The sequence below is a fragment of the Amblyomma americanum genome, chromosome 7 (assembly GCF_052857255.1).
Source record: "Amblyomma americanum isolate KBUSLIRL-KWMA chromosome 7, ASM5285725v1, whole genome shotgun sequence".
In the NCBI taxonomy this organism is placed as follows: Eukaryota; Metazoa; Arthropoda; class Arachnida; order Ixodida; family Ixodidae; genus Amblyomma; species Amblyomma americanum.
The window spans coordinates 70,208,432-70,280,520 of NC_135503.1; the positions used below are offsets into that span (position 1 = coordinate 70,208,432).

Consider the following 72,089-nt stretch of genomic DNA (forward strand, 5'->3'; position numbering starts at 1 on the left):
GGAGAACCACCAAAGTCACCCCGGTTGCAGACAACCTGCGAAGCAGCCGCCGTCTGCAAGCGCTCCAACCTGAATACGCACTTCTACCGCACCTCATAAACGCGGAAGGAAGGCTCGACATTGACGATGGCCCCACCATCGTCGATGGCCCCGTCAGCTCCGATTACCCTGCAGCATCACCGAACGTCGGCCGTATTTATAGCAAAGCTGGTCAACGATGCCAATGGATTAGTTGGAACAGAATGGCGAAAAGTAGATTTCAGCTGTATTGTGTTACGAAGCTTTACAGCATTTTCTTTGCACTTTGTGGGGCTGTAAGAACGTGGTAAGGGAACTACGAAATTTCTCTGACAGGTTGGCACAGATCTGAAAATGAGTTCATAATGATTTTTTGAAGTCTTGTGGTCAATGAAAGAGTTCAGCTATAGCTGATGCTCAGATTCCGCGCCCAAGCGAGCATTTGATAGCGTAGGGCCGCCCAAAGACTTAACAGGAATGATGGAACGCACGGACTGGACTGCCGTCAGCGCCCCGAAGCGATAATCATTGATGCGAGATAATACTCTCGATATGTTTACCGAGGCGGACGATTGCTGATGCGCATCTCGCTTTGGCTGAAATTTGTGATTCCTGCGATAATAAAGCAACAAAGAGCGTTACCGGGGCCGTGGAGCCCCCGTCGGCGAGCAAAAAGGAAAGAAACACTCCCGTGACGAGCGCACTGTCCACGCGGCAATCAGGCACAAGCGAAAACGCAGTCAAAGCTGGCTGCGCACCAGCTATCGGAAGCCACCGTAAACTTGCTGAATCCACACCACACGTTCCGTCATTCGTGTTAAGTCTGAGGGCTGCAGTACAGTCAGCGTCGCCGTTGTTAGAGCACTCGAGCACTGTGAATTGCGCTTTAAAAATTCAAATTAAAAAACTGCCAATCACCTGCTGGTGAAGTTCTTGCACCCACATTGCTTACAGTTCTATATGGCTGAATGTCCGCGCAAGCGACGAGGTGTTAATTTTTATGCAAGTAGGCGACCTCTAAAGACGGGTGATGCAGATTTCGCGTCGAAAAAATGACGTGTCCTTCCGTCTTGGAGGTTTAGAAATGACAGAAAAAGTTAACCTTTTGTTGCGAGATGTCAAAAAAAAAAAACTGTTTCCCGAAATCGAGCACGATCCTCCAAAGATCCCCCATGCAGCAATTGTAACCTGGCGGAAATTATTGTCTGAGAAGAGCAACGGCATCTGCAGCAGATACCAGCCCAACTTTACGTCACTAAATTCACGGATGCTGTTCTTGAGGAACTGCAGAATTCTTTGAACTTTCTGTCCCAGAACGGCTTTCACCCAAGAACCCATGACTACAGCCACCCAGCAGCCGTGCTATGCTTCGCCACTTCCCAAAAAGCAAAGCTCTCTTATGGAGGACCCCGAGCAGCACCACCCATTCGGCTTTTATTACGATAAAGACGGCTACATCCTTCACCGCTGCCAGTAAAGGCGAAAGTAATTGCGTGGCTTCTCCTTTGGCACTCTGCGACCCCGTCCAGGCCAGCGGCCAGAGAATATCGACAACTACCTACGTGGTGTATGTTCCGGGCCGCCTGATCCTCTCGTAATCTTCGTAAGCCGCGTGTTTTGCGTCGCTACGCAGTGGCTACGCCGACGCGGAGCCAGGAAGGTCGCTGAGCACACGCACTATAGTAGGCAAGAAACTATAGTAGGCAACCTTAGGAGATGAGGTTGCACATTAGCGAAAACTGCAAAATTCTCCACCGACCGCGCTGCATTAAGGCGACGCACAGGCTACGCCCAAGCCACATACAAATACAACCTCGACCGCGACGCGACCGGACTTCATTAATGGGACCGCCACGCGAAATCACAGTGGCCTACCCCAGCCACAATCACAGCCCGCGAAGAAGCTGAGACGTAACTCGAAGCCCAACTTGCAATCCGAGGAGAAAAGTCCCACACTATGAAGTGACTGTCGATGGCCAGACGGTAACTGCATTGTTCTTTGTCATCAGTAGACTGTCTTCAGCTCAGCTCAAAATTGTGACGACCACTGGGAACACCATAAATCCGCGCCGATGGCTCACCCTGTTTCACCGCCAGGAGAATGCGATTGACGGGCAGCGGACATTCCTTCCCTGCAGCTTTCATAGCCCTTTAGGTCTTTTCCCGAGACGTGTAATCTATGTCTACCCCATTTTATACGGCGGAAGCCCTATTGTTTATAAAAAAACACCGGTGCATGCTGCCGCCTTGAGCGTGCGTGAAAAAGTGAGCGTTCTACCTCGGACAAGCTTCGGTTTCCCGGTGGGTGGCAAAATTACCAAGATCATCAAGGCTATTCTTGAAGTAAACACGCAGTTCTTCTTAGACCGAGGACTCGCTATCGCTCGAGGCATCACCTGTTTTTGAAATGGACGAGCTGAGACATTAGTGAAAACTTCAGTGAAGAATACGGCCATCTCCAGAATGGCTAGACGATTTCCTTTTTACACGAACTATCTGATGATCTAGACGCCTTAACTTCTCCGACCGATTCATTAATAAATCGATTTACCAAGGGAACTCGCCCACCTTTGACATCAACCCAGCACGACCCCGCAAATGACAAGAGCAAATTCGCACATATTCGAGCAGATTGAGTGTTACAGCAATGTATTTCGAAGTGGTTTAAGGTCTTCCAAACGCCTATTGTCAAACGTGGCAAACGTGGCAGTGTAACCGACAAACATAGCCGACCTGTCCAACATAACTCTCTACCGTGTGCCATCCGGCAGCAAGTGAAAGAAATGCTTCACGACAAAATCATGCTGCCTTCTAAGCGGCCAAGGGCGGCACGAGTTCTTGTGAAGAGGAAGGCGGTTCGGTTTTGCGATACGACGCACTGGACCAGCTCGGCAACACCAAGTACTTGTTTGCGATGCACCTCAAGACCGGTTACTGGTAAACTGAAGCCGATGAAAGTAATCGAAAGAACGTCGCCATCAATACGCCGGATGAACTCTTCGAGTTTAGGGTGATGCCATTTGGACTCTGTTCGGGACAACTGTGTTCCACCCATTACTGGATGGAGTAGGAGTAAGACTGAAGTGGCAGAATGGTCTAGTACACCTAGAGGATGTCGTAGCCATTGCTACGAACTTTGATGATCTCGTAAAAGGGCTGGCTGAAATCAAGTCTTCCTGGTTAACCCTGAGAGAGGATTCCTCCCACTTCGCCTATGAATAGACGCTTTTCTAGGGCACATCTTAAGCAAAGATAAAGTATCTCCAAACCCACAGTTAACAGAGCCTAGCGCTGTTTCCACGCGGGTTCACAACAAAGCTGCTCGAAGATTATTCGGAATTCATGCAGGTGATCGACCATTTGTCAAGACCTCCTCGCGCATCACGTAATCCCCTTACTCGACTGACAAATGCAGACCTCGGCATTAAGTGGAAAGCTCTGGAACCGGTGGCCATGAAGGAAATTCAGCGACGTTTGAAGTCGCCTCCGGTCCTCACGCAGTTTGGTGAAAACACCGAAAGAGAAATTCATACCGAAGCAAGCAGCGTTCCTAGACGGCTAAAAGAACTTATTCATGAACCGACACGGCTTCCTAACAGTGTAATGAACACTGCAGTTGCTATATCAAATTCGCTTATTGCAATTTGTCCTTCTATACTTTAGTTCTTTGTATATATCTGCTACTACTTCTGGCCCTTGATATTATGCCTCTTTTGTATCCATGAAATATTTCGGCAATCTTCTGTAGCTAAACATTTGAGCCCTGTAGTGCTTTTACATTTATGAAACTTTGCAAACATTGCCTAACAAAAAAAATATTTTTATGGCTACATTCCTTGCCCATGGAGATTGCATAGGGTTGTTTCCTGTATTTTATAAGAAAGTATTAATACGGCACCTCACATTTCTGCGCGCAATTGGCAATTATTCTCGAAATTTCTGCCTTTGCAGCTAAAATCACGGAGTGACGTAATCAGTATTTTGGACTGATGATAGTGAAGTGCGCCAGATTACCGCATGTTAATTCGATTGGATTGTGACTGCTGCTTTGGCAACATGAGCAAAGATCGCAGTATTTGTCTTTTAAGTGAAGACTGAATGTATAAACATGACTTCGGTTCGCATATGGTTCCTCTTTCGGGGAATGCATGCAAGGATAATCATTCCAAAATATAAAAGGAGCATAATACATCACGAAATAACATGTATCTGTTGCGGTTGGAAAACTAAAAAACTGGAACCGTTCTGGCTTACTTTGAAGAAGTTGATTTGTGAATATCGATAACTCCTTTCCCCCTTTTAACTATACTCTGAAGAGAGATGCTTTAATTAATAATTTAGTAGGAATGTAACTTTAATAGCCATTTTGCTAAAAGAAACATCACAGGAATACAATATTCATACTTGACCTGTTTTTGATTATCCAGTATTTTTTTCCGTCCTGAACGCCGTATCCCACAAGAAGAACGGTATGTGTAAGCTCCTTTGGGCAACGCGGACTGTCGATGATGCCTGCATGGGAATGCAATGTTAACAGCAAATATCTCTGCAGCAAACAAGCACGCCCTTAACTTTCCAACCAACATCTCATGGTGAAGAAAATAATCTCAAGAGAGCATCTCTGACTTTCAGGTCTTCCCAGATATTTAAACCTGCGGTAAACATTTCCGCACGTCTTTCTGCTTAACTCCATTAAGCAACCTATCCATAAACAAAATTAAACTAATAAGGAAGGCAAAATCAGCAACAATATTTAATAGCAGGGTAGATATTTACACGATATATCTGTTCTAATTCTGACCCATTCCTTCCTACGCATTTTTTTCCACTACGAAATTACCACCAAGGAAAAGAACAACAGTAAGAAGTACGGGAAAGGACCCACTATTTTTCCGAAACAAACCTTTATTGTTAGAACACAGGCATATATAAAGCAAACCCGAGAAACCATCACGAATGCATTTCAGCCTGCCCCATTTCCCTCGTTATTTGTCGTGAATAATTACGTTAACCACGCTCTGCAACCAAAAGGGTTTCATTTCTAGTACCTCTCAACCACATGTCTTGAAGAACCTGAATGTCAGCCACTTCAATCTAGCGATGTACGCAAGAGAGTTTATGCACACCAGACAGCCACAATGCAGACATGGCCTGGTTCTCTGCGATAGCACAAAGGACACGCGAATATGCTGCAGTTAACTGAGAAAACACGGAGCAATCGGATACGCACAGCGCGATCGAAGCATGTTGGAGAATCTCCGGTGAGGCCTTCGTCCGTATCACAAATATACTGAATAACTAAAACGACCTCTATGGGCAGTACGTTGCCCCGCGCTTCGCTGTAGATTTAGTGAAAGCTGTCTCTTTAAGAGCGATTGTCTTGGTTAGGTTTTGTTCCTGCTTTGTCATTGATTATTTAATATCTGCATACTCGCTGCCTATCTTGTCTGTATTGCGCTGTCTATTAAGAGCGTTAGCTGTTACTCATCACGTTTCGAGATTTCGTGGGTTCTGATACCACCTTTGATCACAGCGCCCTCTATCGGAGCAACTACTCGTCACGTTTCGGGATTTCGTGAGGTCTCCTACCACCCTGAGATAGATCAAAGCGCCATCTGTGGCTGCAACTAGAAAACAGCGCATCTTGCATTAAGACTTGTAGCGCCATCTAACCAGTATTGTAGAAACAACCACCTGCCGCGTTCCAAAGATGACGACTTTGTCTAATATGATGGATAGAGGTGGGACTATGTCAGTATGACGTCAGGGGACGAAACGGTGGCATAGTTTCGGTTTTCTCGAATGCCAGGTGGAGGCTATTCAAATTGGTTGTGCCCTCTATTCTCTTCCCTCCCCCCTTCACCAAAAAGCATCCTAAAGTCGGCAGGAAAACTACCGTTACGGGACCGCTATGCATTTATACGTTCCTTAAGCTATATTTTACCGCGAATATTTGCAGTGTTTGTTCGTTCTTCAAATCTGCCGCCACACCACTTTACCGCTTTGTTTGCAAAGCAAGACGCGACTAGATTTATCTCGATTGATCGCAGACAGGCAGAGCTGATTCTACGTTGTTCCGGAGTGTTATATTAACTGTGCACTCGTTATCTAGAAAGTTCGCTATCAGCTTTAAATTGAGCACGGCCGACAGAGGCGGGCATTCTGGTTTGGTTTGGATTATGGGGGTTTAACGTCCCAAAGCGACTTAGGCTATGAGAGACGCCGTAGTGAAGGGCTCCGGAAATTTCGACCACCTGGGGTTCTTTAACGTGCACTGACATCGCACAGTACACGGGCCTCGATAATTTCGCCTCCATCGAAATTCGACCGCCGCGGCCGCGATCGAACCCGCGTCTTTCGGGCCGGCAGCCGAGCGCCGTAACCACTCGGCCACCGCGGCGGCTCTGAGAGGCGGGCATTCTGTTCGACGACCGCCGAGTACGCTTGTCGCTTCGCCACCGCCGAGTAATTTAGTTCATTGTGGGCGCAAGTCAGCCCAATCAAGTTTCCTTTTAAAAGACGTTTTGTTCGTTTTCATCTATTCTTCGACTGCCGTCACCACTACGTGACATCTGGTGGAGGTGCGGGAAGCCTTCCATGTTCCGGAAGCCCCCTTCATGTCGTGACTCCAGCCCTCAGCGCTTCGCACCCGAGCGCAAGCCACCAGCTCAGCGAATCAGCCGAAGTCTTCAGGGGGGGGAGCCTGAGTTCGGTACCTGCCGGACCGCACCAGACCGCGAAAATACGTTGCTACGAGCACCACAACCTCGCAGCTGCGGGTGCCGCCAACTTTCAATGGATGCCTAGGCAAAGACCCAGAAGAATGGTTGGACCAATTTGAGCGCGTGACGTTATTCAACAAGTGGGATGATGCGGCAAAAGTTAGACTCGTATTTTTCTCATTGGATGGCTCCGCACGCACGTGGTACGAAAACCACGAGTCGTCCCCTACGACATGGGATCTATTCAAGAGAGAACTATTCAAGGTATTCACCAGTGTCGTGAGGAAAGAGCCGTACGACTCCTCCAATACAGGATCCAGCTTCCGAATGAGCCCGTCCGTGGTTACGTCGAGGAGATGACGCGCCTATTTCGCCGCGCCGACCCCGAGATGACCGACGAAAGGAAAGTTCAGTTTGGAATTCGCGGCGTAAAATAACTCTTTGACAGCCTCGTCCGCCAGCCGCCAAAAACAGACGAGGAAGTCATGCAAGAAGCCTGCAAGATTGAGAAGACTCCCGACGCCCGAGCTCTGCAGTACAATCGCCCGTCCTCTGCCTGTACAAACTGTTCGGACACAACGGCCACCACCAGCGACAGCTTGCGGGAAGTTGTTCGCGAAATCGTCCGAGAGGAGCAACGCCCATTACTGCCATCCTCCCCACAGCCACAAGCAGCGACTCTGGTGCATGTGGTGGGGAATAAGTGAGACAGGCCACTTGGCAGCCCGACGGCAACAGAACCCCAGGCCATGTCCTACGCCGCTGCAGTAAGGACTCCTCTGCCCGAACGGCAGCCCCTGCATCCTCTCCGATATGAACAACTTGTTCCCGAACGCCACCTCTCTGCCCCCGCCCGCCCAGCCTACGATCGACTCTCAAGGCCCAGGAAATGCGACCCCTGGAGGACTTCCGACCACCGGCCATTATGCTTCCATTGCGGTGAGGCCGGCCATATTCTTCGTCACTGCCCATACCAACGTAGCAGTCTTCGTGGATTTGCTGTTAACGCCCCACGACCACGCTTCGGACAACGTCCGCAGGAAATCGACGAGTACCTGCGTCCAGAGGAGTACACGCCGAACCGCTTTTTGCGCTCTCCATCGCCGTCAACCTCGCGCTTTGCGTCGCCACTCCGCAGCTACGCAGCCGCGGTACGACGAAGGTCTCCCAGCCCCCGTAGGGGAAACTAAAGGCAGCAACCTCTGCAGGTGAGGTTGCTCACGAGCGAAACGCCGAAGATCTTCCACCGATCACGCCCCATGAAGACGCTGCACCCGCGACGCCGCATGAAGAACCTATTCTCGCTGAACCGACGCCGTACAAAATGACAACCCCGGCCACGGCGCAAACTGCCTTCAAAACGACGGCGCCACCGAGAAAAGCTTCGACCACACGCCCCACCCACGACTCACATACGCGACAAAGCCGTCCATGGGCGGCACCGCTTGTTCTAGTGAGAAAGACGGCGCACTTCGATTCTGCGTTGATTACCGCCGCTTGAACAACATAACAAAGAAGGACGTCTACCCCCTCCCCCGCATCGACGACACACTGGACCGCCTCTGCAACGCCAAATATTTCTCATCGATGGACCTCAAGAGCGGGTACTGGCAAATTGAGGTCGACGAAAGGGATCGCGAGAAGACAGCATTCATCACTCCGTGTGGGCTGTTTTAGTTCAAGGTGATGCCATTTGCTCTCTGTCCCACATCAGCGACGTTTCAGTGAGTAATGGCTACAGTGCTGGCAGGCATAAAGTGGCGAATTTGTCTGGTATATTTAGATGACGTCGTTATCGTCGACACGAACTATGAAGAGCACCTCATAAGACTTCGAACAATACTACACGACTTCAAGTCGTCTGGCCTAATCTTGAAAGCAGGGAAGTGCCTCTTTGCCTATGAAGAGCTGCTGTTTCTAGGCCACATCGTTAGCGAGGATGGAATACCCCCTCACCCGGAGAAAACAGCTGCTATTTAACAGTTTCCACCGCCGGACGATTAGAACGCAGTGCGCAGATTTCTCGGACTGTGCGCATATTACCGACCATTTGTGAAAAACTTTTCGCGCATCGCCGAGCCCCTGACCCAACTGACGAAAGCAGACGTGCCGTTTAAATGGGGAGCGCCGCAAGCAGAAGCCTTCAAGGAACTTCAGCGTGGTTTACAGTCCTCACCGATCATAGCGCATTTTGATAAAACGCCGGTACTGAAGTTCATACCGACGCAATCAGCGTGGGCCTAGGCGCCGTCCTTGTTCAAATAAGCGACGGGCTGGAGAAAGTCATCGCATACCCCAGCCGTTCTCTTTCCGAGTCCGAGGCTAACTATTCGACAACTGAGAAGGAGTGCAGTCGAGGGTGTGACGGCATACCGTCTGGACAGGAATCATGGTGATGCAGATTGCTGGTCACTGGCCAAAGTCGAAAGATGAAAAGACGTTTTGGGAACACGACGGCTCCCTTGCTCACTATCTTAAATGCAGCGAGGCTGCCGGAGATGCTTACAAAACGACGAATTCCGGTGATGGCCTGTTGTCCAAACTGATAGCGCAGAGTGATGTAGTCGAGGGATTGACGGGCATACCGTCTGGTCAGGAATCATGGTGATGCAGATTGCTCGTCACTGGCCAAAGTCAAAAGATGAAAAGATGTTTCGGGAGCACTACGGCTCCCTTGTTCACTATCGTGAACAGAAGGAGTGTCTTGCACAGAAGGAGTGCCTTGCATCATCTCGTCTACGTCAAAATTGCGCCCCTACCGTACGGACGACAGTTCAAAATTGTCAGCGATCACCACGCGCTGTGCTCCAGGAGTTTGACGTCACCGTCATTTACAAGTGCCGACGCAAGCACTATGACGCCGATTGCCTCTCACGAGCCCCTGTAGATACCCCGCCGCCGGACGACGTCGAGGACGTTTTCCTGGGACCCATCAGCTCCAGCTCTTTTGCTCAGCAGCAACGCTCGGACCCCGGCCTAAAACGCCTCATCGAGTACCTGGAAGGCAAGGTTTCTTCACCCCCCGCTTCATTCAGTCGAGGACTGTCTTCCTTCTGTGTGCAGAATGAGGTCCTTGTGAAGAAGAACTTTGCAGCCAGAAAAACAGCCTACCTCCTTGTTGTACCTGCTTGTCTCCGCGAAGAAGTTCTACACACTTCACACAACGAGCCGACAGCTGGACATTTCGGATTTACTCGCACCCTCCGCCGCATTCAAGACAAGTATTACTAGCCCCGACTCTCTGCCGATGTCGCACATTATGCGAAAACCTGCCGAGATTGTCAGCGACGAAACACCCCCCGCCCCCCTACCCGACCAGCAGGACTTCTGAACCCGACTGAACCCCCGTCAAGACGTTTTCAGCAGATCGCGTCGACTTGCTTGGCCCTTTTACAACGTCAACGTCTGGGAATAAGCGGATCATCATAGCGACCGACTACCTGACCCGCTACGCCGAGGCGAAAGCCCTACTGAACGGAACAGCAGGAGAAGTCGCCAAATTTTTCGTGGAGTGCATTCTTTTTCGACACGGCGCCCCCGAGGTGCTCATAACAGACAGAGGAACAGCATTCACGGCGGAACTAATGCAATCCGTCTGGCGTTACAGCCAAAGCAGCCACCGGAGCACAACTGCATACCATCCGCTGACCAACGGACTTACCGAGCGCCTGAACAAAACCATCGCCGATATGTTCGCCATGTATGTCGATGCCGAACACAAGACCTGGGATGTCATCCTGCCTTGCGTTGTCTTCACCTACAACACAGCAGTGCAGGAGACCACCCAGATGGCGCCTTTTAGGCTCGTCCATGGCAGGGAGGCCACGACCACGCTAGGCGCCATGCTGCCCAGCTTTACAGAAGAAGAGAACGTAGACTTTGCCTCTTACCTTCAACGCGCAGAAAACGCTAGAAGGCTTGCCCGATTACGGATCATAGATCAGCAGCGGTCCGACGCCAGACGCTACAACCTACGAAGACGCAATGCGGAATACAAGCCTGGAGATCAAGTCTGGGTTTGGACGCCCATTCGCCGCAGTGGATTGAGTGAAAAGCTTTTGCGCCGCATTTCGGCACGTAAAAGGTTCTTCGTCGGCTAAGTGAACTGGATTATGAAGTCATCCCTGGCATAATGACTGCATCCCAGCAACGCCGCGTACGACCAGAAGTTGTCCATATAGTCCGTAAGAAGCCGTATTATGCGCGCTAAAGGACGCTGCATTTCCATAATCTATTTTGGCAAGATCCGTTTTATTTCTTACTAGTCCCATTATTTGTTTTAATGCATCGGGTCCATGCTTCTTTAAGAGGAGAGTAATTCCTCGAAAATTTGCACTGTTTGTTTCTTCTTCAAATCTGCCGTCACACCGCTGTATCGGCTTGTTTGCAACGAAAGACGCGACTAGGTTTATCTCGATTAATTGCAGCCAGGCAGAGCTGATACTACGTTGTTCCGGAATGTTCCAGAAACTTTGCACGCTTTATCGCGACAGTTCGCTATCAGCATTAAATTGAGCACGGACGACAGCGTCGGTCATTCTGTTCACTGCCGCGGAGTGGTTCAGTCCATTGTGGGTGGTCAGACCAATAAACAGTTTTCTTTATGAAGACCTTTCGTCAATTTCTTTCGCTCCTTCGACTGCCGTCTGTGTCTGTCTGTTGTTGCCAGGAAGAAAGAAAATGAAAGTGCACAGGCCTGCCCACTGGCTCAAGGCGAGCCACAATCGCTACTACGTGCAGATAGTAGGAGAGTTCAAAGATGGGATAGAAAGACCGGATAGTAAAGACGCGCGGTATAAAGACGAAGGCTGATCCCAGATCTCCGCTACCATCCCCGCTACGTGACAATTTACTTCGACAACAACGCGTACCCATCCTTGGACAGTTGTATACCGAATTTCGTAGACAAATAAAACACTATGGGTTGTGGACTAGAAATAAAACTATAAATAAATAATAGGTAAACATTATATACATGCAATAACTAATTGAAGCGTTAGCATTTCGCACCGCAAGCCGAATTCTAAGACAACATTGACCTCTCAAACGAAGCAAATTCCGTTTTAGACGTATGTTGAGGGGGTGCAACTCGACAATGTGGAGGCGTGCATCGTAATTTCTCTGATAGATGGCGCTAGACGGCGATCGTTAATCGAGCTGGCGTGCGTGCACGCGTAGTCGAGTATGTTCGCAATCCACCCTGTTTCAAAGGGTACTACATTCCGTTTCTCGAGACGAGCGGCGCGTTCTTAATCGCTTTCTTCATCTAGTAAACCCAACAGCTAACGCTCGTTACTTCAACGTCTTCCAGACGGTGGTGGTTTTTTTTTTATTTACTCGCTGGGTATCCAGGGTCTCGCTATGAACGAAGCAAGTCAGCCGGAGGCGACGTCCTCGAGAGTAAGCACTGGCAGACCTCCGGCCAAGTCTGTCATGCGGTCGACATTGCCAACCGTGCGAAGGATTTAGCAATCGACAGGGAGCGTAAACGTGCTAAACCGGCAACCGAAACCGCTGAAGAGAGGGAGCTTCGCCTGGCGGGTCGCTAACCACCGATATATCAAGGCTTGACCAGGTGACGCTAAAGCTTCAGCTTCCAAGCCGGGCTTAGCTCAGCTATGGCGCAGCCATTTGTTCACAATCTGTGTGTGTGTGTGTGTGTGTGTGTGTGTGTGTGTGTGTGTGTGTGTGTGTGTGTGTGTGTGTGTGTGTGTGTGTGTGTGTGTGTGTGTGTGTGCGTGCGTGCGTGTGTGTGTGTGCGTGTGTGCGTGTGAGTGTGTGCGTGTGTGTGTGCGTGTGTGCGTGTGCGTGTGTGCGTGTGAGTGTGCGTGTGTGCGTGTGCGTGTGTGCGTGTGTGTGTGTGTGTGTGTGTGTGCGTGTGCGCGTGTGCGTGTGCGTGTGCGCGTGTGCGTGTGCGTGTGCACGCACAGTGTGCGCGCGCGTGTGTGTGTGTGTGTGTGTGTGTGTGTGTGTGTGTGTGTGTGTGTGTGTGTGTGTGTGTGTGTGTGTGTGTGTGTGTGTGTGTGTGTGTGTGTGTGTGTGTGTGTGTGTGTGTGTGTGTGTGTGTGTGTGTGTGTGTGTGTGTGTGTGTGTGTGTGTGTGTTTCACGTAACTTGAACTTAAAAAGAAGTGGTTAACCTTAGCTGGGTGAGTGCAAATACATTTTGTTTCGCGTCGTGTGGAGCTCCTCAGACGATTTTTAATTCGGCTTATTCAGTTAACTGACTAGGATAAATTATGCAAAATTTTTAATATTCTCTTTAGGGTGACCTGCGTTTGTTTAAGTTGTAGATAGGGTTAAAGCAAGGCAATTCATTTTTTTGTACGAACGTATCTGCTACGCCTTTTTTTTCTAGCATTTAAATGAAACCTCCGAAATATGAGAAAAACTACTTGATTGAGCTCATTCGCTCCCGTATTGTAGCGGTGTCAAGCGCGTTCTGAGTGAAGGATTTTTGCGCGCTCACCACCTCGAAATGAGCGGCTGGCGCCTCTGTCAGCATCGTTTTGAAAGCCCGTCAGCACATTCTTTCTGAACATGGAAAGCGGGTGGTGTGAAGTTACGAAACTAAAAAGTTTATATTTGACCGGCGTTGGAAACCTGTGGTATCGCACACCACTGACAGCCAATTGCGATGGGGCTGTTATTATCACATCGTGAGGACACAACGAAAGCAGGAAGGGAAATCAGTGCAGTCGCGCATTTCAAGCTAGGCTCCTTGTTTTATTATTTTAACATTTTGCAGCCCGTCGAACCGAGTCGTGACCGCTCGTTTGGGCACCTTAAGCAAGTACGTTTCGTGCCTTTAAATTAGGGTTCGGAGCTCGGGAATATGGTAACGCATAAACACAGTCCCGTGGGTCCTTTTTCATAATTCGCGAGCAAAATGTCCAAGGCCTCAATTCTGTCCTGACAACCTGATCGAAATTTTTCAGATGGTTTTCTGTTCTGGCGCTCGTCGATACCGGGGTTTCAGTTCCTGCCATGAACGCAACCTTTTGCCGCGTCTTGCAAAAAGTGACAACCGCAGTGTCAGTATCCCTGCAGCGCATGGCAAGTGCGCTGCCTATTGCGCTGATAGCGACGTGCACGCCCCGAGTTGTTATTCAGGCCGTCCTGTACGCCTTTGAATTCGTCATGTTGCCAACCTGCTCCCATGGCATCGTCCTGGGTTGTGATTATCTGTCCCGCCATAACGCATTCATCGGTTGTGCTCGTGCTGAAGTCGAGATCATTGCGCTCGGGGAATCTTTATCGGCCGCAGTCCCTTCTGCTGCTGCTGCTGCTGCTCCCAAAGCCGTCATTACCGACGACACTGACCAGTCTGCGTGTTCTGCAGTACTGAGGTTCATAACATATGATTTTGTTCGCGACAACAGCGTGCTTTTTACACTACCGAACACACATTCGCCTATAACACCGCCTTGCAGGAAATTGGCGTTTCAAGCAGCTTCACCTTTTATACAGACGTGGAGTCCGGAGAACGTCTAATGCCATGCTCCCGAACCCAAATGATAACCACCTCGCCCCAGACACCCAAAATATCATTCAATGTGATAAAAAAGGCTACCAGCTGGCCCACGTGCACATCGGAAAACTGCAGAGACCGGATGCGAGCCGTCAAAACCATCTCCATCGAGCGATTGACTACGAACCCTGTGGCCAAATCTAGGTGTGGACTCTTGTCCGTCGCCTACGCTTGTGAGAGAGACAACTCTGGCGCTAAGAGAGTAATTACAAATTGCCATCCACCCAAGCGCAGCCATACGGCTCCAAAGGAAAGCTATACAGCTCTCTCAGAAACTTCGTAGTTAAAGAAAAATTCTTCCTAGTCCGGGGTTTGAGCCCGGGACCACCGCTTCCCCGAAGCAGTCGCTCTACCACCTGAGCTAACCGCGACGGCAAGCTTATGGCAGGTGGAGAGCAAATTTATCACTAACTTGAAGTGGGAACAGTGTTGGTTTAATGTTTAGGAGAATCCCCCAAGGTGGAGTAGGCCACCCCACCGCAGCGGTGGCCTCGTGGTTTGAGCATCCGCCTCGCATGCGGGAGGTGCGGGGTTCGATCCTCAGTGTTGCCGGGTACCCACCAGTGATACAAAGGGCACAAGTTTTCCCCTGCCTGATGCTCGGCTTCTTTAGGGTGAAATGCTTGCAAATTGAGTCTTTGACCCCACTTTGTGAAAGGAAAAACTACCTTGTGCCATGGCGCTCTTTGGCCAAAGCTACCGTGGCGCCATAAAAGGTGATCTTCATCATGAGGTAATTACTTATATTACCATAAAAATTATCTTGACGGTGTGCACCTGCCCGAAGGCATATTCTATGTAGAAAAACAGCCTTGACATCGTGCTGTCTATAGTTTTTTCAAATATCCTGAAACTCGAACTTTGAACGCCCTGCATATGCGGAAATTGCAATTATTGAATGTACACTCATAGATGCTTTGAAGCCCTTCTCGACTTCTGGCGCTTCGGTAGATGGCTTACGCGGTGTGAAAGTGTCCTGCGATGGCAGGTGCTGCCACCGGTGAAGCTTTTGTTAACCAGGTTGCTCTTCCTGAAGAACCTCTCGCGGCCAATCGGTACTTTAACTGCCATCTTCAACAGTGCTCTCATTTGGGCATAGCCGGGTGGCCAGGTCCTGAAGACGCTGTAAGGTCGCGTCAACTGATGGTCCACCTCATCTGTGAATGTTTTTTCTCATAACAGCGACACCGATGCTCACAACACCGTTTCTTTTTTTAGAACGGGAGCCTTAATGCTGTCATCACAAAGTCGAAGGTATTTGAACGAGAACTGCGTTGGAACAAGTTCTATTTCGGTAAGTGCAAACTTGTTCGAAGTTCTAGATATGCAGATGTTTTTTATAAGCAAAGTAAAGACAAAACTACCAGCTGCACGCTCGAATCCCCAGCTATGGCTCTCAACGCAAGCGTTATGGCCGACTGAAGTGCTGAAGCCAAGCGCATAGCTGAGCTATCAGTCCCTCAGTCGAGTGTCGTTAAACGCAATTATAAGATCTCTCGCTGCAAAAAAAAAAATCGCGTATGCGGGACTCAAATTCTAGAACAACCACGTTGGCTGCTTTAGCACGCACCTTGTTTGTAAAACATGAAATCAGTACTCTCTGCATTAATGCCGACAGCTATTGGCCCCACATTTGCCACAGCAACCTCAAGGTCCTCTTCCGTTGGTTTGACACGATAGTAGTCTTTCATTGTGGCACCAATGTTTTCCTTCTTGAACCTGCATGTTCCATTCTGCATGGAAGTGGGAAGAAAACAAGGACGAGATCAGTTCTTTCTTTTTTGGTTCTAATTTCAGTGCATCAATAAAAGAGAAGTGCATGAAAATATCTTATAGCCGCCGCTTGGAAGCGTAATTTTTTTTTCAATAAAAATGTGCCTCTACTTTAGGCTGCCTAACTGGCAGTATTTTGCAGACAGTGGCTACGCGTGAATTTTTCTGGTATCTGCCTGTGTGTCTGTCTTCATCGACACCTCAATTTCAGATACTCAGCATCTCGCAATCTTATGTTTCCCATATAACTACAAAAACTGCGCCAACATTTGGCGTAATAAATGGCAAGTGAATTTCTTTGTCCAATACTGAAGATAGAAATAACACAAAAAAATGATTCTTCAGCTGTTTTTCAAAACAGGTCTTAAATGGTACTACGTTCGGCCATCAACGCACACACCAAACTTTGGGTGCCACTGCATCTCGTACTATGGCACCACAGACCACGAGGGTCTGCATATCAGATAGTAGCTATTTGCAGCTGTAGAGTGGTTCTAATAGTGTTTTTAAAAAACAAGAATTCAGCTTCTTACCTCCCCCACCCCACTAGTATTCACCTTATGCGCACCTTCGTGGTTACATTATTCTGAGCACGCTAATGACATTTTGTTGCATTTTGACACACTGAAGATTTTAACTGCCAAAGGTTATTTCCTTACAGATAATTCAAAAGGTATGTTTCAAAGTGTGTAACGAATGGTGCACAAACATATACACGTTGTCTGCCTTCATGCTGAGCATTATTCTATGTGCTTCGAGCATGAAAACCAAACACACAATTGATTATTTCAAAATCAAGCCCTTCACTAACAGCACAGGAAAAAGAAGTGCATCTTCGTACAGGTCGAAGCGCTCATGCAATGTCAATGTAGGAAATGAAGCTGCCCTTTCTCTCAAATTTTGGCAAAACTTTAGCAGACATCATTAGGCTCTAGTTATATCTGCCTCAGCTTCATAGTCGCTGTATGTCACTTGGCAAATACTGAAAGTGAAGGCCCGACGACCCCGCACGACTGCGCCAACGAGTAGGGTTAGGCAGATGGGAATGCAAAATTCTAAAGCCTTCCGAGACATAAGCTGAAAATCTGAAATTTCTAAGTTCTGGTTAAGCAATTGCAAATTTTCAACTAGCCTTGTGTCCCGGTGTGTGAGAAAATGTGTTCTCAGGATTTTTTCTTTTTTGCTAAATTATTTTTTCATAACTAGCCATATCTAAAGAGGGTACCTGAAAACATTGCAGGATCGTACCCGAGGGTCTACTATCGCAACAGATTTTTAACAAGACTGGAGGAGTGATGTTACGCAGGCTTACGCTTTTACATATATTTATGATAGGGAGGCGTTGGCTTCTTCAATAATTAAAGCAAATTGCAGTTCAGTGCGCCGAACGGTGGTTTTGTTTACAAGTTAATCTAAAAACAGGCAGGTTAATATACAGAACAGCGAGCTAAAGCATATGTTTTAGGAATATAAGGGGAGAATAAAAGGTGGGTTCGCTGAACAGAAAAATTTTGAAAGAATGAAGACGTTTAACAGGACGCCACAAATCTGTCAACTTATTTTGAGTTTTTTTTTCTGTGATATGAACTGTCTAATTTATAGCTGTCTTTCGCACAGCCGCTTTTAGAAATGTTATCCTCTGCTGTGATACGTGTTATGCCCACCTGCTAACGTCTCAGCTAGAGACTGGCAGTATTTCAAATAAATAAATTAAATATATATATATATATATATATATATATATATATATATATATATATATATATATATATATATATATAATGGTACAAGGCAAACAAGTAACATGTCTACTCTTTTGGTCAACGTCATAAACTCATGTACATCCAGAATATGAAGGGAGAGATTTTAGGCATAAAGATACAATGCCGATACTCCGGTGATGGCCCTTATGCTGCTAGTGTGGCGAAATCCGCGCTGAAGCCATAAATGTTAACAAGGATCTGAATATTGAAACGTGCGAACTTACTGCGGCTTCGTAAGGGTAACTGTCCTCGGTGTCAATTCCTCCGTTAGCAATAATGTACTGGAAAGCTTTTGTGGGATGGCCACCTTTGCAACCGTGGTTGTTGAATTTACCGGAGCAGTCTACGAGGTTTTGCTCACTGAGAGAAACCAGCTTGCCAGTATTTTTAGCGTGCTGTCCTTCCAGTGCTCCAGTCTAGAGAAGGGAAGGAAATAGAGCTTGTCATTTCATATCTCGAAACGTGAAGAAATTAAGCCCTCTTCCTCTGTCGACATTGAGGGCCAGAGTATGGTGTACCTAGACACTCAATTGAATCAAGTTAATAAACAGAAGAGTGGCCCGGAGAATATCAGGCATTACATTTCATTACATCTTTCATGTTCCTTTTTGGTGGTTTGTGGGGATACGCGACACCGTTGGAGCGCACAGGTTGGTAGCTACACCGCTCCCCTAAACTGTTCTTTTTTAAACTACCACTTGTCCTTACGGCACCTCAACAGAAGGTCGAGCTGCCAAAAAATGTGAACAGATTCTGTCTTCTCCTTCAACACGACAAAATAAAAAGATGGCGTGATGTCGTATAATTTTCTCTATCCTTACTTGATTTCAGCTTATGTCTTCAGGCATGTGGTTGCAGTAAGTATTTGGTTCCTGGCCAGTTATCGACAAACATATTTTGACAACCTCTTTGGGTCAGGATCACGGTGTTTATGTTCGAAGATAACTAAAATTGTGAGATAACATGCTCCACAAATTGTTTCTGGACCTATGATGCAAATTCTAGTTATGTGTGCTTGCATTAAAAATTATTATGCGGAAATCTATTATTTGACCTTGAATTTGTGTTCACATCGAAACAGAAAGCAAATTTATGATTCTTTTCCTGCATTCTTGCGCCTACACGTTTCCAGTAACCGCACGGCAGTAGCCCAGCTTTCTTGGACATCACTTTTGATTATGAAGCATTGTTGATATATCTTAATGTATTGCTATTATCATTTTGATGGAAATAGTCTAATATTGTATTGCGTAGCAAAAACGATTATTTTACGGCTGTCCTTGAGCTCACACCTGGTTAATTTTGCAATAGAAAACAGTTTGGGTGCGTTTATGACAGGTTATTTTATTCGTTGATATTTATTCTTGTAGTGCAGGCTGAATATATGCGAAAAATTGCGTTCGTTAGTAACTTAGTTTTGCAATGTGCGCATATGCAAACTTTTTTCGGCATCCTAGCATTCAACACCTTTTCTACAGAAGTGGCGCCGAAACTAAGCATTTTTTAAGATAAGCCAAACTGCTCCAAAAGTTTTGAATATGTTTTTCATCACCAACTGAATACTGTCTTTGTCTGCCGTAGGCAACCTTTTTCTCCACAAGTCTATGCTTCCCTCAATTATATTACGTTCGTGGTTACTTTTACTTGATTTGTGCTTGTTATGTCTTTGCGCATTTTTCAATAATTTGTGCTCCCTTTCTGTCAGCTATTTAATTTCTGAAAAGTGTTTTCTTTGTAAGGCCCTTTGTGCTCAATTAAACAGTCTTTATTGCTCTTGTGGCTCCTGCTAACTGGTAAAGATGCTGAAGCCTGCCACGCAATGTATATTTATAAATATAGTATGCTTTCGAAGAGAAACCAATTTAACTGCATTTTTCAGCTACAACACACTTCTTAAAATTATTTTGGAACACGATTTCTCCCGGCAAATAAGCTTGCAGGCGATGTTGATTTGCCACTTCACAAGGCTAGTGAGGCAACTTTACCACTCGCTTTTTGAGACGGATGAACTTAAAAGATACGTTGGAAAAGAATGCTGTAGGAGCAACAGCACAAAACATAGTTACCGACAAGGCATCTTATCCTAGTCGCTGTGTGAAGCGCTGAACACGCTAGGACTGCTAAGGCAGCTCCTCGCTGAGTGCATTGAGCTTAAGTTCAGTAAGTATGAGGTCTTGGAGGCGATTGAAAAGCGTAATTGCCTATTATGTTTAAATAATTACAAAAGAATGCTGTCCTGCTCCAGGCGAGGCACGTTTATCGCTGCCTAATTTCTAAACCAATCTCTTAGCTGGCACTCCGGTTGCCGCCTATTACGTCTGACGTCTCAGAAGTAACAAATAGGGATCGTCGTGAACGATTAATTACCCATAGTTTGATATTAAGCCCAATTAGCTGGTCATCATGAGTAGTGACAGGATATGGTTAAACTATATATCATGACTGTCGTAACCTTTGCCAAAGCATATATAGAATCTCAATGCTATACATGACACCTTACCTTGTACATACCAATTACCGTCAAGCAATTGATTATTCCCGATTAATGCTGACACAACGTAATCACCCGCGGTTATGTATCAGGTGCCATGTGTAATCATAAATTTAATGTGACCACACGCACAGTCGGGAACTAAAGTTCTCAAGACGTGTGATCGAAATCAAAAGCATATAGCTTTGTTATCAGCCGTGGTTGGAGGTCACACTTCTGGAGCTAAAACTACGCCTTGGGCTCTGTAATGTGTCGTATTGAAATTAGCCGAACAGCAGCGCACTTCGCACCTATAAGCGGACATCATCAGTTGCGCCCTCTGGAGAATTTTGTCCCCAATAGTGCCGTGATTGCTGGTACAAAAACAAAACATACCAAGTACCGACCGAATGTGAGAGAGACACAAAAACAACACCGTGAGAACGCCTCAACGTGCCTATTACGCTATAGCATACAACGTAATGCGATGTATACATCGACGACGTCCGTGTCAAGGCAGACAAGAAGCAGGGAGGCTTCCAAGCACTACAGCGCACTGGCGTGAATTGTTGCAATACCCAGGAGGATTAATATAGTTCGCAGAAAAAAATAGATTACGTGTCATGAATATCCGACCGCTTGTGTATGCGGGAGAGCAGGAAGTGGACTTAAAGATCCCGAACGGCGAGGCAATAATAATACAAACTTCTTCAGTTCACTACACCTTATTCGCCTTAAGGACCACCCTTCAGAAGGTTTTAAATAATAGGTGAGTTATTATGTTAATAATAACAAAGAAAATCATTTCATTGAAATATAAGTCGTTGCAGCGTCTAAAAATTCAGATGGGCAATTGATAGGAACGATAGGTGGGGAGCGCATTCAGGCCACAAACGTTTGGAAAGAAAAGAACCTGCAGAATTTCCTTACAGCACAGAAGGCCGGCAATCTGGAAAGAAGGGGCAGTGCGGCGCGACATGCAAGTCGGATGAGCAATTTAAGGTGGTCCATTTAGAGACCCATAGAAAAACTTGTGTAACAAAGACGGCTGAAAATCCGGTGGCGGGCTGCGAGGCTTTCAACACCAGAATGTGTATTCAGAGATGAAACGTTCATGCTATACGAATATGCAGAATGTACGAACCAAATGCATGGTTTTAAACTGATGGGTGCATCTGTTAGGTACACCTGGTGTGGATTCAGAATGGGGCTGGTGTACTGACGTTTAAGCATGATGGTTTCAATGCCAGAAGCTTCTCTGTTGCTGCACATGAAGGAGATGACGTTGCAAGAATCCTAGACATATGTTAGAAGGTATGTTTGCGGTATTGCGTATTCGCCAAGAAAGATCGCTGCGAGGGTATTGCTATCATCAGCCCGACTATACCCACAGCATGGAAAGGCCTCTACTATGTGTTTCCAATTAACCCTGCGCTTTGTCAGCTGCGCCCAACCAATACCTGCGAACTTCTCATCTGCACACCAATCTTTTTCTGCCGCGCCCTTCAACGATGGACTTCTCTTGGTATCCACTCCGATACCGTTAAGGACCAGTGGTTATCTTTCCTTCGCATTACCTACTCACCCATTCACCCAATCTTCCCGCTTCCGCTCTCTTTAAATCTCACCTATAATTTCCTTTCTATGGCCTCGCTGTGTTGCCCTTAAGCTGAAACCTTTCCGTTAGACTCCCCGTTCCCCCCCCCCTCCCCCCTTAGGTGAGTACCGCTAAGATACAGCTGTTGTGAACTTTTCTCTTGAGGGATATTGGTAAACTGCCATTCATGATCTGAGAGAACCTTCCATATGCGCTCCACACCCTTCTAGTTATTTCCCTCTCTCGATGCAGATCAGTGGTCCCTACCAGCCCTAAGGAGACGTATTACTTTACCACTTCCAACACCTCGCTAGTAATTGTGAACTGCTGTTTCCTTGTAAGACTGTTGAACACTACATTGGTTTTCTGCATGTTAATATGAAGGCCCACTGTTCCGCTCTGCCTGTCTGACTCATTGAGCAGGATTTAGAATTCACCTCCTGAGTGACTCAGGAAGGCAATCTCATCAGCGAATCGCAGATTATATCGGTATTCTTCATTAACTCTTATCCTCAATCGTTCCCAATTCAGGCCCCGGAGTACCCCCTGTAAACAGGCGGGGAACAGCATTGGCGACATCGTGTCTTCGTGCCTGACGCCCTTCCTTATTCGAAATTTATTGCTGACATTATTGAGAAGTATTGTAGCTGTAGTGTTCCTATACTATATATCTTCCAGTATTTTGACATAAGGCTCTTCTACACCCTGATTCCGCAATGCCTGCATGAGTGCTGAGGTTTCGACTGAGTCAAATGCATTATTGTAATCAATGAAGGCTATATACAGCGGTTAGCTATGTTTTGCCCAATTTCCTATCACCTGATTGATAGTTAAATATGATCTATTGTTGAATATAATTTACGAAAGGTGGCCTGATCTTCTGGTTGATTAAAGTCTAAGGTTTCCCGGACTCTATCAGCGATTGGCTTAGTAAACACCTCGTAGGTAAGGGAGAGTAATTTTTTCTGCCTGTAATTTTTAAGTCTTTGCCTTCTTGTTTCTTAAGAATTAAGACAATCTTTGCGTTCTTCCAAGCTTCCAAAAGTTCTTCAAGAGGGTACTACCAAGATACCTGTAAGATTGGACGCTAAAGTTAAATAAGTTAGCACTTGTTGGTTAAGGTGTTTGTGTTGACGATGAAACGAGACGAATACGTATTATTTTATGTTTATGTTTGACATCATAAACATATGTCATAAATCTAAGGACGCAATTAGAGTCGTTTTCAAGGGTTATTTGATCAGAAATGTTAGGAACAGCACGATTGATAACGTAATAATCGACGACAATACGAATTTCACATGATATAATTAGGGCTCGATCATTGATATATATTAGAAAGAAGAGCGGGTCGAGCATAGATCCCTGCAGGACGCCCAATGTAAGAGGGAGAGCGTTTGAGCTGTTGTTGTTAATATAAATGTACTGAGAGCGTCTAGCTAGGAATTCTGTTATTAATTGTAGAGTATTACGGTGCAAACTTCAAAGAGCCAGTTTTAGTAACAGGCGCTGGTGAGGTATCTTGTCAAATGTCCTCGCGAAGTCTAAAGAAATTGGATCGTACTTGAAGTTATGTTCAAGGTTAGCATGCAGGTTGTAACTGAAGACTGCTAGTTGTGTTTCGCAGGAGAGCCCACTATAAATCCTCTGTTGAGCTGGATGAAGTAAGTTTTTTGAATGTAGAAAGTTTATGATGGCCTTAAAGATGACATATTCCATGATTTTGCAAGGCACGCTGGTTAATCAGATGCGAGGATAGTTTTCAGACAATGATTTTTGCCTGGTTTGTGGGTTAGAATGGCCTGAATTTTGAAAGCGCTCGGAAAAACAACGAAAAAAGCACTCCACTCCTCTTATCCTTGCCTTTCCATGCGCTTTTAAGATTTAGATTGACCCTGCCCACTTTCCTGTCGTCCGGTAAAGATCCCGTCGACAGCGACTGTAAAATTATAAGATATCAGTTGATGGCGGAAACGTGTGCTGTGTTTCTCAACACTTTGAGATGATTTTTCTACTGCGGCGGCTGATGAAAGTTTAATTCTGTCAATAAAGTTTGTGATGCCTTGTGCAGTGATTTCGAAGGAGGACATTGTGTGGGTGGTGTTTGGGGTAGCCGAAGTAGGCAAAGATGAGTCAGTTGTGTCAGTGAAAACAGGCACAAAAGCACGCTTAAATTCTTCAGCACATTCAATAACATTGGGATCCTTGCCTGCGGCATTCCAGCTATGGCGGATGTTGCTTGCGGGTTTGTTTCTTCCTAAAACCTCATTGGTTTAACTGGTAGAATTTTTGAATGATCTTCTCTTGGGTTCTCTGTCGCTGCACTATCTAGCCGTTTCGTCTTTCTAATCTCTTACCTTCGGGTGAAACCCACGGTGTTTGTTGGTTTGCGCGAAAACTGACTGTGGCAATAATTTGTCTGTTAGTTCTTTGATCTTGCATTTAAAACAGGCCTGTTATCAATAACACGCCAGTGACAAAATGCGCATTCAATATATGGCGGAACAGGTTTTATATCGTTGATTTCGCCATAATTTCGTCTGTCTTGCATACGAGTGGTTTTCGTGAACGTTTTACAAGATGGGGGGTCATGTACCTTATGATCTCTGATTTCACGCAGGTATCTAATCGATTATAAGATAACAATTTTGTTGGCTGTTATTAAAATCTGAATGTTTGAAGATCCATAATCAATGCAGTTTGATTCCAGCGTTATTTGCCTGAACATAAAAATTTTAACAAACATATACAAATTACTTTCCTTCAGGGTTTGTCGGCAGATAGAGAGCCTATGTTTTGCACTTGGTGCTAGTGGTAGTTAAGACCACCGAGAAGAAGAATGAGCGCAGTAAAATATTTTAATAAATAGGACTAGTGCGTTTTTCAGTTTATGCGTGAATACCGGGTTACTGTTGGGGGCCCTGTAGCAGATGCCGAGCAGAATCGTAATCGGTGTAGTGCTGCATTTAAACCACAATATCGTTATATCTGAACTGATATTAACAAGGGTTCATGATATTTGATCGTTAATGGCTATAGGAACACCTCCGCATATATAGTGGCTATCATCAATGTGAACATTAGTCTCCAAGAATTTTATCTGTGACGTCGCTTGTTAGCCCTGTTAAATAAGTGAAATTATGTTGCTGCCAGAAGATAAGAGGAACTTACACAGAGCTTCGTGCTTTGGAAAGAAACTCCGCATATTGATGTAGAATACAGAAGAGGAAATAATGACTGGGGGGGGGGGGGTAGTCCGTGGTTGATTTCGCGCTTTCTGACTGCGAAATGATTACTATCCGATATTTTTTACTGTGCTGGTCTAATGTATATCGTTTAATTGCGATGTGCAACAATTTGTATCGAAGTGAAAAGTGTACAGCCTTGGTCATGGCCCAGCGGCAAACCAAGAGTTCGCAAACACGTTTGAACATGTGGTACTAGGCATGTTTCCGAGCACAAAACGCATACACCAGTTACTCGCGTTAGCTCCAAGGTTTTATTAAAGTCGTCTTCCTGAAGAAAGTCATGTTCTCAGTTTTTGTTCGCGTGGTGGCAGATGTGAGACACGCCGACGCGCTGTTTCGCCCAGTGAGGAGTCGAACCTGCCATTAGGTGGCGACGTAGGTCCTTTAAAAAAATAGTGACCGTGTAGTGACTCCAAGTCACGGTACCGGGGGCTTGTACTGTGGAGCCCTTGATGATGAGACGAAGGTTCGTTGGCAGCGATTTTCAAAGGCGGCGTCCCGGCCGCACTGATTCGGTGCCCTCGCCCAGTTACCGGAGGGAGGGGGGGGGCGGAATCCAAGTGGCCGACGAGACCGGTTATTTTCCAGTGGTCTCCCGCCCGGTTGTTAGGCCTCAGGAGGGAAAAACTATTACAGCTTACGCTTGCCATCAATGATCTCTGGAAAGTAGGGTCTCATTGCCATGGCAGCTATTCAAACTTGTGTCACCTTTTTCGAGTTTCACCTTCTTTTAGGTTTTATTCTTTCAGCTTCCCATAGCGCTTTCAGTTTGTTCTTCTTTTTTTTAGTTCCACGTGATTTTGCTTCGTTTTTGCTAATAAACTACAGTTAATAGTTCGGTCCCTGTGTTCCAGGAGACCATTGGATCTTGCTGGCTTGCGAGCCCTTTCGGTCACGTCCTGCTGAACTTTCAGGCACCAGGTCGACAGGACTTCCTTCCACTGATCAAAGGGCGGTTGCTTTGTCCTCTCTACGTTCCTCGATTTATAAACGTGGCGACTTCGCCTTCCTTCTTCCTTGCTTTTACACTCCTACGCTTGCACTCGTTACCGTCTCCGATGTAAATTATGAGGAAACAGAACTAAACTATTCGAACCAGTTAGCAATGAAAGGCCGCGGAATAAAATGGCCAATTTTTAATTATTTGCAAGGTCACTAAAGCTAGGAAGGAGTGAAAGCAAGCTCAAGTGGCAAAGCCGCAGTCAGACGAAGATTAGTCCAGCAATTTTGCCTGCTATAACTACCCTGAATGAACTCGGTAACCTATATTGTCCCGAGCCTGAGCCTGGTAATTACTATTAAAGCTGCAGTTTATCGCGAATTGTCCTCGGATCAAGGCGTCCTGCCAACACATTGCCGAGCTTTACATTCATTGGTCTTGCTTTTCCCACGCATGGTACAGGAATATTTTGTGCAGTATGCTGTAGAAGACGTCAAATCAATGGCATGTATTATCATAAATTGGTTGTTTCATTAGAACTCGTTTCAAATTACAAATATATTTGTGGCGCATTCATTAGGAGGAAAAAAACTCGTACTCGTACGTTTATGCCTGTCAGGGCGTGCTGATGGAACGCAAGACCGCATTCCAGAGATAAAGGAAAGTTTATTGAGAGCAAACGTGCAGAAACCTCTCCTCATGCACTAATTAATCCTTTGCAACATCTACCTAAGAAAAAAATTAAATTTTGATAGAAAGTGGAAAAGTAAACGCTTGCCCTTTCGACTGTCATTTTTCAACGTCTATTACGCCGCTATTGGGGTACAACAAAGCAATGCTGTCGAATAGAATTTCCTGATGGGTCTTATGCGAAATGTGAAGCATATTCACTGCCGCCGTCCGGCGTTTCTTGAATTTGTGTTAGATTGTACACTTATAGGCGCTAAATAGCTGTAGCATCGGTACTATTAGAATGTGCCCTGAATAATTCCGATACGATATTCTCTTCAAAGGATGGTTTGTTACACGGTAGGCACAGAGGCACTAGGCCTGGTTCCGGCTGAGAAGGCAGCATGAATTCTACTGCAGCGAAACATATCGCCAGACTGGCAGTGTCCGCGACGTACTTACCACCGTGGTTTTAATAACCGAAGATATTCAATAACTAATGAACTTCAAGGCGTTATTCTATTACTGTTACACATACCATTGCCAACAAACATTTCACGCAATGTACACGGCCGTAAGAAAGCTTATAAATACAACTGTAAGCCAATTTGGTTTTTTTGGAGCTTTATATGCCGAGATTCATAGGTACTGCAAGACGCTGTTATTTTCCTTTAAAAAAATATTACTCACCGTTCCGAATGCCCAGCAGGACCCACACTCTTTTTGGTCCTTGGGGCCGGTCACTAAATTGTGCTTGCGCCAGTCTACTTCCTTGGGTAAATTCTTTTTGTCAAAGTCCTTCGGAGGCTCATACATCTTGGCATTGTCTTCCTTAATGTCATCATAAATACAGCTGTGACGCGACGCCCACTCTTCGTCTGACTGCGAATAAAGAAGCAGACCATACTTTAAATTTTATTTTCTGTTCGCTGTGCCAAGGCTTGCAAGCAAAAACTATAACTTTTAGACCATCTGTAATCTGATTTCAATGACTGCAATGCTTCCTAACCCAATCTTCCTTTTGAAACGCATATGAGAACTGAAAACTGCCAAATATGAAGCAAATTTTGTCAGTCTCATGGACCGAATTATTTTGAAAAACTATAAAATAAAACATTTTTGGACATAAAAGATACCTAAATGGCACAATCGTCGCGCCAAGAAAAGCGGCTTAAAGTAAGTGTGATGAGTGGCTTCTTGACTTTCGCTTGCGTAACTAGGAGTGACGTAATTAATGCCAAGGGCACAGAGAGGCGACTTCAGTAATTTTGAATGGGCTTCTGACGCGGCCTTTGAGGTTTTTAACAATGCGTGCAGTGGACGAATTTCGAAGTGCCTAGAAATGAAAGGCGAATTAAAATGCATGAACTAGAAAGGGAGACTTCACTAACGTTCTTGAAGTGTAAGTATAAAGCATTGTAAAGTTGTCTTCGAGATGAAATTGTTTATGTGACCGAATGTGCCCAAAAGAGACCTCAGCAATGATGGGTTGCTCTTTTATGTCCAGCAGCGACGTACCGCGGTTCTCTTGCTTATTTTGTAGCTATTACGTTCTATATGTAATGAATTTCAAAATTTGGCGGAAAAAGTTGTCATTTTTAGACAAACCATATTTATTAAAATTTGCAGAAGCTTGCAGACATTCTTATACAAATATTAAAAATCGTGTTCTAAGCTTGTAACTGAATTAGCACAGCATAACACAGCCCAGAACTAACACTTTAAAGCCAATATTCTTTCCTAATTACAGCCTAACCGTTTTTCTGTGTATGAACACGTTAATGAACGACTTGATGAACATTATATTGTATTCTCACCATGTCTCCAAATCCGTTCATAACTAGTTCGTAGGAGGCTTCACCGTTTGTAAACTTTTTATTGTGCTCTGTAATATACTTGTTATTTTTGGCGAATATCATCTTTTTCTCTTCTTCTTCAGCAGCAGATTTGTACTGGCGTCCTGGAGAGATTGAGGTTCAAGATATTTTTTGTTGACATCCATGACACGAAGGCTTTTTTAACAATAAATATTAGAGGTAGTGACAAACTCAAATGTATTATATGCCTATCTAAAGCAAGGCTCATCTGCCCTGATATCTTCTCAGCTTCGCACTTAAGCTGGCGAAACAACTTTTCACAAATCCTTCGCCAGATGTGTTCGCAAAGCTCTTGATGAGATAATATTCTTCGCATGCGGCGAGTTTGACACTAGTAGAGCCTAATAACTCCCTGCACACTCGAAGATGTAATTTCTCTTCTTTCCAATGTCAAGCAGTTTTTACTGAGACGGAACATCTGCAAAATTTTTTTTTGCGTTCAGGCCTTCAAAAATATTAGCACTATGGCCGCAGTAAATTTTACAAACTGCACTAAATGTTCGCGAGAATGACATGGTCATAGCGTGCCAAATGAAAAAAAAATCATCTACCTAGCTCGAAGTGGATTACTGACCGTATTTTGTTTTGAAGGCGTTCCATGCATCTTTCAGAGCTTCGTCTTCTGCAGAATTTGAGACGGCCACAGCGGCCGATAAAAAAAGGAAGAGCTTAATCATGGTGTAGATGATGGACTGCAGTTCTCAGCCTGAAGGCCGTGTATATAAAGGTTCCAACCCCTCACCCCTCCGACCCGGGTTGGGGTGTATGACTTGTGAACTTACAAAGAACAGGAAGAGGAACGTTGTTATTTTAGCGCAATTCTATCTCGCACTTTTGTTGCTCGAAAAGCTATTCAGTTCTAAGAAAAAGTGCGCATCTCTAAAGCTACGCCCGTTTTTTTTTATTATGAAACAATATATGCCTTTGTATTCTTTAGCAGCCCGGCTGCTAGAAAAAAAGCACAAAAGCAAGCGTTTGCTTGTGCTGCTTACAATTCATGACACCACGTTTTCATTTAGGCAGATTCAAAATTTTCGCTCAAATGAGTATTCTTAATGCGGCTAGGTTAAAAACTAAAGCATACGATTAAAACCTGTGCCCATATAGTCTTTTAGCCATTGCAATCAATAACGGTTCCTCTTTTACATCTACCTCTATATCTGTCTGCCCTTGCTAAAGGCGTTGTACACGTAGCGCAATATGAAAATCTAACACCGTCCTCAGATAGAAACGCATTTGGGCATGTTCGTGAAACCTCCAAGGCTGAACTTGGTTCAAAAATTTGATTCGAAGTCTGCCAGAGAAACGTTTGAGGTTTTGTTAGGATGCTTTTTGTTATTGGCTTTCCTCTACCCAAGTCCTGCAGATAATTTAAAACTTAATAAAAGCGGTGTAGTTTAGACGACATTACAGTGAAGGTGTGACAGCAGCAAAGATATCTATACTGCGTATTACGGCTCCCTACCAAGTGCAGGACTTAATTACGCAACCTGAAAACACAAGAAGCTACAGTTTTTCTCGACTGTGCTTGTGTATCAGGAGTAAGCTTCAAAAAATATCCGTTAGCTGCGTTACGTCATGCGTGTCCTCAATTACATTTTTACAAATGTATTTGTGCTTAAGAGTTAGCTTGCGGGGGTATTTCACATCATAATTCTAGTGATTTGCCGCTCTTCACGCCCGCAGTGTAAAGCAAGAAAATATAAAAGGATTAAACAAACAGTTTCTCGCCAGTCAGGGGCAAATTCCTATTCTAAATATTTCTTTCTTTCAATCTTTCTTTTTCTCTTTCTATTTCTGTCTTTTCTGATTGTTTTCTTTTTCTCTGCTATTTCGTAATTTATAGCAGTTGGTGTAAAGTTGTTCATATCTTCACCATTCTGAGAATCCTAGCCATTCGTTCGGCCACAGATATGCTGAAAAACTATTACACAACTTTCCTCTCTGAATGTGTGACTGTAAGCTTCAATCAAATGTGTTCTCTTCCGAACCTCTTATTTTGCTATATTTGTGCATCTAAATGTAGAACTTTCTCCGCCCTAACTCCGTTATTGCAACCATGGCCGCCAGATGATGTCGTAACCAAGACTTACGTCATCGAATGCTACTAAAGTGCTCATTGATATCTGCCCCGTCAGAAACACGGTGTCTAGAAATTATGTGTACTTGAGAGGCTGCCACACGTTTCCGTATGAACCAACCACGTTGAGATGGAAGCCTCTGTATTGTGTGATTACTGCTTATTGTATGGCTGATGGTGCGCATTTCACCGATGGTCACTACCTCACCTAAAGGAGGAAGCATGTAATTTTTTTCGCGCTAAAAAAGCCTTGTGCAAGGCAGTGCAATGTACCGCAAAACCTCTCACTCCGCCGAATTTTAACCACTTGCATTCTCTGACATATACCAGGTGTCAGCACACTCCTGTGTTTGCATCGCGACTATAAATATGCGCAACCGCTGATTCTGTTTAGTACCGGTAAACTGTCAGATTTAAGCGTTCTCAGAACTTGTCAGTGTAAAATTTTTTCGCCAACAAACTAAGAGGCCTACTTTTACAAATCACTGACTTGCGCCCATTTACGAGTAGTAATCTTTTCCTGTTCACTTCTGACGCAACTTGCAGTCTCGGGGTTAGGCAGAGCTTGTCCTATTTCTCATTAGTGTGCTTCAATTTGTTTAGTGCACCCCGTTCAGCTGGATTCATAACATGTGCTGTCACAAGGCACGTACTCTCCCAATGAAGAGAGTGGCATTGAGAGTAACAGAGGAGTTTCTTTGGTCATTGATAAGTGTTCATTTTATTTTTCAAGCTTAGCTGCGTTAGTATTACTGAGAACACAAGAGCAGAAGTGGAACATATTCATATCTGAAGATGAACGTGAGAGCCGTTTTCCTGAAGGCGGTCAAGCCCACAGCATTGTCAAGAGTTATGGTTGCATTCCACGACATAAGGCCAAGGAACGCCTCCCTGGAGATCTTACAGGTTGAATGAGAGAAATGAGATTCATGATGTTCCTAGGAATGTTATTAAAAGGCTATATAACTTTATAGCTACCTGTCTTCGGTTCAAGCAACGTAATGACGCATTAATTCATTAACTATCAGAGGTAAACTCATCCCTTGTGTAACGCTATTGCTGATTGTGATGCTTGTGCTGTTTCACAACAAGAACTTAAACTGACCGCCGTTAATAGACGCACGGAAGGTGCGCCTCGTTGGGAAGAATTTGAAACTGATCATCACCATTACGCAAGCATGTGCATGCCGGGGGAGCCACCCGCACTAATTATAGGCAACCTGCTGTGGCTTTACGGCACTGATAATCTTTCGCGGAGAGCCTGAAACCTGGCGCAGTATATAAAATCATAAAACTCCCTAGCTAGTCAAAAATATGTGCACACTGTACACTCATAAAAAGCTGCCGCAGAGAATATGCCATTAAGAACAACGATTTAATTTCCACCCTCTTTGGCCTGGCTGGATTTGCTCATGCTTAATTCTTAAGGACCGGATTTATTTCTACGAAGATTCAAAACTTCATCAAAATATCGGTGATCCGTGAAGGTAATACGCAGAACCATAACTTTAAAAAAAGATAATCTCCGTGATTCCGGCCGGTCTTCCGCTTCAGCCTTCCTATACCGCTTCCAGCCTAGCCAATGTATATTGCTCATTCAGGATATTATTCTATGAATTCCCTCTGAAGTATTTGCCTCATTTGTAGACTCCTCATCATATACAATCAGAGGCGACCTTGATAAGCAATTGCATTTTTTATACTGTCTGAAACATCCTCATTCATTATTACTGCTCCCTGTAATCATCATCGGGGTTTCCGCTGTTAATCGGCACAGCTCCCTCGAAAATCTTGCCTTCGTACGAGCTGAGCTTCGAGAAAATTTCCACCTGAGAAAATAAAGGAGACGGCGTTGCGAAGGGCCTAATTAAAGATATGCTATGTTTGCATAAGGTGACGTTTATTTTGCCTAAAAAGTTTGATGGACGATTACGGTAATCCCTCATGCTACATTTGAGCGCAGTTCTCTAGGTGTCTCAGACTCAGCAGGCTCATTGCTTTGCTTTAAAGGGACGTCGGCGGATCTGTCGGCGATATTAGTTTTAAAGTTGTATTCGTTTACGAAGGCGACGATGTACAGTACACAGCGCGCGAGAATGTGTATATGTGTCCGATCGCAGTTTGAGCAAAAGAGGACTATGTACAATGCGCAGCTCGAAAGTGCATTGCAGTTTAGCACGAGGCGTGATCGGTTGCAACGATGTCCTAGGGTTGTCAGACTCAGTACGCTAAATTTTTTTATTCGCTTGGTCGTCAGCACGTGTGGTGAAAATATCAGTTCGATGATAGTGTCACGTAGTGGTGACGGCAGTCGAAGCAGCGATGAAGACGGACGAAAGGGTCTTCTAAAAGAAAACTGTTTATTGGGCTGACTTGCACGCAAAATGGACTGAATCACTCGGCGGCGGCGAAGCGACAAGCATGCTCGGCGGTCGTCGAACAGAATGCCCGCCGCTGTCGGCCGTGCTCAATTTAAAGCTGATAGCGAACATTCGAGATAAAGCGTGCAAAGTTACTAGAACATTCCGGAACAACGTAGAATCAGCTCTGCCTGGCTGCGATCAATCCAGATAAATCTAGTCGCGTCTTGCGTCGCAAACAAAGCGATAAAGTGGTGTGGCGGCAGATTTGAAAAACGAACAAACACTGCAAATATTCGCGGCATTACTCCCCTCTCAAAGAAGCATCGACCCGATGCATTAAAACAAATAATGCGACTAGTAAGAGAAAAAAACGGATCTTGCGAAAATAGAGCATGAAATTGCAGCGGCCTTTAGCGCGCATAATACGGCTTCAGACTGACTACATGGACAACTTCTGGTCGTACGCGGCGTCGCTGGGATGCAGTTATTGCGTCAGGGATGACTTCATAATCCAGGTCACCCAACTGACGACTGCAGACGTGCCGCTTAAATGGGAAGCGCCGCAAGCAGAAGCCGTCAAGGAACTTCAGCGTAGTTTACAGTCTCCACCGATCCTTGCGCATTTTGTTGAAAACGCCGATACTGAAGTTCATATCGACGCAAGCAGCGTGGGGCTAGGCGCCGTCCTCGTTCAAAAAAGTGACAAGCTGGAGAAAGTCATCGCATACGCTAGCCGTTCCCTTTGCAGCCGTGGAACAATTGGCTCATCTTGGGGAGGACGTGGGGGTTGTCGTTGGGGCTGGGCAGTCCTTACTGCGCGGCGTAGGTCATGGCCTGGGGTTCTGTGGCCGTCGGGGTGCCAAGTGCCTGTTGCACTTCTTCCCGTGCAACTGGTTGGAGCACCGGGGCTTAAAGCTGCTCAAGGCAGCTTGACGAGACCTAGGTGATCATAGCAAGGTAGGCCGGGATGAACCTGAAAACACTACAATGTAGGTAGACACCTCGAAATAAACATAGCAGAACAACAACACCGACGTGTTCACACGTGCGCTACAGAAGCGCTCAAAAAGCAAGATATGCAGTATATAAAACATTGTAACTCCAATAAATAAGTCATATAATCAAACTTTGTAATCAAGACATGAAGCCCTGAGGTGTATCATAACATATTTCTTATACAAAACAGCCGGAAACTGCTTAAAATGGCAGACACTTGCCAGTTATAGAATAACTGAAACACCACATAGCATATGTAAACTAAAAAAAAATGGCAACAAATTAAAGCAAACAAGTGCACTAGGTTATGACAAAAGCACAACTAATTCGAAAGATATGTTGCGTAAGACTAGTAACCAGAGCATTGTTCATGCGATTTTTATTCCTATCTCTTAAAAAATTGTTCCCTCAACTGGTTTAGCGTGGACTTAGTATCAGAACTGTAACTGTTTAGTAGTGATGGAAGATTATGTTTCAGTGACTGGTTTTTTATAATTAGTGCGCAAGCGTGATACGAACCAAATTTCAGAGTTTCTTGTTGAAGCGATACTTTCGTGACATTTTAATAACGCGGTGGCAATTAGGAATTCATGGAAGAAGCCCCGTGAAAAATAAAATGAGCGTAAAATACGAGATTCGTACAAACACGACACGGGGATGATATTATAGGTCACGAACAAGGGACTGGTGTGAGAGAGGTATTCGTTGTTTGCATTGTAACGAAGAATTCTTTTTGCAGGACAAATATTTTGTGCATATTAGTGGTTGTGGTAGTTCCCCAAACAAGACGCCAGTAGTAGATTTGTGATGCAAATAATGGATGACACAGTTGAAGCTTAATTTGCATTGGAAGGATTGTCCGGCAAAGTGAGACAGCGCCAACTGCCTTGGAGATATTCTTGCATATGTCTACAACATGCAAGTCCCAGTTCAGATTACTGTTGAATATAACTCCTAGTATTTCGTGTGACTCAACTATTTCTACGTTCAGGCCTTCATAGGTGATCGGACGGTTTATTTGATATACTTTATTTTTAGCTCTGAAAATAATTACTTTTGTCTTTGTTGGGTTGACTTCCAGTCCATTTAACTTTGAACTTGAGGACCGCTTTATAAGAAAGTTTTGCCACTGCTGTCTCAGCACATTTGCATCTCGGCCTGGCATAAGTATTGTACAGTCGTCGGTGTATATGATGAGTAAAATTGATTTGTCAATGTGTCCAATATCATCCACAAAGAAATTAAACAAAAGTGGTGCAAGTAGGCTTCCTTGCGGAACACTGTTAGTGACTGGTAGAAAGTTTGATCGATGGTTAACCAAGATTACCATTTGTGTTCTGTCGCTTAAAAAGGATTTAATGAATTGCAGGGGCGTGCCACGAACACCGTACCAAGGTAGTGATGTTATAAGGATGCTATGGCTTAAGGAGTCAAAAGATTTCGTGAAGTCTGCGAAAAGGCCAAGGGTAACAAAATTTTTCTCAGTGTTATCTAATGCAACTTCTTTCATAATTAGGAAAGCAGTTTCGGTTTATTTCTGTGCTTTGAAACCATGTCAGTCATCGCTGAAAACTTTATTTAGTGCAAAATAAAGCATGAGACGCGTGAACATAAGGTTTTCAAGCCCTTTAAAAAGGACGGGAAGGATGCCCATTGGCCTGTAATTAGCCGCGATGTTCTTATCACCACCTTTAAAAATGACCGAAATTCTGGACCGTTTCATTTCAGCAGGAAAGACGCCAGATTCAAAAATTAGGTTAAATATGTGCACCAATATTGGAAGAAGAAATTCCAGTACATATTTTACTGGCTTGATTTGTAGGTTATCACAATCTAAAGAAACGCTGTTATTTAGGCTTTTGAATCTTCTGGAAACTTCGGTTTCGTCAGTGGGTTGCATAAAAAGACTCCTTACGGGGCTGCAAATTATATTTTGTCCCGTGTCACAAGGTGTGCTGTTGCGCCTATGCTGACAAAATGCTTATTGAAGTAATCTGCAAGCGACTTGCCGGTGATTTCTTCGTCGTCAACAAGGATCCTATCTGGCGCTTAGTTGGAGGTGCTGCGGCCCAGTGCTTTGTTCACTGCTTTCCAAGCTTGGTTAGGCTGATTTCTAGATATATCTGCAAATAGGTGCTGATAATACGCATGCTTTGCTCGTTTGATCTCGCATTTTATTTATTTCTCGTCTTTTTGAATTCCTGAAAAGCCTCTGGGTCACGCTTGCACAGGAAGAATTGGCACAAGCGGTTTTTTGCGTTATTATTCTCATGTGGCATCGCGTGATCGAAATCGTTTCAATTTTCTTTGAGCATGTGCCTGTTTTAAAAGCGAAATGTTGTCCCTATAAGCGCGCAGAAGTTTCAATAAAAGCAGAATATTCCTCAGCCGCGCATGTTTTTTTCAAAAATAAAAGACCAGTCACAGGTACTTATTTTATTTTTAAACGATTCAGTTTTATCAGGTTTAATACACTGGAGAGAGAAAGAACCACGAACTTTCACATTACTGCCATTTGCGTACTTGGAATAGAACATAAATATATGGAAGTGGTCGCTTACATCACATGCAATTCTGCCGGCACGATGGATGCTTGTTTCAATATTGGTGATAATTAGATCTAGTGCCGATGTACTTGACAATGTGACGCGAGTGGCTGTAGAAATAATGTTGGTAAAACCAGTTCAGGATAATCAAGTAGTGAAATCGAAAGTTGTGTTGTTGTCTTCTAAAATATCAACGTTAAAATCTCCAGAATACGTTAGTTGCATTTTGGTTTCACAGACATATTTCAGAAATTCTTCCAAAAACTCCAGAAAGCATGACAAGTTGCCACTGGGAGGGCGGTAAACAACATATAGTTCGAAAAAAACAAACCTTGGCTAATCCTCCAAAAGCGGTATGTGCCATTGCTTCAGAGGCAACAACAGCAAACACGACTGCGTGTTTCCTTTGGTCCGTCACATATTAGTATTAAGATTGTATTATCATCAGTATATGGTATAGAATTAGCAACAGAGAGGCAATTTGGTGGATTGTTGGCACAAATTCTCAATAAAATTGGCTCTGCAGTGGAGGTTTGATGAACTACGAGATTAAAATCTGCTAGAAATATATATATATATATATATACACGCTACAAAAAGCAATCTCGTTTCATTGTTTCCAATTTCATTCCCGCCAGAAGAGCACACATAGGGGCACATCTTCCTAAATTCACATAATAGTATTAAGATTGTATTATCATCAGTATAGGGTATAGAATTAGCAACAGAGAGACAATTTGGTGGATTGTTGGCACAAATTCTCAATAAAATTGGCTCTGCAGTGGAGGTTTGATGAACTACGGGATTAAAATCTGCTAGAAATATATATATGCTACAAAAAGCAATCTCGTTTCATTGTTTCCAATTTCATTCCCGCCAGAAGAGCACACATAGGGGCACATCTTCCTAAATTCACATATTATTATTAAGATTGTATTATCATCAGTATAGGGTATAGAATTAGCAACAGAGAGACAATTTGGTGGATTGTTGGCACAAATTCTCAATAAAATTGGCTCTGCAGTGGAGGTTTGATGAACTACGGGATTAAAATCTGCTAGAAATATATATATATATATATATATGCTACAAAAAGCAATCTCGTTTCATTGTTTCCAATTTCATTCCCGCCAGAAGAGCACACATAGGGGCACATCTTCCTAAATTCACATATTATTATTAAGATTGTATTATCATCAGTATAGGGTATAGAATTAGCAACAGAGAGACAATTTGGTGGATTGTTGGCACAAATTCTCAATAAAATTGGCTCTGCAGTGGAGGTTTGATGAACTACGGGATTAAAATCTGCTAGAAATATATATTTGCTACAAAAGGCAATCTCGTTTCATTGTTTCCAATTTCATTTCCGCCAGAAGAGCATACATAGGGGCACATCTTCCTAAATTTTTTTTCTCTGGGCACGTATTCAGCATTCAGCAAGCTTTCCGAACGATGGAGCAAGGCAAAGTCACGGTGTAGTATTTTTCGATGTGCTTAGTAACGACACTGTTGGAACTAAATACAGTCGCAATCAATATAACGTAAAGATAAGCACTACGAGGAGCAAATTTACTGTGCAAAACATACACACAAGAGGGGAGCAGTACCAAATTCGATGAGAAGGTGGCCATTCACAATTTCTAGTCACGGATATAGTTTTATTTCAGTTGCTTTTATTTATTTTTTATCACTTGTACAAAGACATCAGCACATGAGACGTGGCCGGAAAAGTTTGCAACTTGACTGTCCACTCCACCTAGTCGGACACAGTCGACACTGGCAGAGGTTAGCATTACGTAATGACATAATGAAATTAGAACTGCGAAAAACTTATTTAACGAAATATGCAATATGTGAACATACCACCACATGTGACAAAATAAAGCAATTAAGACGAATGTTCACAATCATTCAGAAAAATCGCATACCAGTCATTTTTAGACAGTTCTGTATTTTCAGGCGATATCATATAAAGCCTTCGTGATACTTTACTCAATCATCTGCAATCCATAAATCATGCTGGATTTGGTAGCATGCCAAAAGTTGTGTGTGCCACATTGAGAGTAAAGCGTGGTTACACTCAAGTTTGACAGTGGTCTCAAAGCGTGCGTCTCCTTAGTATTTTCGATTTAAATATTTATAGTAGCTTAACTTCAGAGTTGTGTGATTTTACTGTTCCGAACTTCGTGAACAACACGTATCAGTGGACCTCATAGGTATGCTGCGCAACCAATCGTAGAGCTTTTTTGCATCATATCTACGTAATACGGTGCCTTCTACAACTATTTTGCGTAATGTATGGCAGGATCTCATATCTTCTTCAAGCAAGACCGCGCAGTTTAAATTGCTTGGTAGACAGGAAGAAAAAACTTTCATTTCCATAAAATAGCCGAAGCTGTCAAAATTTTTGTGCACGGGACACCAAGAGTGGGGGTCACACAGCATGAATTCGGCAAAAATTGCCACGTGGGTAATAATTGCGGGACAAATCAGAAGTATAGAAATTTTAGTGTCGGACGTCATCGAGATCACACATTACGAATACGGAGTAATAAAAATTTTTTTTTGTTTTGAACCAAATTGACAATAATAATTTAGATCAGTTAGTAAGCTTAAAATTCGCGTGCATATTAGACATTATTATATAATTTCTAAATTTGTTATGTGGGCAAAGTTTATGCAACGTGTCTTTTCTGCTTTCTACGCGAAGGGTTTTCGCATTTCGCATTTCCTTCCACACAGACTGGCAAACTTGTTTTTAATAAATTTAAATGTTAGGCTCTTAGTATTTCTAAACAATTCATCTATTGTTTGGTGCCAGGACTGGTTTTTGTGGAAACGTTCATTGTGTATTAAAGCGCCGAACAACCTCAAAACACTCTGCAAGCATGGCGCGTTGGTTTTAAGCATAGCGCGTACGCTAGCAATAAAACATAATGCATTAAAAGATATGAAGGCCAAACATGTGAATAAAGTTTTCAAGAGCTTTTCTCATGCTCCAAAGCGAGTATCATGCGCTGTATAGCGTTTCATAAAGCCGTATATGAAAACGAGGGCTGCGGTTTATGAAAGCATATAATATTAGTTTAAGTTCTGAAATGATCGATCCTACACGTTTGTCATTACTTCACTAATAGTGAATCAGATTTGGGGAGTCCCAGTTCTGGAGCAGAAACCACTGCACTTGCTTTCTAAAATTTTTCCTCAAGAAATTGAGGCAAAGGACTGCCATTTCTTTTTGCTAAGAGATTGAAAGAGACTTTCCTGCTGTAAACGAGCACCTAAATACTGAGAGGCTGCGGCGTATCAAACAACGGCGTTCACAAATAATCTGCTAACGTTCAGTGATATTTGTGCCAATATTCTGGCGTAACTATTTTTTAAGAAATTGTTCGGAGGTAAAGCTGTATAAAGTCAACATATTGAGACGCATGATGTGCTATGCCTACCCAGGTGCTAATATGAAGAAAATTTTGGAAACGCAATATAGACGTTTTTCGGCATGCCGGACTAGAAACTGCTAAGGCGTAAAAAGTGCCGAGTGGGAATTCATCCCTAGCAAAAAAAAAACACACTGCATTATATTTTCTGGACCCTTATCTTAAGCATGCGGAATTTCAACTTGTGACATATCCAAAGACGGTTTCTTACAGCAGAGCACATCTCAAAATCGTGGTAAAACAGATTGAGTGCTGGTTTATTTAATGGTCTACTGATATAGTGCTTTTACTTAGACTGCTCCATACGGCTTCACTAACTGTGCATCCCCTCATAGTGTTTATCTCTGAGTTAGATGGACTGACACACACCAGGGCAAGAAGCGGCTGCTGACGAACCCTCTTCATCATTACCGCAAGTGCGTCATAAGAATGAGAAAGGCATCTACTATATCCATATAACTCTGAATTAAAGCTGTGGCCACCTCATCCCCTAAAATTTTATTTCTTTTACCCGCCTTACTCTGTCGCGTCCAGCTAGGCATGCCAAGCTTCCTTCGAATGCACTTCTCTACTCTAGAAAGGCACTGACGGCAAGCTTATATTTCCTCAATGCAGAAGGCCCTGCGTTCCCATCACATATTTAACACGCTAGCCGAAAAAGCAGGTATTTTGGCTACAAAGGGTAATGAAGAAATTTATGTGACGCCAACGCCAGCCGATGTCCAAAATATGCTTCCTGCGTTGAAACCAAATTTATGCAGTGGCCCCAACGGCAAAGCTACACCACCAGTTACCTCAAATCAGAAGCACACAGTACTTTTCAGTCTTTGCGTGATATGCTCGAATTGAGTAGAAGAAAAATTTCTTAATTCTTTTTTCTGCTATGGAAGCGTCTTTTAGTGTCAGTCAAACCTCATTCCCAGGCATCACTTGTCATCGGCCCGATACTGTTACCGTGTTGGAAATCCGTGGTTCTACGGTGGCCCATTGTTGCCAATGCGTGACCAATAATGACGATGCGATTGGAGAACACGTCCATTAATGGCACGGTTATGCCCTGTATTTCCCAACACTGTCCCACACCGGTGAACAACGTTCAACGATGACCAGCCAGAAATAATGGCAGCCCGACATCGCGTACAACCTGGCAAATGCTGGCGGATATTGGCCGGAACAGTTGCGATGGCTAGCGAGAGTGGCATCCATAATTGTATACATAGGTCAAGGTTGTCATCCCAACCTTTATGGCCTGTGTAGATTAGACATATCTTGGTATAAGTTGGTCAGTATTGCTTTAGTAGTTGCGATGGCTTCCCAACCATGTATACACATTGGGCTTGGCTGCTCAATATTGCTCCACCGGTTTTGGATGGGTAGCCAGTGTAGCACACATCTTGCGATTCGTCGGTCAATATTGTCTCACCTACAACGATCGCTTGTAAGAAATGTATAAATCCTTGCTTATGTAGCACCCCTGCCCCAGCCGGTAAGTCGAAAATCCTTCTTACGTAGCCTTCTATTTCCGAGGAATGCCTTGTCTATGTTTTGTAGCTAGCTGGCCCGCTCTTTGTATTAATTTCAAGTGTAATAGATAGCATATGAGCCTACACGCTTTGTCGTCCCTTCCTTTTGTTTCCTCGAGCAAGAACCCTTCCACGGTTAGCGAGCGGGAATGCTGCATCCGCGGAGTGGGAGTGCGGGGGTTCGGAAGGCTGGTCCCCCATATTTCCACACCATCTACCGCTCCTGGCATGCCGATATCGCGCCGTTAGCATGTATAGAACCATCAGAAAATTGAGAATAGAGAATCTAAAGCAATTCCCTGTGAAGCTTCCTCTCCGGTATCATGCAAAAACAGGAGTCGCAAGAAAAGAAGTATAAAGACATCAAGGCAGCCAAGTGCCGCAGAGGCACTAAAGAAATAAAAATTGTAGCCACATGCTGATCATAAACAGCCACTTCTAATAGTATGCTCTGGTTAACGGGGGACGCTTCGAATGACATGGCAATTTTGATCACAATTTTTCATTTCTTAGTTTATGTTCTTGATTATTTTCTAATTTCAAGTTTGAAGCGAGTCATTCTTCTGACGGTCCCTGCGTATTGAAGACTCAGCGCTTTGCGTACGACGGAGTGTCATCATCTAATATATCACCATGAAGATGAGAGCTGAGAGCTTCCGCTTATTGTCATGCTGTATTTCTCTGACCGAACTAAAAGCAAAGGACAAGATGAACGAAGCCGCATAATAAATAAACTTTAGGAATAAATTTCTCAGCTTTCACAATTTTTGTGATTTCGATCGCTCATTCTTCGGCATTTCCTAAAGAATTACAGTAGAGCGGCTATTATTTTGTGCGTAGGAACCTTCAGACGCTGAACAGTGGAATAAAATACTTGATTTTTATATTTGAATTGCAAAAAATTTGTGCAAGTCATTTGTTTTTGAAGAAACCTCTATACGTGAATGTCTATGCAAGAGAAACGTTTACTTTAGTGAGTGCTATTCATGTAAAAAAGCTGATATCTTTAATTCACTGTGGAAGGCTTGTCAACTTCCTGGCAGAACACACGAGAGCACTCTATACTCACGTACTTATCTATTCGGTTCAGGCATCACTTTACGCGGGTGTTATATCTTATTACTCAATAACTATGGCAGCTAGCTTAACAATAAATTCTCTTTTGAAAACAACATAAAAAGTTGTGCATCTTTGCTATATTAGGTAACATTTCATTTAAAAAATGAACTCGTTTTGATCTCTTCACACCATCAAAAACGCGTGCATTCTTAGGAGCAGAGCGCGTACTCAACAGTTAATACCGCGTCAAAAACACGTGCATTAAATTTTCATTAAGCTGCCTCGAGTAAACGGCGAGCAACAAACATTTTCAAAAAGGCGGCAAAGTAAGGTCTTAAAACACTAGCCACCTCTTCTCATGCAGAACTATTCAAGGATCTGATGGCAGAGAGAGGGTAGGTAAATGGTTTTCTTGATAACGCGAAGTTAACAAGGACGGATGGGGCAGCCTCAGGGTGCTTGCCAACGTTTCCACAAGACGACTTGCCTTCGTCTTGGCAAAGCGTTCTCTAATTAGGGCTTTGCTCGAAGGAGGAAACTTCGGTGAGAAGGAAGGATATATGAAGCAGCAAGTGTGTTAGGATGAGGAGCGCTAATTTAAAATTCATATCCAGGAATAGAGGCAGGTAAAGAGAATTCGACTATTTGCCTGAAAAACTGTAATAAGGAATAGAGCACCTTAAGAGAAAATATTGTGGCTGTGGGGATCGAGGAGATGTAGCGATACTGGACATGGAAGGCTGTGTCCATGCACGGGCAGCTGCGAGTTGTCTCAAGGTATCACTGGATAAGTTGACCTGGAAATCCTAAGAGTTAGCATTTGAGCATCACGGCAAATCTTAAAAGGTGGAAGCGAATAAAAAAAAGAGAAGAGGTGCGGAGAACGATGGAAAGGCAGGGAGGAGGAGAATAGAGTGCAAAAGCCAAGGGTTGTTCAGAAATGTTGAAGAGGGTGAAGATCACAATGTGAAAGGAGGTAAGAATAAACAATGAATAAGTAAGAAGAGAGAGGGCACGGTACATTGAGAGAAACGGTGAAGAGGTGATAGGAAGTACTGAAAAAACAGACGAAATTTCTTTTTGTTACTTTTGCTCTCGCCATTTACCACACCTGCTTAAAGAATTACGTCAGTGCAAGAATATACCAGAGAGATCCTAAGTTTCTCCTGGAGATGTTTATTGCGGCTGGTTGTAAGTTTAGTTTTGTATTAGGAATTTTTCTCTGCATTTTTTTTGTCAATTGCAGATTTGAAGACAGACTGGGAATACAGTTTAGGGGCATTCAAGTTCTGACCGTGTTCCATAAATCTTCCAACACTGCCTTTTAACGCGATAGCATTTGAAGCCTCCGTTGTCCAGAAAAATCAGTGACGGCGTTGTCCGCTCCGGCGTTTTCAGGGAAAAATCACGAGAATGACACTGGCAGGTGATGCCCAAAGAGCGACCTGGGAGTCGGATGGGCCACCTTGGTTACGAAAACTGGAACCGTCATCGCAACCCGACTACCGTAAAATTCCTACTGTTGAAGATGGCAGTAAAATAATGATGGCTCGCTCGGGAAGAGCAAATTAGGCCTCACAAGGCCCACCGCTGAGAGCACCTGCCATCGGAGGGAAGCGGCACATCGCTTAACCGTTGCACCATTGCCAGGAGGGGTATGAGGACTGCCAGGGACGTATGATTGTAAATTAGAAGATTACCCTCTACGTATATGGGAATTGACCCAATAAGCTATCGTGTCATATTTTGAAGGCTAAGCTGAAGTGGGCGCTCCAATTTTAAACTTCCTGTCCTGTGTCAGCACGGTGGCCATTCAGTCACGCGCTCACTTATAGTCCGGTTTGTCTGATATAGTGTGTCTTATATAAGGATCATTGAAGCATGCAGATAACATTCCAAGGAACGCCGTTCAAGCTCGTCTTTATATCGAAGATGAAGTCTCATGCCGCCCTTCTAACAGTAGTGTCGCTTTGAAAATGCTTGCATGTCTTGCGTTAAGGATAAGAGCATGACCTTATTCTCGGCGGAGGTTTTTTGTCGAGCCTAGCGTGTACTAGCCTATATATTAGATTTATATTGAGTCTATGTTACGCTTGGTGAATTATTTCCTTAGACGGCCATCACAATAGGGCGACATTTCCACCGAATCTTCTTTACGTAAGGATGGGAGTTCGATTATTTTGTCTTCAGTGCAGGGGCCGCTCACGGCTAACTTTTATTATTTAAGAATACTGTAGGCCTTTGCACAGGCCCAAACAGGGCCTGTCGTATTTAAGGAACATCGCTCTTTTTTAGACAAGTTATATGTTAGGCCAACAAAAATTCTGACGGTAGAGAAAACCAGTTTTAAGAGAATTAATAACAGAGTTCTATTAATTATGGTGTCACTTGTGGATATGTTTCAAATAGCCGTTGTCATAGGTGCAGCTTATTCTAAATTTGGCTGCCTGGCCGGAAAATATGCTTTCCGCTGAGATTCTTCGTCGCCGGCTAGTGAAATCTAAGTATTCCGGTCCGTATGTAGGATTCCTGAAGATAATGGTTTTTTACACTGGTTATTTCCTAAACACATCCTAGTGTCAAGAAAATTTACTTGCGTCCTCGAGTAGTGGAAGGTGAATTGATTACTGGATTCGAACGAATTAAGTTGTGAGACGAAAACATTTAGGGTCTGGACCCGTGTTCCAAACTCATGAAATTGTTGTCTATAGGGGCAGCTACACGAGCGGTATTTAATTCAGAAGTTTAGACTATATTAACTCTGTGAAAATGTTTCCGCATGTAGGGGCTAGGGATTACCCACACTTCTTCCAAATACCTGAAGGTAAAAGAATCAAAACAAAAAACTTGTGTGTGAGCACTAGCTCAAGTAGCGAGACATGAACTTTATTTTCATGCTGGTGTGGATTTTGAGTTAGAGCTTTCGCAAGCGCTTCGATTCCTTCGTAATGAAAGATTTGAATACAAAGCGGCGTTATTCCGTGCAACCAGTACGCTATCCTTTCTGATAATGGCTGCGTCATTAAGTGCGTCTGTTACTCGTAGAAGCTGCAGCGTGTCCTGTACAAAGGAAGGAAAGTGGATTGAAATGTCTGTAAGGTAGCGGTTCAGAAAAAAAAAATTCGCGGATTTGCTAGGTTCAATTACTGCATAACACTTTGCGCCAAAAAAGGAAACAGTTCGCTTGTTGGCCTTTCCATTGCTTCAATATTAGCTGCTCCGTATGGAGGACGCATAGCTCCTTTATGGAATGAGTATATGGAACGAAGAAACGTCTGCACAAATACTTACATAATTCACAGCAAAGTTTACGAAGAGCTAAGCCCCTGAGAAAACAAGTTTTCAGCAGGCATAGCCGCAATACTTCAGTAGCATTTAGCCCCACCCTGTTTTTATTCTGGGTTATAGTTCACCGAGTGTCCCCATGAAGAAAAGGTAAAAAAAGTCAATGAAATCTTGCCATTTTTTCGCTGATGCTCTGAAGCCAACCGTTGATGGTAACAAAAAGAAGCTCCCTGGTGTTTTTGTTTGTTAGGTGTGTATTATATTCTTTTTGTACCTACACTTGTATCACAGGAAATGGTAACTATTGCCGAGGGCGCTTTATTTCTCCTGCTCATTGATTAATTATTAAAATATAACACTCCCGCTTCAATGTTTTTCTCTAGAAGTAGATTAAGCTCAGACGAGAGGGAAGCTTGCGTCTGTGGCGATGCCGCAGTGGTTGTTCAAGTCGCGAGACATGAGGAAGTAACCGTTCAGACCCCAGGATGGACCATAGCTGGAAAAAAAGAGATCGGAACGTTTTGTGCAACGACACCTTGCGTGTTCATAAAGGTTATCAAAGTCATTGGATTAATTAAAATAGTTTCACACTACAATTCGAAGCGACTGCTACGAAGTATTTCTAGTTTAGGCCGACCTAATTCAGAGTAATTAACAAATAGAAAACGCCGCTAATTAAGGCAATCTTAGGCGAGCGGCGCATGCACGTACTTTAAAATTGCTTAGTGGTTTATTTTTACTCCTTTACAGTAAACGTAACAGAGGTTGCGTGTTTCAATGTGTGAAATGACTTATTTTAAGGCGCCCCAGCCCCGGTTTTGAGTGGGGCGCTTGACTTCGCCGCATTTTGCCTTTCGTAGCTAACGCGGCTATTTAAAATTGAGATGAGTATCTTTCTCACAAAAGTTTTATTTTAGACTTGAACAAGTGTCCATTTTCGAGATCATCTCAATTTCACGCTCTGCTGACTGCGTACAACGCAGGCTACGGCATCCTTGTTCCTGATTCGAGTGTCGGTGCAAACAGACAATTCGTTTTGAAAACGACCTAGCTTTCGGCACTGCTATTGGCTGGCGCCTTCAACTCTTCGTGGTTCGTCCGAAGCTAGGTGCAAATCAGGCCAGTCCACAAAGGTGGTGGCCGCCAGACGAACGTCGCTGTTAAAAGTTCTTCACTTATTCATCAGAAGTTCGTTTCATTTGTTAGGCGCCTATAACCTGGCCGCACAATGTGGCCTTTCATAAAGGTGGCGCAGAGAAGCACCGTTAAGGTATACTGACTACGCTAATCCTCATTTTTTTGACGATGTGTAACTTCGTCAACTGGGCACGTAAACTGGTTGACAACCTCACCTTTACGTCCTACTTATGCCGTGCTGTTCAGTACACCTGCTTAACACACTTGTTGCGCCAAAGTCATCCTATCACGTTTCTTCGATGGAAACTTCCACTGTAGCATAGTTTTTGTATTTCGGTTAGTTCAAATTCGGACAATTTGTTGTACATTTTACTACTTCTATTGCAGATACGTTCCTGGTGCCTGGGATTTACCAGAAAAAAGCCTTCTACTTTTCTGCTGCTTTCTTTTGGAGCTCATTTTTAAGTACGTTCATAACTTATTCAAAATCTGATCCTATGAGAAATTTGGGTGCAAGAAGTGTGTGCGCTAGCACAACAATTGCAATAGCCTGGGAGCGCGTAACACAAAGAGAAGCACATCAGCAGTCAGTCGCGGAAGCGGCTTTTTCTGATTCCAACAATGCAATGGGCAGCTGCGTTCAGTGCGACGATGTAGATAGGAAAGAGGCCGCGACTACTTTCGCTTATACTTGTGCAGTTAAGTTTCGCTCTACGGACAGCGCAAATGCGGATAGAGGTATACAAGCCATGAGCTGTCAGTTCAGTGAATAGAAATTTAATGAATGTCTTAGTACTGCACGCTTGAGTCACACTTTTTATAATTTATTGATTTTTATCATATGATTACTTAAAGAATGGGCTTTCAACTCAATTTAAAAACAGAACCGATAAGCTTGTTTCATTATAATTTTGCGATATTAGGACTGAATCAATGATGAACAGTTAAACAAAGAGTTATGGTGCCTGCTAGTTGAGTGTGTTTGTGTGTTTTTCATCCTAGCCGAGAAAGTTGGTTGAAGCTATTCATGATGTGGCCACCACTTCCTAACAAAAATGCGCCGCTGCGATGGCTGCAATTTCCATGGGGTAGAATGAAGAAAGGGTGAGGTAAATAGATATAGGCAGAAAAGACACAGGAGTTCAAAAATTACGATCTGAGACGTTGTAAAGGAACGGGAAGAGCTCTCGTCCTGCTCCGTCACTGTGTCAGGGTTCATATTTTTTAAACTCCTCGGTATTTCTTGATTATGCAGCGACACGTACAGCTACAAGTGCTTCTAAAATTTGGGCAGCTTTGAAAGCCGCAGGCAGCGAAGTCACATGAAGAATTTTTGCGAATTTATTTTTAGCCTTAAAACGAGCCTTACAGAGGCTTTACCTGTTTTTCACGAGCCAGTATTTCCTGCCAGCCTGGACACCGTAGCCAACCACTAGAACAGCGTGGTCCAAAATCTGGCTACTGCACATAGGTTCGTAGTACACTTCTGCGAGTTAAGCAGAAAGTAACTGTAAATGGCAAAACAGCTACAGATCAGACGCCAGAAGCAAAGGCTTAAAGTTCCTCACTCACAATACACCGACTCGAGAGTCATTGATAAGAAAACACCTCAAATCACCCCACTAAATTTCAAACAGGAGGAACCACAGTTTTAATTTTCCTGAAATTACCTGCCTAGTCAACTACATTAAGTGCTTGTTTTCTCCCCAGTAAATCTTAATAGAATCAGTTACGGTAGAAGATGTGAATGTTTATCGGGATGTGTTATTGAGACAAATCAATAATTTTTGTTGCACTACGCTTGCAAACCACCCACTGTAGAATTAATTTGCTGCTCCCTGTTCTTGCTTACATTTGCCTTTCACTTGTCTTGCCGTATTGCTCTTTTGCCCTGTCTTTTTTTTTCATGTAATTTTATTTTATGTCTCGTACCTTTATTGTTGTACCCGCTACCTTGTAAAATTTGGCGCTGCGGAGTTTATAGTAACTGCAGGGTGTTAATAATTACCCTGCAATGATGTCTGAAAATTTGACACTGAGTGGTGGGTCAAATCCACCTACGCACATAAGCTATGCGGAAATGGGACAGAAAGTAAGATGACAATTGCCACTGAAATATATTATTCACCTTTTTAGCCTTTGCGGCTACCGGGACTCTTCATATTTCGAACACAGAGTCTGTCATTATTCTAGACTACTCCGTTCATGAGGACTCTAGAGCGCGCGCGTTCCGAGATATTTGAAGCGGCGGTGGCGGTCGACATGCATCTCTCTCCTAGTGTGACGCACCTGTTGTGTAATGATTTTCGGAAATTCCAAAAACCGACGGTGAGAGAGAAACAGTAATACGCTTTACGGGTTGCTCGACACAGTAACGTCGGAAGGAGTTCGCGCCCACCGTCACCGCCTTTCGTGCGCAATTGCGTGGTTCCAGCTGAACATTTGGCCATGAATATCTCGGAACACAGGCGTGCTAGAATTCCACAAAATGGAATTACGTCGAAACACGACTAGCTGCTAGCTTCCAACATAAACAGGCCCTCTTACTGCAGGCACTAAAAGTTCAAGAATGATTTTTTTTTTTAGTAGAGTTGAAATCTGGGTCAGCTGGTACATGTTCAGGAAAAAAAACCGTCAAAAGAAGGAACAGAGCGAAAAGACGAGGCACGCACTCGACGACCAGTTTTCGTGTGTGTGCCTCGTCTCCTTGCTTTGTTCCGTCTTTTGAGTGTTTTTTTTTTCCTGGGCAATTTTATTTAATTAGGTGCATCACGGTAACAATAATAACCTCACCTTATGTCATCGTGGTCGCATTATTATATACGGAGGTGGATTTAAATGCAAAAATGAGTGCCTAGCGGTACAAATTTATAAAGCTTGATTTTGAACGTCCTGTATCAATAAGTGTAACTGTAAATCTCGATCTTTTGTTTGTAGTGATTAGAACGTGCCCCGCATTATTTAAGCTGCTGTGAGAGCAAAAAAAAACTTTTTCATTGGGGTTGCAATTGGTGCTGCTAGCTTAAGTTTAGAGGATCAACATACTCCGTGACTAGCATTCTTTAATGAAGTGCCACCTGCATGTTCTTTATCCTCTAATGAACGTTCTGTGTACAATCAACACCACTTGCGTAGTGGGAACGTAGAAGATTGCGATGCGACCGCCTCCTGGTGTATCTTCCTGCTAGAAACTGCATTTTCGTTTAACGAGTGTGCAGCAGGACACCTGAGAGTGAGTAGAGAGAGAAGACAGGAGAGAACGACGCAGCGAACCGCAGCGTGTCCTAAGCGGCTGCTCCAACGAACACCGACAGAGGATAAGTGGGGAGAAGGAGAAAAACCAAGCGCGAGAAATATTTTGTTTCTATCGCATTTTTGTAGTCTGTCAAAGCAATACAAGCGTAGTTAGCGACTTAAAAGTTCCCTCTTAGTTGATTGAACAGTTAAACCCACCACGGCGGCTCATCAGTCTTGGCGTTTAGCTGCTCATACAAAACTCGATGTATCAAATCCTGGCCGCCTTCACCCTACTTTGATGGATGCAAATTACAAAGCGGCCATGTACTTTGCGATGCCAGCGCAGGTTAAACAAACCCGCGTGGTCGCAATTAATCCAGACTTCCCCACTGCTGCATTCCTTTTGACCCATTATTTATTTCCAGATGTTAAACCTTTTTTTTACAATTACGTAATAAATATAGATTGCCTGAAATATTTCGGTTGTTTTTACGCGGGCTTTGTCTTCTTTGTAAGGGTAGATTGTGGGAAAGACCGTAACGATGTTTTTTTTTTGTTTCTGAGACTGTGGAGAGAGAACTACCGAGAGAAACCCTTAATGCATTTTCAACTGACAAGTCCATGTACTCTGGTTGCTTTGTTCTACTTAAGGAAGACTGTTACGGATACGCTGACGTCGTTCTCAATATGACAAAAACTTTTCTACTGGCAATGAACATTCCTAATTAAGTGTATGTCTACCTAGAATAAAGGGAGCATAATGTTTCCTAGGAGGAGGAGGAAGAGGAGGAGGAAAAGTGGGAGGTTAACCGGTAGAAAAGGAGTAGCCTATATACTATTGCAACTCCTTTTCCCGTCAAAACGTTCCTGTAGCCAGCAATTGACCGCCAGTGTCGTGGCCGCTTACCCGCAGTGGGTATGTGCCAGCATTGTCTGAGGTCAACCATACCAACCGAGATAAAACCAGTTTGTTACACTGCACTGGGGAAAAGGGATGGGGGGCACAAAGGTGAGGAAGAAAAGGGAGTGATAAGAAGGCGAAAAGACTTCGGGAAAGTCACAGGCGGCCGTGCAGGCCTGACACTCATATAAACCGCAAAAGGGCCTGGCAGGCCCTCACCGCCAATCACCACTGCGGCCAGTGTCCAAAAATCTTGAACTCCATTAGCAACCGTGCACGAATGTATTCCAGCGCACTGCGTAGAAAATTCCTTTCAGAACTGTACGAAGGGCACTCACAAAAAATGCGAGATAAGTTATAAAGTCGCGCAGTTTACACATGCAGGCGTACAGGCACAAAGTTTTTGATTTGTCTTTTTCTTGCCTTGAGAAAGGTCTACTGAACAAGAAAACCTTGAAAATGATCCAAAACACAAATTATCGGTGTCAATTGTTATTCACAAGCAATTTTTTACAAGGAGTTTTGGCCTGGGTTGGCGCTAGCGCTGAAATCCACCTTGAGGTCAAGCTAGATCGGGCAAACTGGACCAACAAATTTTTATTACATCGCTGTCGATGGAGAGCAGTGATTGTTCACAGGATAGTTCGATGAGGCCGCAACATTAGGAGCTAATACATCTTGACGCGCATGAATACAGGTAGAAATGCTCAGTGGACCCTCATAAGGCATTCGGAATAATACTGAGTAATGATCCAGTACAGTGCTGCGTCTGAAACTTCCTAAAAAGCATCTTTTTACACCCTTAAAATTTTGTATTGGTACACTTTAAGGAAAATTAGCAGCACACATTATTTCAAACAAAGGAGAACCAAAATCTTTACCTCCATGGTAAAACTGGAAGCTAGGGTGGCTCGCAACGATAACAGCCGAAATGGGACCAACAGTAGCGACAGCCATCTTAAGGAAGTCCTCGGACCCCCTCGCAATGACCTTGTGTCCAGTGCAAGTCGCCCCGACGTACTCTCTTCTAAAAGAGCAGTATTGGTCCTGCGCCACAAATGGTTGCCATGAACAACGCACAAATTTCGGAGCACTTTTGCTGTTCAGAGCACGAGGCGCACAAAAGCACTGCCATCTTGCGTGGTAATTCACCCGACACAGCATTCAGTTATTGAGCAAGAGTTCAGGGTTTTAATCTTGGTCACTGTTGAGTGATTTAGGTGGTACTGAAATGAAGCAGCACATGTGTGTGGAAGTGTGCATGCACGTGAAGGAATCCCAGGTGGCAGAAATTATTTCGAAGCCATCCACTTCACTCCATCCTACCGTCTGCAGTGTTCCCTCATGGCGCGAATACACTAACCGACCAATAAATTGAAGTGTGGAGATGAAAAGAAACAGTTAGATTCGGAAGAATACCTTTTCATTGGAAGCTGACTTGTTTTCGAGCACATACAACGTCATTTAGTGCCCTAAATGTTCATATTGTGTGTGCTCATGCAATTGAAACCGAATGTGGACTCCGACTGCCTTTAACAGATTTTAATGCAAAGTCGTAACTTACGAGGGCCTCACATATGTCCCGAATACCCCCATGCAATTCATAGAACCCATTCATAACCATTGGCTCCCTTTGGCGAATTTAGTTTAAGAGTATAGTCTGTCTTTACTTGGTAAACTACACGTACAACTCCTTATCTCATAGCCGTTCACATCTTTTTGCACTGCGCATTTTTATTGCCTGTGAGGTGAGTACAATAGATACCGGAACTTACCATCCCCATGTATGGGTAGCTTTGTTCAGTGTCAATGCCTCCGTTGGCCTGAATGTACTTAAAAGCATTGGTCATTTTGCCTCCTCTGCAGCCACCGTTGCCAAAAGGGCCGGAGCAGTCAACCAGGTTTTGTTCGCTAAGCGAGACGAGGTATCCAGTCTTGAGAAAATTTTGGCCCTCTAGAGATCCAGTCTGCGTTGTGAAACAGACAAACTTGCAATTCAGATATTCAAAAGACTCGAACAGTTGGTCGCACATAATTAGTGTGCATGAAGCTCCCCTGGTGAAGTATATTGCACACAGTCTGCAAAATGCCGTCCTAAAAACGTTTCGAAAGGGCAACTTTCAATGCGAGGAGAACCATGATTTTAGCTAGAGCTTAACTACGCGTCTTTCGATTTGCACTACCGTGCAGTGATATCATGCCATGTTAGGTACACCAATGGTAAGGCAAGCATCTATTCAGTCGGGCCGAATTATTATCATCACCGTAGACTAAGATTTCTCGAAGCCTGGCCTACTAGCTTGCGCAGGCATTCGGTTGACTGAGTCTACCAGTATGAGTTGCTTATCAAGCTGAAACAAATGTATTCTTCGATAGACTGGTAACTAGGAAGTCTAGTGACCTCGTATTATATATATTATTCGCAATTAGAACCATCATGCCAGCATCATAAAATCCAGCATACAGCGCTACAACGTCTTCTAGAACATATTGGTAAGCACTGGAAAGCTTCTGGGGTGAAGACACGCAGCCTTTCAAGAGTCTAAGTGGGGCAGAGTCGTACCGTGACTAGTGAAAAATTACCGTGCTGAAGGCCCCAGCAGGACGAACATTGGGCCCTTGGCTTTTGACGGGAGTCACGGCCCCCTTTGCACGCCAGTCAACCATGAGAGGCAGGCTGCTTTCATTGAAGTTCGCCGGAGGCATGTAGGTGGACCCACCACTTTCTGTTCCATTTTCACGATAGCCATTCATCGTCTTAACGAACTCCTCCGGGAGCTGCGAAAAAAGGAACAGTTGTCTGTCGCCGCAGGCGCCTATTACACTTACAACCTTAATCGGTTTATTCCAAGCAACGGGTGTAGTCCTACTGAAAGCTTGAAAAGACATTCGGTTCGGCTGTCCACGGAGATGAGTGAGACAGTTAATGCTTCATTTCCTAGTCTCAAATGCCAATTTTCATTTTCGATGGCCTCTTTGTCGTGCTTCCTGGCGCTTTAATGGCATCGACACATGAAGAAACGGTCAAATCAAAAAGGCTAATGGCGACAGCTGTGCTGGTATAAACTAACGCACACACCATGACAATGTTATGTTTTTTTATTACGATGGCTGTATGCGATGGCTTAAGCCATGAGGGAAGGAGCAGATGCTTTTAAAATAAAAGGGCTTTTTATTATGTCCTGCTATCATTTATCAACCTGGCAATAGAGTTCCCAAAAACTTGTCCCCTGCAACCACGAAAAGAGGCCACTGCTGCAAATTTTTTTGCCCAAAATATTATGTATATTCGTGGTAGCGAAAGGGCAGGTAGATAGGAGTCATGACAGCAAACCATAGGCGGTGTTTTTCAGGCAGCAAGGACTCAGCGCAGGGGTCTTGGTTTATTTGTTGATGATGTTTATGCAATCAAAGAACTTAAAGTTTTAAAACAGTGTGAAAAAAGAGAAAGCAGACTCCGAAACATAAATGTTTACCCTTTTAATCCCAGGTGCAAAATATGTGGACAAAATGTTACGCGACTTTCTTATTCTTTCATCTGACGCAAAGCTCCCAACATTCACGTAAAATTCGCACCACATGTGCAGTGGTCACAGCCTTGTGCTTGTTTGAGTTTTCACGCGATGGCGCTAAAAGCAAGGGGGCGGTGCCTCTCGGTGTTTATATACTCTGCCTGCGGGTATGAATAAAGGTTTCTTGTTTGGGCTTTTCATGTTGGGGGCACGGTAATCGCTCGTCTCTTCACTTGGTAGAGCAGAACATGTTGTCAGAAGTAGGATCAGGCTAACGCGGCGGTTATAAATGCGGCAGGCGGTACGGACGCCGAGCACTCCAAGGTCAACGTCGTGCGTGTCGGTTCGCCCGGACTTCAGCGCCCTCCACCGTTTACCTTCACAAGCCCAGAGAGTGGCCAACATGGGTAAAGACGTACGAAGACTACGGCTTCGCCGCCGGCCTGAATACAGCCACTCACGAGGGGCAGGTGTGGATGCTTCTGTATTGTATGGGGCCTCAAGCACGCAGCGTCTTGTCGTCTTTTGGAGCTTCAACTCCGGAAACCCTCTCGTTTTGGGTTGTCAAGGGTAAGCTAGCCTCGCATTTGGTGCACCCCGTCAACGAGATTTACGAAAGCCGTCGGTTCCATCGCAGACAACAGCAGCAGGGTGAGTCTATCGATGATTTATTCGCGGCGCTTCGAAATCTCTTAAAACTTTGCTGATACAAGACCTGAAGTGGAAGACCGCCTTGTTTGGGACAACTTTGTCGTGGATTGCGGGATGAAAAGCTATCTGACCAGTTGTGCAGCTGCACGAAACTCACGGCGTAAGAAGCACTGTGTCAAGCACGTCTGCATGAGGACGCTGAAAAAGAGCGTCTCTCCCGCGCAAAGCCACGTGACAGGACAGATTTCGATAGTCTGAACGTGGACGTGGCGCCACGCAAAAAGATAACGACGGCATGCGCATCGACACGCAGTGGCAAGCCAGCGGTGCTAAATGGGTCAACTTGCGGTTATTGCAGCCGAGTATCAACCCGCAAAACGAATGCCCCGCACGCAAGGCTACGTGCCATTTCGGCAGAAAGCAGGGTTATTTTGCAGAAGTTTGCAAAGAAAAGCACAGAAAAAAGTTGTTGGGTTTTATCGAACATCACGCGCTCAGTACGCATCGGGCACTGTACACATACCTGCGCGTGAACGACCACCTTGCAAAGTTCAAAATGGAATCAGAAGCAGAGATAACGGTTGTTTCGCCTTCTTTCTCGGGATTGCCTCGTGTGTTGATGAATTAGAAGCCGAGGTATCTGCTCCCGGAAATTGTCGGTTGCGTGTGCTGGGAACCTTCCCTGCTACCCTGGAGTGGCGCAACAGAGTGACTGTACAGACATTGCATGTCGTCAAGAATAAAACTACCCACCGTCTTGGGCTACCGGCGATCGAAGACTTGGGTATCGTTCAGTTTTGGGACTCAATCGAGAGCGGTTCCTTCAACCCAAGTCATTATCTTTCGTGTACTAGGGGATGTGCAAGAGGAATACCACGTCCGCCTGTGTCCGCATGCTCGCCCCTTTTCACTGAGCGTCCCAATGCGAATGCCCCTCCCTCTGCTCGAGAGCGTGAAGAAAGAACTGGACAACATGGAAACCCAAAGGTCATCCGGAAAGTGGACACGCCAACCGCATGGTGTTCGGGCCTTGTCATTGTGCCGAAGCCATCGGGGAGGGGGGGGGGGGGGAGGGTACGGGCTCTGTGTCGACCTGGCAGAGCTTAGCAAGGTTATCCAGCGGGAGCGCTACGTATTGCCAACAGTGGAAAATATCTTAGGCCAACTTGGTGGGGCACAAGTCTTTTCCAAGCCCGACGCAAGGTTCAGCTTCCATCAAATCAAATTAAGTCGTGAGAGTGAAGAACTGACAACGTTTATCACTCCCTTTGGCCGCTACTGTTACAGGCGTCTTCCCTTCAACCTCGCGACTGCGCCTAAATACTTCCAGCGCTACATGCCAAGACTGCTATAAGGCACTTACAGAGTCCTCAATATGATCTACGATATACTAGTCTTCGATAGGGACCAGCGTGAGTACGAGTGACACCTAGCTGACGTTTTGGCTAGCCTAAATCAAGCTGGGGTAACTCTCAATGAAAAGAAGTGTCAGTTCCGAGTGTCTTCTGTCAAGTTCGTAGGAGTCGTCGTAGATGCGCAAGGCATTTCGCCGGGCCCAGATAAGGTCAAGATCTCTCGGCGCCAGTAAATGTCAGTGGAGTTCGCCGGTTGCATGGAATGCTCAACCATGTGGCGCGTTTCATTCCAAACCTGCGTGATGTCACGCCACCCATTCGTTCTCTATCCAACAAGAACAGCACCTGGATTTGTGGTCACAGCCAAGAGGAATCTCTCACTCGCATCAAGTCGTTTCTCAGCTCAGAAACGTGTATGGCAAAGTACGACCCGCATTACCAGACTGTAGCATCAGCTGTAGTATCAAGCTCTCACGGTCTGGGGGCCGTCTTGTTCCAAGATTAGCCTTCGGGACTTTGACGTGCTGTCGCCTACGCTTCTTGATCCCTCTCTTCTGCAGAGGGACGCCACAGTAAGACGTAAAAGGAGTCTCTGGCAGTCACGTGGGCCGTAGCTAGGCTTGACCACTATCTTTGCGGTCTAAGCTTTGAGGTCGAGACGGGTCATGTTCCTCTCGTATCCCTCCTTGCAAGCAAGGATCTTGAAATCTTGCCACCTTGAGTACAGCGAATGCGGATCAAGCTTATGCGCTATCAGTACACTGTCAATTATACACCGGGGAAACTCATAGCTACGGCCGACACTCTATCACGAGCACCCTGTTACTCGCCAGCCTCGAAAGCCGTTAACAGCCTGGAAACCTTCATCGGCGAGGTCCTGAAGGATCTACCTCATAGGGTGGCAAGTCGGCTAGATGATGTTCGCCGACAGCAAGCTACAGATGGGGAATGTTCCTCGGTCATGACTTACTCTGAGAGACGCTGGCCTCCCTTGAACAGAGTACCAACCCACATAGCACCGTACTGGAAAGAAAGAGACAGACTGAGTGTGTACGAGGGTCTGCTTTTGTTAGATCGCCGTATCGTCATTCCGTCTGCTCAACGCCAAGACATTCTCGCGCTGCTGCACGTATGGCATCAAGAGGTACACCGCTGTCAAGAACGCGGCCGAGAGTGCGTTTGGGGGCCAAATTGCAACCTGCATATTGTACACCTTGTGGCCCAGTGTCCCAAGTGTGTCGAGATTCGAGTCGTACGTCCAGAGCCATTGATGCCAACTCCCACACCGGAGAGGCCATGTCAACACCTCGGTATCGACCTGTTCCAGTTTAAAGGATGTGACTATGTTTTGATTGTCGATTACTGCTCCAGATTATCTGTAGTGGTCACACTGGAGACTACAACTGCAACGGCGCTTATTGCTGCTATTAAGAGTTGCTTTGCTCGCTTCGGGATTCCCGACATCGTGCGGACAGACAACGGACCTCAGTTCGTTTCTAACGATTTCACCGAGTGCACCCGACCTTACGAATTCCGTCATGAGACAAGCAGCCCTCGATATCCCCAGAGCAACGAAGAGGCCGAGCGTATGGTGCAGACAGTGAAGGACCTGCTTGAGAAAAGCTCTGATCCGTACCTGGCCCTTCTCACTTACCGAGACACACCTGGTGTTTCGGGCGTATCACCAGCACAATTCCTGATGGTACGAAAACTGCAAATACGCCTTCCGGGGCTGCCAGAACGACTTTTGCTAGCATTGCCAAGTCACGAGAAGTTCAGTGCACAGGATTCTGCAATAAGGTGCAACAGGGAATGAACTACAACCACCGTCACAGTGTAAGTGCTCTGAGTCCTCTGAGAAAACGGGACGACGTATGGGTCAAGGACATTGGTTGCAGTGGTCTGGTTCTTAGCACTGCTCAGCGACCTCGGTCGTACGTGGTTGAGACTCCTGGCAGCATTCTGCAGAGAAATCGTCGCCATGTGGTGCGTTTCTCAACTGCCCAGAACATCTCAGTGCAGGCAGCAGCCTCGCCATTAAAACCTGAAAAGTCGCAACAAAGTTCTTGCTCGTTGCCGGTGGGACCTTTGCGCGTACCTTCTGCGCCTGAGATCCAGGGGTTGCCAGTGGAAGAGAGTCCGCCTGAACACCAAGAACAGGTTCGAACGCGACGCGGTCGTGCAGTGAGACCACCGCGTAGGTTGAACTTGTAACAATCTCAGGAGGGAAGATATAATGGTCGCTGCCTTGTGCTTGTTTGAGTTGTCACGCGATGGCGCTGGGAGCAAGGGGGCGGTGCCCGTCATTGTGTATATATTCTGCCTTCCGGCATGAATAAAGGTTTCTTGTTTGGGCTTCCCATGCTGGGGGCACAGCAGTCACTCGTCTCTTCACTCGATAGAGCTAAACAACAAGGACGTTTTATAAAGCCTTTGTACGTAGTAGCGGTTTATGCGCCGACAGCAGAAGGGGGCCTTAAAACTGAGGGCTATAGAGGCGGTATCGCACGTGGAGGTCCCTGCCTTTTTTAGTGATTGCTTTCCTAATCGGTAGTTCTTTCTTTAATTCTTCTATTATTGTAACAAGAGCAATAGCGGCCTTTCCTTCTATCCAAATTTTGCTGCGATATCTGCAGCGAATGTTTTTAGAATTATTGTCAATGTGCTCTCTTGACTTGCCGAAAGCATTATGAGGTTGTCAGTGTATCTGAGGTTTTCACGTGCTTCTCTTGCAAAAACTTCGAAGAAAATTCATAAATTCAGCTTTTTAAGTTCAAACTACAGATCATCCCTGGTCTCGTACGGGTGGACAATTCTACCGAAGAAAAAATGAGGCAAGTTGGACCTCCGCCCTTACTGTGTGCAACAGAGCACCGAATATTTCCGATACGATAAGGTACAATGTTGTGAACCGCATTTCAGTGAAATTTCCTCTAGACAATGTTAACCGTAGCATAACGCCAAGAAGAAATCGGCAAACAAGGTTGCGTTGCAACATATGCGGTGTGCAACCTTTGTATTAAAAGAAATGGCCACCAGATTGCTTTCACTACTTTCACAAAGTGCAGCCGGATAAGTGCAACGTAGTTAAACCGAGTACACATCAAAAAGCATGAATTTAGTCTGGGTGGCTTATGGCGTTGGCTTCTTGGGCCATCGCATGTCTGGCTGCGATATTACACTGAGCTTAAGCTCTGATCGAGGTTCAGCTAATCTTTCTCCCAGTAATGAGCTGTTTGCAGTAAGGTTTTCCATTCTCAGATATCTTTATTGTGCACGCAATGAGGACGAAGAAAGCAGGACGGGGTCCAACTTGCGACTTTTTCATTATCAAAAATCACCTCATACAAACTTTCACTTTTTGGGTATATAAGTCGTCTGCTTTTTATGAATAAACTAGCTGCAATTTGTGCCTAATCTTGAATTCGTTGTCGATATTATGCTGTATTTGCGTGTGCAAAAAAAAATAGAACACTGATCTCTTCGCACTGCTGGTAAAAGGTGATGAATACAACTATGTACGAGACTCTGCATCTTACACAAAGATAAGCGATCTTGTTTCAGATTTCCATTTTTTACTCTTACTCATTTTCGCTATTATACTACCGCTCTCTATTATCATCGAGCTTTGCGCTTGCAAATGACACACCTCCCTCAGATATCCTATCTTTGTGCTAGCTGAGCATTCACCAAATCGTTTAGCAAATCATTTAGAAGACGGCGTTGCGGGGTGCCTAAATAAATATATACTACATTTGCAAAAGGAAGCATTTATTTTGTCGAAAAAAATATGGACGAATACTATACTCCCTTATGCAAAATTTTAGCGCAGCTATGTAGTTGACTTAGCCACTGTGGGCTCATTGCTTGGCTTCAAGGGGACGGTGGCAGGTGTGGTGGTAATAATAGTTCCATATTAGTATAAGATAATGAAGACGACAATGTAGAATAGACTGCGTGGGAGATTGCGTATATTACTTCGATAAGGTTATTAGTAGAACAAGACTACGATGTTGAATGCACAGCGTGCTAAATTGCATGTATTTGCGCGACAGAAGTATTGGTAGATGACGACGACGTGCAATGCACCGCACGAAAGTGTGGTGCAATTAAACACCAGGTGTGATGGGTAGCGGCGATAGCCTAGTGCTCCGAAACAACTCTGTACACTCGTTACTATGCTTTGCTTCGCAGTCGCAACGCCTGGCGACGATATTAGTTTGCTAATCGTAAAAGCTTAATAACACGATGATGTTTAATAGAAGGTGCTTGAGAATGAGTATATTGTTGGACAGCTGTATTAGAACAAGCAGAAGTGCATTTTCATTTTTGATTCGATTGACATGGATTTATTTTTGAGCATTAATAAAAAGACATATGGCCATATGCCGTAAACAGCAAAGCTGAGAGCAGCCACATATTTGTAACTTCACTGACCCCTCCACCCAGTAGGCGGCACTGGACACCAGGCCGAGATAAGCAACACATACGCACATACAGATGACACAAGTGCAAAGATAATTTGTTTAAAAATATATACGTAACACGGAACGATACTGCATCAGGTTGCAAGAAAAAAGGCGGTCACCGTCTGGAAGACCTTGACATAACGAGCGGTAGCTGTTGGGCTTACTAAATCAAGAAATGGAAGATGAACGCGCCGCTCGTGTCGAGAAACGGAATGTAATACCCTTTTAAACGGGCTGGATTGCCACCATGGTCAGCTAAGCGTTCACGCACACTGCCTAGCGGAATGATCGCCGCCTAGCCGCATCTATCAGAGAAATTACGATGCACGTCTAGCCATTGTCGAGTGGCAACCTCTAAAGATTCGTCCCAAACGTAATTTGCTTCGTTTGGTCGTTCTAGGGGAGGGGGGGGTCTGGAATTCGGCTTGAGGTGAGATATGGTAACGATTCAATTAGTAATTGCATCTATACAATGTATACCTATTATTTAATTGTGGGTTTATTCCTATACCACAACCCATAGGGGTTTTTTTGCCTGCCAAATTCGGTATACATCTGTTCCCGGGTGGGCGCCCACTGTTGTCGGTGTATATATAGCCGAACGAATGTATACATGTATAGCGGTCCCGTAACTGGATAGTTTTTCTACACGTTTTAGAATATTTTTTGGTGAGAGGGGGAAGGATTGAGACGGCAGAAACAAGTTTAATGGCCGCCATTTGAATTCGAGAAACCAAAACTATGCCGCAATTTGTCCCCTAACGTCATGGTCACACAGTTATACCTCTATCCACCATTTTGGACCATGACGTCTTGATTAGCACGCGGCAGGTGGTTGTTTCTACAATGCTATTGTGGACGGCGCTACAAGTGTCAATGCGAGATGCGCTGTTTTCTATAGTTGCAGCCACAGATGGCGCTTTGATCTCAGGGTGGTAGGAGACGTAACGAAATCTCGAAACATGATGAGTACTTGCTGCCACAGATGGCGATATGATCAAGGGTGGTAGCAGACCCCACGAAATCTCGAAACGTGATGAGTAAGAGCTGACACTGTTAAAAGGAGGACCTAAAGTAAATGATCGTGTTCATTCTGCAAACTCGCTTATCAAATATTTTTAGATAGTAGGCACAAGTTTTGTATTGTGAGGTGACATTTATTTAAAACCTCTGAGAAGCTAGATCGCATCATCTGAAGCCGATGTTTTGTGAGATCTCGGGATTGCCAAAGGTAATGAGCCTCACTGAGCGTAAACAAGGACCCTTCTGCAAGTTTGACAATGGTCTCAAAGCGTGTGTGTCCTCAGTATTTGCTTTTAAATGTTTTTAGGAGCTTAGCATCATGCTTGGCAAGTTTAACTATTCAGATCTCGTTTACAACACGCATGAGTTAAAATGACACATACGCTTTGCCATCGTTAACGGGGCGTTTTTGCAATAAATATAACTGATACATTACCTGCTTAGTGCTGTTTTTTTTACTGCATTGCACTTCCGCATTAGCGCATCGAGCAAGTCAATGCAGTTTTAAAAGTTTTGGTGGACGTGGAGTAAAAACATCCACTTCCTTACAATGCCCAAAATCTTCCATTGGTTTGTGCACCGGACAGCCGGAGTGCTGGTCACATAACTTAATTTCGGTAAATGTACTACTTGAGCATCAACTGCGGGAGAGATGTCAGTCACAAAGTCATATCAGTGTCTGTCATAACAGAGATCGAATGCTACGAATATGGGGCTCTATTAAACAAATTTAGTTTTAAAACTTTTAATAATAATGGAGTAGATTGGTTGGAGTCATGCAAAGTTTTGAAATAGCGTACAAATCATAATGTATAGTTTCTATATATCTAATGCAGAAAACGGTTTATGCAACACGTCGTTTAAGCTTTCAATGCCACGTTATTTTCTTTTTCACGTTTCTCTGGACGCAGACTGGCAGATTAGTTTTTTTATGAATTTCATTGTTAGAATTTAAGAGTGCCTTTCTAAACGGTTCAGCTATTATGTAGTGTAAGGACTGGTTTCTGCGGAAAATTTCTATAGTGCGTCTAAGCGCCGAACAATCTGGGCTTGAACTTATCTGCAAGCAGAGACACAATGATTAAAAGCCCTTCAAGCACGATGGCTTTAAAATATATTGCCGTGGAAAGTGCGAGAGTGAGAATGTACGAATAAAGTCTTCACACGCGTTGGCGATGCATGAAAGCTATTATCATGCGGTCTGCAGGGATTCATGCCGCCGTATATCGAAACGAACGCTGCACTTCATAAAATAATAAATAATTGGTTTAAGATATGAAACGACCGTCTCCACATCTTTGTCATGGCCTCACTAATTGCATATTCTGAACTGAGAATTTACATATCAGCAGCAGGAACCATTCCGCTTGCTTTCTGAAACTTCCTGCAGCTATTGGCGAAAGGGCTCTTTTCCTTTTCGCTGCGAATATAACAGACATTCCTACTTTGAACGTGCCGCTGAATGCTAAAATTTTTAAAAATCCTGTGTTTCAAACGACAGCTTTTAAAGCTACTTCGCCATCGCTAACTTATGTTTATGCTAGTGAGAGAGCTTAACTATTTAGTTTGCTTCAGCTTTATCGCGCTGCTTGATTGGGCAGAAATCAGTTAGTCTTTAGCATCACTTGACCTCCAGTCGCCAGTTGCGTCGAGATAGCTGAAATCAAAATTGAGCCGAGTTTGCTGCCGCTGACCAAGACACTAAACATGAGGGTATGATGAAAAAGAAGTATGATACACTAAGATAAAGGCAAAAACGTGCAGAAGACATTAGAAAAGCAGTTCGTCCTGAAGCTGGCACAAATATGCATCTCTTGCAAGCTTACAAACAAAAAGCCGCCACCGTCGGGAAGACGCTGAAGTAACGAGCGTTAGGTGTTTGGTTTACTAGATGAAGAAAGCGACGAAGAACGTGCCGCTGGTCTCGAGAAACGAAATGTAATAACCTCTGAAGCGTAGTGGATTTCCACCATGCTCGGCTACGCCTGAACGCACGCCGCCTAGTGGAATTATCGCCGCCTGGCGCCATCTGTAAGAGAAATTGCGATGCACATCTACCTATTGTTGAATGGCACCCACTCAAAATATGTCCCAAACGGAATTTGCTTCGTTTGGGGGGTCAAGATAGCCTAGAATTCGGCTTGCGGTGCGAAATGGTAACGCTTAAATTGGTAATTGCATATATACAATGCTTACCTTTTATTTATTTGTGGTTTTATTTCTACACCACAACCTATAGGGTTTTATTTGACAACCAAATTCGGTATACAACTGTCCCCGGATGGGTGCCCGTTGTTGGAGTATATACAGCGGAACGAATGTATACATGTTTAGTGGTCCCGTGACGGGACAGTTTGCCTACCCGTTTCAGGATATTTTAGGTGAGGGGGAAGAAAGAGATGAGCGGGCACAACCAATTGTGATGGCCTCCATCTTGGATTTGAGAAACTGAAACTATACCGCCATTTCGTCTCCTGATGTCATTCTCACATAGTTCCACCTCTATCCCCCATATTGGACCATGACGTCATCATCGGCCCACGGCAGGTGGTTGTTTCTACAATGCTATTGTAGCTGGTGCTAGAAGTCTCACTGCGAGATGCGCTGTTTTCTAGTTGCAGCCAACGATGGCGGTTTGATCTAAGGGTGGTAGGGGACATACCCAAATCTCGAAACGTGCTGTGTAGCTGCTGCCAGAAATGGCGCTGTGGTCAAGGGTGGTAGCAGACCCCACGAAATCTCGAAACATGATGAGTAAGAGCTAACGCTCGTAAAAGCGTATCGAATTAGAAAACCGAAGTCGCAGTAAAAACTCCTACCCTACGGTATAGATAGCGGTGATACTTCTGAGACAGGGCGGCGATTGGAGAACTTCGTAATGCATATATGTGGAACGAAACTAGAGCGCGAACTCCAATTTAGGGAAAGGCTTATTTGCATCGGCACAAAACGAACAATTCTCACGAAGCTCGATCACGAAAAGAGAAACAGAATCTATAAGAGCCAAGAAATTCTAAACTACACAGTAGAGTATCGGCCAGAACCACTGGAGTGCAACTGAAAATCTCTCAAACTACTTTGGGATTAAGGAGAAAATGGGTTGATCAAACAACAATGTGAAGCTCAGCCATGACAGGATTGTTATGAACGGAAAGGCTTTACCGTGTAACATAGAGAAGGAAGCGGCCTGCGAGCAGAAAAAGTCTTCACCGGCCTACATCGCGGCATTGCAGCCATTATTGTGAAAAATCATAGCATAGGAAGCAAACCCGAGGACTTGACAGGACCTGTCGACAGCACAAAGGCTGTAATTATATTATGAAACAATATTGGCTCAACGGAGATACTGCTGACTGCGAAGTATTCAGAATGATTTTGCCGTTTACCGTAGATAGACAGCGCATGTTTTCGCAACTGTTTTTCATTATTAGCTTTAAATCTTGGTCCTTACGGCATAAAATAGTCTGTTGCCGGGTAGGCTTGCTTGGTTCACGTGCGTTTGGAGTAGTTTATTGACCGTCATATTCAGACTTCAGCAGATTAGTTTTTGCACGAGAATGTTTCGGAGGTTTCCGCTCAGACGTTGCTGCTTGGTAAAGCCTGTAAAATATAAAACGTAAGGATACTATAAAGTATCCCCATGGGTATACTTAGTATATGCAGATATAATACATTTGGGGGTGATGAATGACCACATCGAGAAGCTTGTTATATAGAGATTATAACTCAAATCTAAACCTCTATGGCCAGTGCAGCCTAGGAATTATAAACCGAGAACCTAAATGTCAAGAATAAATCATATGTAAACTCTTGTATAGGTGTAAATTATTTGAAAACTTTTTACAGTCGCAGGGCAATCTAAATTAGGCTCGCAAACATGGAGATACATGAGGCGGAAGTGTGCCGGTTGCCAAGTGGTCATAAACGTATCAGCCTGCACGTGAGTTACATGGAGAAAATAAAAATGCTGGAACGAGAGAAAAATGTTGAACTACAAACAGATACGGCAAACAGCAGCGCCTTTGAGACAGCTTTAGTGTAGTGCCCGATAGAAAAAGCGGATTATACTGATTTTAGACACTTGATGTGAACTAAAATGAAACAAGCAAAAGTGGTATTTAAGTGTAAATAACAAAGGAATCCCTGAAGCTGGTGGTATAAGGAATACATTGAGGTAATTGAACAGCAATGGTTGGTTTGGAGTAAGTAATGACCGCTAAAAGGAAGCAGCTTTCTCGGAATGAAGTAGACGAAAGATTTATATAGTTATCGAGAAAGAAGTCTGCAAGTCAGCGATCCTTTCCCATGGAAAAGTAAAGCGGTGAACTGACTACCGATGCATCAAGTTTACGACAAACCACAACAGGTGTCCAAGAAAAGTGTGCTGTGATAGCTGTCTTATATCGCAGAATATAATATCTATATGTCTTATATCGCAGAATATAGAATAGAATTATATCGCAGAATTCCTACACAACCGCACCGCAGAACTCCACATTGGAGAACTCAGCTGCTGAAAGCTCACATTGGGCACCATAGGAACCCCAGAAGGCGTGTCCTCTCCCCTTCCCTTTTTAAATGAGGGGTCTTCCCCCCTTTTCAACGCCATACCTCTCATAAAACACTCCCTATATTCCGGCGATATCACCGTCTGGACCAACTCTGGCTTAAACGGTGAGATCCAGAGATCTCTCGAGAGAGCCATTGACACCGTCCACACCTTCGTATAGGGGAACGGCCTCCCATGCTGCCTAGCAAAATCGGCTTGTCATCCCTGAGAGGAGAATGAGCCGACCTGCGCTCGAAGCACGTGAGCTTATCACGCTCCGCATCGGCACACACCCCGTACCTTCCATCCAGACCATTCGGGTCCTGGGAATGCTGGTACAGAACAACACAAACAACTCTGAAGCTACACAACGCCTCCGCACCGCAGCTCACCAATTAATCGGCCTTATCCGCCGCATCTCCACACGCCATAGAGGCATTAATGAAGACGAGCTCTGTCAGCTACACGCAGGCATTTCTCATCACCAGTTTTGTATACTCTTAACCTTACAATCACATTCGCCAAAAAGATGACGAGGCAGTAAACAGCATCATCCGCTCGGTTTACAAGGCTGCCCTAGGGTTGCTACATTATGCCAGCACACACCTCCTCCAACCTGGCATCTACAACACTCTGACAGCACTTATTAAGGCACACAAGACTGCACAAATTCATCGCCTCTCTAGTACCCAGGCACGGGCGCCTCATCCTCGACCGGCTAAACGTCAACCCGATAGGCAATCCCCATCCCGACAGGCGTACCTAGCCGCCTCGTTGTCAAAACGCTACACAAGAGCATGCTCCCTGGCCGACACGACGAGCGCTGTCAGCACAAAGCCCGAGCACTGGATGATTTCTATCTTTCCGACGAAAATGCAATATATGTGACGCGACAAGGCAGGATTAAACAACCTAAGTAGTCAGCGCAACAACGCTGCAATCTGCCCTTACCTCCGCCACCACGGTGCACGCCCCCTCTGTCAACGCAGTGGGAGAGACATCGCTGGCCATCGCTGACCGCCGTACGCGTGCAGTCCTCGGTAAGTCAAAACGAGCAGTCCTAAATTTCACGGCCGTCTGTATTTGTCATTTGTCTTTTTGCGCACGCATCCCACGCGGCTGGACTCCTGATCGTGAATTTAACCTAATGGGCAACTCTGAAAGCGAAGGGGCCGACCGACTTGCCCGAGGATTAACAAACCGGGCGGCCGGCCCCACGGATCCAAACGTCCTCGCTGAAGCCCCCCAAACTTTCGCCGACATCACCAATTTTCATAAGCAGAAGAGACCCCGTTTCCCATCTCCCCACCCGGACCTCGACAGAGCTCAAGCCACACTGCTCCGCAGATTGCAAACGCACTTAGTTCTCAGCCACTGCATGTTATCACTAATCAGAAACGGGAAATATGGCCCCACATGCCCAAAGAGCAAACACGGAGAACCCGTCACTCCGGCGCGCATCCTCTGGGGATGCGAAAATAAGTCGCCCCACAAGCCCTCCTGCAAGCGTCTGCTTACGTTCAAAGATATTCTTGCCTACTACCGAGACACCTGGTGCGTTTACGCACCACCGGCTCCCTCCTTAACCTTAACACAGGCCTCCCACTAGCACCGACTCCAGACCCGAACTGCTCTCTACCCTATTCTCCTTCATGCCCGCTACCCCCATCAATTCCTTTCCTCTTATAAGCTCTGCGGAAAACCGGAAGATTTCCTTCATGTCCTCCTCACATGTCTTCCTTCCCACATCCTCCATCCCCCACCACGGCGGAGTCATATTGGGAGACTCTCCTGGCCTGGCCAGCTCCGCTGCTGCTGACCAGCGCCGGATAATTACCGACGCCCTGAAGCGAATAGCCCTCCAAGGGCTCTCCTTTGCCCTGTAAGGACAGCCCCCTAAGGGTTGCCTCGAACCATGTTAGGGGGTTTGCACCCCTCTGTAATTGGCAATAAATGTTTGCACCCCATCCACCGCTCCCTCTGCAGAAAACTGAAACCAAATCCTCACCCATTCAGAGAAAGCCGCCCAAATTTCACTTATTTCGTGAACCCAGGGCGTCGCCCCTACCTGAGGGCCACTCAGGACCCAGCTGCCCTAATTGGCTACACCTGGGGCAATAATGTTTTCTCTCTCTATCTTTTTGTTAGCCGCCATGCAGTGCGCAGAATTTGACACCTTTCTTGTGGTAATTAATTATTAATTGGTTTTTTGGGGGAAAGGAAATGGCGCAGTATCTGTATCATATATCTTTGGGCACCTGAACCGCGCCGTAAGGGAAGGGATAAAGGAGGGAGTGAAAGAAGAAAGGAAGAATAGGTGCCGTAGTGTAGGGCTCCGGAATAATTTCGACCACCTGGGGATCTTTAACGTGCACTGACATCGCACAGCACACGGGCGCCTTAGCGTTTTTCCTCCTTAAAAACGCAGCCGCCGCGGTCGGGTTCGAACCCGGGAACTCCGGATCAGTAGTCGAAAATTGGGTTTTGAGGAAAGGAAGTGGCTGAGGAAAGGAAGTGGCTCAGTAATTGTCTCACATATCTCGGTGGACACCCGAACCACGTCGTAAGAGAAGAGAGGAAAGTTGAAGTGAAAGAAGAATCAGAAAAAGAGGTGCCGTAGTGGAGGGTTCCGGAATAATTTCGACCACCTGGAGATGTTTAGTGTGCACTGACATCGCACAGTACACGGGCGCCTTTTATGCTTTCTTGGGGTGTGAAAACTCCTTTTCAGCAAAGGAAAGGAAACAGATAGTGTCTCACATCCCAGACCCACCGCGGTGGCTCAGTGGGTAGGGCGCTTGGCTAATAATAATATTAATAATAATAATTGAATTTTGGGGAAAGGAAATGGCGCAGTATCTGTCTCAAACATCGTTGGAGGCCTGAACGGTGCCGTAAGGGAAGGGATAAAGGAATCTGTGAAAGAAGAAAGGAAGGTAGAGGTGCCGTAGTGGAGGCTACTGATCCGGAGTTCCCGGGATCGAACCCGACCGCGGGGGCTATATTTTTATGGAGGCAAAATGCTAACGCCCGTGTGCTGTGCTCTGTCAGTGCACGTTAAAGATCCACAGGTGGTTGAAATTATCCCGGAGCCCTCCACTACAGCACCTCTTCCTCTCTTCATTGGAACTCCCTCCTTTATCCCTTCCTTACGGCGTGGTACAGGTGTCCAACGATATATGAGACAGACCCTGCGCCATTTTCTTTCCCCCATAACCAATTATAGTTATTGTTACCTCCCAGTGGATATCTGAACTGCACTGTGATGAAATAAGTGAAGGAGGGAGGGAAAGAAGGAAAGCAGAAAGAGGCATCGGAGACCATCGCTTCGAAATGATTTCAACCGCCTGAGAACCTTTAACGTGCGCTAACGGCGCACTGGTGGTAGTAGTTCTTTTATTAAAATAATAGTAGAAAGGAAGGAACAGATGTTTGCTAGCCCCGTCATCTGCCATCGATACTGAAGCACCTGAGCTGGGGCAGCGGAAATAAAGGATAGCAATCAAAATGGAGAAATGAAATGAAAGAGGTGAGGGGACAGGAAGAGAAGATAGGGGGAGAAGTAATATGTACAATCTATTTACACAATCAGAAATGTGTCCAGGTTGTGCGCGTGGTTAGTTCATTTAAAGGCATTAAATCACACATGCGCACAGCACGGTGTTGGCTACAACTGGAGTGGGGCGTCCGGTTATTAATCGTTCAAGGTAGAACTCGCGGAGCGTTCGGTCACTGCGTGTAACTACCTGACGGAGAAGTGACGGGACGTCCAGCCTGTGTGTTCGAGGAATGCAGAGAGGATCACCTAAGTTCGCTCACGAGTGCGCGCACTGCCCTGGGGCCACAATAGCGTCTTGATGGAGCCTGGTAGTATGCCCTGCGCCCTATAGGCCGCGAGCATATAGCGACGAGCATCGGCGAACGCGGCACAGTGAAGGAGCAGGTATTCTAGTGCACTGCTCACTGCCGTCTCTTCCTTTTTACCTCCATCGAACCGATGCTGCAGTGCCAGGTTACGACGGCGTTCTCATTCTTCTCGGGTAAGGACCCGCTTTGATGGCATTTTTCGACATTTTCGAGAACAACGCAGCGGTGGCTCAGAGGTGATGGTACCCGGCTGCTGCCCGAAAAGACGCGGGTTCAATCCCAGCCGTGGCGGTCGAATTTCGATGGAGGCGAAATTCTAGAGGCCCGTGTACTTTGCGATGTCAGTGCACGTTAAAGAACCCCAGGCGGTGGAAATGCCCGTAGCCCTCCACTACGGCGCCTCTCATAGCCTGAGTCGCTTTAGGACGTTAAACCCCCATACACCTTAATAAACAACATAACACACCATCTCGTTTGCCCACAAACCAATTTGCAGTTTTCATTTCTGAAGCCCTCCACTACGGCACCTCGTTCTTCCTGTGTTCTCTCACTCCCTCCTTTATCCTTTCTTTGACGGCGCAATTCTGGCGTCCGCCGCGACGTGAGACATATCTACGCTTCTACTCCTCTTTCTTTGGGACCATTTCAACATGCCTCTCTCCCTGGCGACTTGGTGACGCTGTGTGGTCAGAGGAGTAAAAGTGTCATGCTGTCGATAAACAAAGTTGTATACATACCCTTCAAAAAATACGCAAATCTCGGCAGTGTGAAGGCGGTGGTTACGTGAACATCGTCAAGAACGCGCTTCAACAGAAGATGACAAAGTTAGTGCGCTCTACGTAATTATTCTTAATCAATACGAAAGGTTACTTTTCTGACTTGAAGAATTACTGACTGATTCACTTCGTGTCCATTGCCCATAAAATAATTACTAATGTAAGCGCTAATAGAATAATCGGCAGAGTTGCGTATACTCCCAAAACACCGCATTCGCACTATCAATCGATTGATAGGGAAATGTGCAGAATATAACCGACCCCTATATATAGCATTTTTACATTACTAGAAAACTTTTGATTCACTCGAAACCTCAGCATTCGTTCAGACATTGCGGAATCCAACTGTATAAGAACCTATTTAACGTTGCTGGGAATAACAGCGCTGATACGAGGGATAAAGAAAGAAGATGGCAACAGTACTGGCGCTTCTTTCTTTGTCCCTCATCTCAGCGCCCTTATTCCCGGCAGTATGTATCAAATAGCCCAACTCTCCGTTTTACTGAGCCTTATTTAAAATTCTGGAATACATCTCTAGCGGCTACACAGCTAGCATAGTCCCCAATAAACTCAGGATTAAATTTCTAATAAGTAAGTCTGTCGGGCAGAGAGAGACGATCTGGGGAATACTAATTACTGCGTGTTTACAGGAGATAATCAAGTGCCTGTATTGGGAACAGTTGTAAAAAAGCGTTAACGCAGAATAACTTA

General features: G+C 44.9%; 2 protein-coding genes across 2 annotated transcripts; both read right to left on the reverse strand.

Annotated features, from left to right (window-relative positions):
* Window positions 1-4,399: 4,399 nt before the first annotated feature.
* Window positions 4,400-27,545, reverse strand: LOC144097787 (cathepsin L-like peptidase). Its single transcript, XM_077630419.1, has 4 exons — window positions 27,420-27,545; window positions 18,030-18,221; window positions 15,840-16,002; window positions 4,400-4,530 (listed from the first exon to the last, which is right to left on the reverse strand). The coding sequence occupies exons 1-4, from the start codon at window positions 27,543-27,545 to the stop codon at window positions 4,400-4,402; spliced, it is 612 nt and encodes a 203-aa protein (XP_077486545.1).
* Window positions 27,546-46,297: 18,752 nt separating this feature from the next.
* On the reverse strand, window positions 46,298-53,930 carry LOC144097788 (procathepsin L-like). The gene is made up of 5 exons (XM_077630420.1): window positions 53,760-53,930; window positions 52,952-53,143; window positions 52,058-52,223; window positions 48,419-48,524; window positions 46,298-46,397 (listed from the first exon to the last, which is right to left on the reverse strand). Exons 1-5 carry the CDS (start codon window positions 53,928-53,930, stop codon window positions 46,298-46,300), a joined length of 735 nt encoding a protein of 244 aa, XP_077486546.1.
* Between the last annotated feature and the right edge of the window lie 18,159 nt (window positions 53,931-72,089).

Bases quoted from the DNA above. Each gene is read 5' to 3' on its own strand.
- LOC144097787 (XM_077630419.1), bottom strand. From the start codon at position 27,545: ATGTATGAGCCTCCGAAGGACTTTGACAAAAAGAATTTACCCAAGGAA. The intron at 16,003-18,029 runs GTAAGTTCGCAC...ACTTCCATGCAG, and splicing joins GTTACCCTTACGAAGCCGCA to AATGGAACATGCAGGTTCAA. The intron at 4,531-15,839 runs GTGCGTGCTAAA...ATTCCCATGCAG, and splicing joins TTTCATGTTTTACAAACAAG to GCATCATCGACAGTCCGCGT.
- LOC144097788 (XM_077630420.1), bottom strand. From the start codon at position 53,930: ATGAATGGCTATCGTGAAAATGGAACAGAAAGTGGTGGGTCCACCTAC. The intron at 53,144-53,759 runs GTAATTTTTCAC...TTCACAACGCAG, and splicing joins CTGCTGGGGCCTTCAGCACG to ACTGGATCTCTAGAGGGCCA. The intron at 48,525-52,057 runs GTAAAGATTTTG...CTTAACTCGCAG, and splicing joins CTTCCAGTTTTACCATGGAG to AAGTGTACTACGAACCTATG.